Source organism: Myotis daubentonii, chromosome 1 (genome assembly GCF_963259705.1).
Source record: "Myotis daubentonii chromosome 1, mMyoDau2.1, whole genome shotgun sequence".
Lineage (NCBI taxonomy): Eukaryota > Metazoa > Chordata > Mammalia > Chiroptera > Vespertilionidae > Myotis > Myotis daubentonii.
Window position 1 is genome coordinate 219,210,295 of NC_081840.1, and position 72,089 is coordinate 219,282,383.

At 40.9% G+C, this 72,089-nt stretch overlaps 1 protein-coding gene and 1 non-coding gene across 7 annotated transcripts; one reads left to right on the forward strand and one right to left on the reverse strand.

The window, feature by feature from the left end:
- Positions 1 to 2,782: 2,782 nt before the first annotated feature.
- Positions 2,783 to 31,155, reverse strand: PI4K2B (phosphatidylinositol 4-kinase type 2 beta). Of its 6 annotated transcripts, XM_059674111.1 has the most exons (11): positions 30,691 to 31,153; positions 23,689 to 23,843; positions 21,872 to 22,072; positions 21,167 to 21,298; positions 19,231 to 19,384; positions 17,801 to 17,862; positions 13,717 to 13,816; positions 9,863 to 9,996; positions 9,671 to 9,700; positions 9,074 to 9,133; positions 2,783 to 4,914 (listed from the first exon to the last, which is right to left on the reverse strand). In XM_059674111.1, exons 1-11 carry the CDS (start codon positions 31,133 to 31,135, stop codon positions 4,741 to 4,743), a joined length of 1,647 nt encoding a protein of 548 aa, XP_059530094.1. In that variant the 5' UTR covers positions 31,136 to 31,153; the 3' UTR covers positions 2,783 to 4,740. The 6 variants fall into 6 exon arrangements, with proteins under 6 accessions (XP_059530094.1, XP_059530114.1, XP_059530103.1 ...); XM_059674131.1 differs by lacking the exon at positions 21,872 to 22,072 and having other exon boundaries at positions 30,691 to 31,155; XM_059674120.1 differs by lacking the exon at positions 9,671 to 9,700 and having other exon boundaries at positions 30,691 to 31,152.
- LOC132223895 (U6 spliceosomal RNA) lies at positions 25,849 to 25,950 on the forward strand. The gene has a single exon (XR_009450549.1). It is a non-coding gene; the product is annotated as a U6 spliceosomal RNA (small nuclear RNA).
- Positions 31,156 to 72,089: the final 40,934 nt, after the last annotated feature.

Here is a 72,089-nt window from a genome sequence, read left to right on the forward strand (position 1 = left end):
CCCATGCTGCACCCAGGCCTATGGTGTCCAGCCGCACTCACTGCATCTCTGCATGGGGAGTCGGGTGCCACGACTCAGGGGGAGGGGGGCGTGTTGGGGCTTGGGGGCCCAGGTGCTGCCCAAGGCCCAGAGGTCAGCTGGGATCTGCCTTCCCATGCCTGACGCTTGTGCTTTGATTGACAGCCAGGCCTAGGGACCACACTCGTGCACGAATTTCGTGCACTGGGCCTCTAGTTCTTTTAATAATTGAAACATGGAAAATGACAGAGTTTGAAAAACACCAACCACTGTGGGCATCTCATCTGTATTTACTGCAATTTTCTCAATACTCATAGTTTGGTGTAAGAATCTTGCATATCTTTGATTGAATCTGATGTTTTATTGCTGCTATAAATGGTATCTTTAAAAATTTTTTTTTTCTAACCAATATTGCTGGTATATAAACTTTACAAAATTCACTTATTAATTCTAAGAGTTATCAGATTATTTTGAACTTTCTACATGTGTAATTATGTCATCTGTAAATAATGACATTTTTTATTTCTTACTATCTGACCCTCATACCTTTTACCTCTTCCCTGCCCTTACTGCACTGGGTGGCTCTACAGAATACTGAACAGGAGCAATGAAAGCAGGCCTCCTTGTCATGTTACTTCTAGTTTATTTCTGAAACATATTTTTAACTCTAAAATTTCCTGAGCTGTTAGCTCTTGTTTTATTTCTTCCTGTTGCTTGCCTATCTCATTTTTGAACTTTCCCAATTTTGATGTTATGTTGTTCTTAGGTTCTATCATTTCTGAATATCCTTTAGCATTTTAAAAAACATTATTTTCCTCTGCTTTGTAAATGTTTCTGGGCTATCTTCATTTTCTGTGGGTGTGTTAAACAGATTATCCTGTGTGTTTTTTTATTTTTATTTTTATTTTTTTAATATATTTTATTGATTTTTCACAGAGAGGAAGGGAGAGAGATAGAAAGCCAGAAACATCGATGAGAGAGAAACATCGATCAGCCGCCTCCTGTACATCTCCCACTGGGGATGTGCCCGCAACCCAGGTACATGCCCTTGACCGGAATCGAACCTGGGACCCCTCAGTCCGCAGGCCGACGCTCTATCCACTGAGCCAAACCAGTTTCGGCCTGTGTGTTTTTTTTAAGAGCGTATTAGTCATGTTTAAGTGACATGGTTTTATCTATATTTTTCAAAGATTCCTGTGTAGGAGGCAAGGTGAGCCAGGCATTTCCGTTCTGTGGTTCTAGGGTTCTCTCTCCTGTAAGTTACTAAACAGTATTAGATAATACGGTTTTCTGTGTTCTCTTTGGTATTTTCTGACTTGTTTTATTTGGTCCTGTTCTATTCAGTGTCTGAACCTTCTCACCTTTACCCCCAGCGTCCTTCCCTTGTCAATGTGTATTCTATAGCCAATAGTTTCCCCTGGTGCAGGCCTCTGTGCACTCACAGCGCTACTTCCTGAGAACCCTGAAGACCCAGGTTGCCCTAGCACCCTCATACCTTTCTGCAGCTCCTTTTACTAGGATACAGTAATTTATTGCTGGACAGCCCTTTCCCAATTGTGATTGTGATTTTTGGATCTACCGGCTGAGCTTGCCACCACTACTGTGGATTCCTCCTTTGGGGCTGAGTACATGTTGCTAAATTCTGGGTTCTTTGGCTCTTACAAACATCACAAGTTCTCCCTTACTTTTTCTCTGCTTGCTCCTCAAAGCTCTTGTTCCCACATGATCCTGTTGCTATTGATGGTTTTAGTCAGATTCTAGGATTCACAGGGACAGTCCAGCACCTAATTTTAGTGAAGATGGGGCCACTGAGTTTTTTTTTTCTTTTGCTATAGGATAGCTCCATGGGGATTTGGGAGATTAAAAGAAGACCCACTGCTGCTGTCATCATGCCTCCTATAATTGATTTTTTATTTTTAAATGATTTATATTTTTCTATTTACATTATAATGCCCAGGACAGGACAGACAATTATGCTTTAGTAATGACTAAATTCAAGTTTTGTGACTAAATAATACATTTATTTCTTGTTCATGTCAGTCCAATGAAGTCAGCAGGCTCTCCTCTCTAAGCAGTGCCTCATGAGGTCCCCGCTGTTTCCATTTTGTAAACTGTGTGTTTACAGCCAAGCAGGAAGCTGGGAGACTGTTCAGTCATGACCACTGATTGATGGCAGTGAGTTTTACTGCCGCATCGAAAGTCACACATCACTTGTCCCCAAAGCTCTGTGACTGGTCAGAACGCAGTCACATGGCCCCAAACTAACTGCATCGTAGGCTTGAAAACAGAGGACACTGAGAGTCTTCGCCACCACTCAGCACAGGCGCCCCAGCACCTCTGGGAGAGAAGGTAGACTGTAAAACAAGATGCTGCCTGTCCCTTCACATATCGTAAAGGACTTGCAACGTAATCTGATCAAGTAGCATGTCACCAGCATTTTAAAATAAAGTTTTAATTCCACTAGTATAGTTTTTTAAATGTTTAAAAATAAATTGTGAATCAAATTGTTTTCAAGTCTGTAAAACACCGTGTTTCCACAGTCTTCAATTGCTGACAAATTTGGGGGAGAATAAGGCAGCGTATAATTAAATAAAAATTAAAATGTCTCCAATTATAAAGGTTCCAGTTAAATATACCTTTTAGAATTACAAAGAATTAACTATACCACTATGATCTAAAGCAAGAAAATGGTGGTTTGTCATCATTTACAAACATAAATGTGTTCACAAACTTTCTAAATATTCAATATATACACCCGGAGAAATCTCACCTTAAGACAATGATGGTTTTTATTCCCTTTAGTCTACCATTTGACACTATAACATACTCACTGAAAAAATTAACACAACATTTAAATAACAATTAAGTTCATGAAAATTTACAAAATATAACCAATGTACTCTGACTTATAATCACATCTTAAATATTTCAACTTAACTTTTCTGGCCTGATCAGACCTTTAAAAAATATTTACACACTGTTTTAATTTTAGGATATAAAACTGTAGCAATTTACGAAAGTTTTCATTATAAAAATTAACATAGCAATTCTCAAAATACTGAAAACAACCATGTTATGAAAGCAGTACCTACATCATAACAACTTAGTTCTTTTAGAACACATCTTCAAAGGCACATTTCAATTAGTAGTATTTATCTAAAGATAGTAGCTTGGGCTTTAAGCTTCCAGTTTTCCATCACCTCAACCTTTCGATGATGAAGGGTGGGTGGAGGTAGGAGAACATTTCTACTTGGACAGCAGTACTCTCAACTCATCATGGCCACGACCACAAACCACCCAGTTTAGTCCAAGAGGTGGTGTTATTTATTTGGAGCCTGAAGAGAATGAAACTTCTGCTTCTTTGGAACTACATCTTCACGTTGGGTTCATCTTAATTTAAATCACTTGGTGAGTTATAAGTGCTACAAATTCCCATGATGTCAGACATATTGATATGTAAAATCAAATATAAATGACTTTGTGATTACCTCTGTTATGGTCCACTTTAATTAGGGCTGATATTCTAAATTTGACTGTAATTATGACATTGAGATTGTCAAGTCCCTTAAAACACTACTGTTATTTTAAAATATATATTTTTTATTGATTTCAGAGAGGCAGGGAGAAGAAGAAAAAAATAGAAACATCAATGGTGAAAGAGAATCACTGATCGGCTGCCTCCTGCATGCTGCCCACTGGGGATTGAGACTGTAATCCGGGGCATGTGCCCTGACAGGGAATCGAACCTTGACCGCCTGGTTCATAGGTCAATGTTCAATTACTAAGCCACACACACTGGGCACACTACTATTATTTTTTAATAGTTTATGTCCTAGGACCCTAAAATACAATCTGACATGCAATTTGAGGTATGGTTTAATTTTCAGTGAAGTTTAATACTAACCAAAGTACTAAATTAAACGAGACTAGTATTTTGGGGTAGTACTAATTTATTATGTAATTGATCTGATGCAAAGAACAAAAACGAATTTTTAATGCTACTTTGGAATTTCAAAAAGATTATGAATCTACTATAATTTTATATAACTTCCCTCAAGTCTCAGTTGAGTGTTTCTATTTTTTAAAGGTGATGTCTTTAGATCTTTTTCTCACTATAGTTATATAATTGAGCAAAAATATTCTTAAGTACAAAAAAGAAAATGGTCCTCTATTACTTAACCAAGATATACTTTTCTGGTCCCTCACATTGGTCACTTTAGGGGCACTTATTCAAATTCTAAAATAGCAGCTTTTTAATTAAGGCAGCATTGCTTTATTCTTACCTGTTTTTCTATTAACGAATCGATTAGAGTCCAGAAGACCAGTTTTACACTCAGAAGGCCTTTATAATGTAAGAAGAGTTAACACGAACATTCTTCTCCATGTTTAAAAAGTATATAAAAAGTTATTTTATTCAAAGTCAACAAGTACCTTATTTTTCTATTTGGAATTCTAAAGTAATTAGTCATTTCAGAATGTGTAAACCATGAAATTACCTTTTAAACTAACATCAACAACAAAGTACAAGTTTTCCTACAAAAATACTACATAGAAGATATGGCACTTTTTCCCTGAAATAAGAATTTAATATTTGGACAAAAAACTGTAAACTTTTGATTACATTCAAAACATAACCTTTTAAAGACTTGTATTACTTGAGGCTTTGGCAACTGAAGCATTTTAACAACACAATGATGCCAACAGTTTGTTCTCTTATATGTGCTACCAGGAGGTAAAAAAAGGCTTCCTGCAGTGGAAGCTCTGGGTGAAGGAACTGTTGAGCTGGGAAACCCGACCCTTCGTTCTCCCTGGACTGTGTTCCACAAGCACACAAGGCATCTGTACCAGCTGGACAGGACTCTTCCCTTCCCTCAAAGCCTGGGCCAGGTTTAAGATCTGTGAAAAGGAGATATTTTCACCAGTTCAAAAAAGATAAAAACCCTTCAGTTCACTGACATTAGTTTAACCATTTATTCATAATTATAATTTTTATTTCATCTGTTTACGCTCAATAGATTATGATGAGGATAACTGCCTTAAATATATATTGTATGGACGTATATACATACACACATATATAAATATACACAAGTGCACAAATTTAAAATTAAATAACTTTTGCCAACTGGTACCTTTAAAATATTCTAGAATGTCCAAGAAAAATGAAATCAGAGACTGAATAAACATATTCTTGGCATAGAACCTAAACAAATACTGGTCTAAATAGTCTGGTTTTAAAACTAAATACTTGCCTTATCCATTCATTCAACAAATACATTTACTGCAAGCAAACTACATGGTAGACTCTGTTCTAGTGTTGGGATACAACACTAAAAAAGCAAACCAAATCCCTGCCTTCATGGAGCTCCATTTTAGCAGGAGAAGGAATCGATAAACATTATGAATAAGTAAATTACACCATGTACTAGAAGACAAAAGCGCCATGAAAAAGCAAGATGCATGGCCAGTGGGCAAGTGGGTTACAGAATTGGAGAAGGCAGCCATTTAAAATAAAGATTTAAGAGCTAACTCTTAAGTAGGAAACATAAACTAGGAAAAAGAAGAAGTTTATACATGTTTTCAAGCAAAAATAGAAGCATGGAAAAAGGAGCGGTTTTTTATTTTTAATTGTTTTTTTCGTTAATCCTCACCCAAGGATATTCTTCCATTGATTTTTAGGGAGAGTGGAAGTGAGAGGGAAAGGTAGAGAGATAGAGACCAGGGCTCAGGCCAGGGAGGAGCCTGAAACCAAGGTATGTACCCTTGACTAGAATCGAACTCTGGACCCTTTGGTCCACAGGCCGACGCTCTATCCACTGAGCCAAACCGGCTAGGGAGAGGGCTTTCTCTTGGAAAGCTCACGTTTTATGGAAAGTACACTAGTATTGGAAGTAGGGTTGAAATAAATAACTTTTCAAGTTAGTGACTGACGAGAGAAACATTATTTTGTTGTTCCACTTTTTTTCTCTCTTATATTTTCTGAGGTCTAGTGTTCCATATTGGCACAGGGAAAAAATAAACATTTTGCCCTATTGCTATTTAATGTAAAATTCAAAACACAGTTTATCTTTAACTTTCCTAAACATTACTAGCCCAGATTTTAAAAGAAATTTCTTCATTCTAGTTTTGAGTTCCATTCCACATCTTTTTTTAAAAAAATATATTTTATTGATTTTTTAGAGAGAGGAAGGGAGAGGGATAGAGAGTTAGAAACATCGATGAGAGAGAAACATTGATCAGCTGCCTCCTGCACACCCCCTACTGGGGATGTGCCTGCAACCAAGGTACATGCCTTTGGCGGGAGTTGAACCTGGGACCCTTCAGTCCGCAGGCCGACGCTCTATCCACTGAGCCATACTGGTCAGAGCCCATTCCACATCTTTATGTGAAGAATTAGAGCATGTCACTGATTATGTGTATTAAAACTAAAGAGTTAGTATAAACGAGGGCAAAAGACTTGGTTGTACAAAGCACAAATCATAAAGTTAATTGGCAAAACTGAAAAGAGGGATTTAAGGGATAATTACAAATGATAGAAATAACACAAGTAATTTGACTCAATTAAGGAAATAGCTAAATGATGATTCTGTTGTTTGGAACATAGGTTAGTGTTATTTGTTTTTGTTAAGTCTCTGTTTCATTAAGCACTGATTTACTTTAGAATATAAAAATACTACCGGATTTTTCACACCAGATTTAAAAAAATACAGTTAAAACTAGAGAGCTACATAATGATGTACACGGTCAGGTGCCCTGCTCTTTCTGGTTCCAAATAAGTCAAAATCAAATAAAAAAATTAAATTAAATTAGAACATATAAAGGCATTATTTTATTTTTTATTTCCCCATATCTCTTTTTTAAATATATATATATTTTTTATTTCAGAGAGGAAGGGAAAGGGAGAGATAGAAACACCAATGATGAGAGAGAATCATTGATCAGCTGCCTCCTGCACGCTCCCCACTGGGGAATTAAGCCCACAACCCAGCATGGGCCCTGGCCGGGAATTAAACCTTGACCTCTTGGTTCATAGGTCAACTGAAGCTCAATCACTGAACTACACCAGCCAGGCTCTTGCCCCCTATCTTGATCCTGTGATTTTTCTATTTTATTATACACATCTGTATAATACTAGAACTCCTTTGTGAATGAGATAGGATATTAATAAATAAAAATCAGATAGAGACTGGTATATCTTTGAATAGACCACATTCAGTAATGGAATATCTCTATATCTTTTCAGATAAGTATTTAAAAATTTAAATTCCTCATGTACCAACTTTAATCAACACTTAAAAAGCTTACAAAATTATTTACAGCTTTTATTTTTTAAAATTATTCCTATGATAAAGATATATATATTTTTAAGGATATGACAATGCCAGAAGATAGAACATACTGATAAATTAATTTGTTTCCAGCAAAAAAAGGTCAAATTTAGGCATAATTATTAATGCTTGAAAATTTAGCTCAAAAATAGTTGGGATGGTAACACTGCAATATAATTACAGCCACTGACCATCTACGCCCTTCATTCATGCCTGAATTACGGGAAACATCCCTGTGAGGCTCCAGACCAGGGGTGGGCAAACTTTTTGACTCGAGGGCCACAATGGGTTCTTAAACTGGACCGGAGGGCCAGAACAAAAGCATGGATGGAGTGTTTGTGTGAACTAATATAAATTCAGAGTAAACATCATTACATAAAAGGGTACGGTCTTTTTTTTTTTAGTTTTACTCATTTCAAATGGCCGGATCCGGCCCATGGGCTGTAGTTTGCCCACGGCTGCTCCAGACTCTTCATCCACTGAGTAAACCGCACCCCACTGTCCAGCCTAACTTACAGCAGTTCTTTCATTTAAATGTTATTACTGATTTTACAGAGAGGGAGAGGGAGAGGGAGGAAGAGGGGGAGAGGGGGAGAGGGGGAGGGAGGAGGAGAGGGAGACATCGATGTGAGAGTGATACATAAATCAGTTGCCTCTGGTAAGCATGCTGCCTTGGGCCTGAAACCTGGCATGAACCCTGACCAGGAATCAAACCAGCTCAACCAACTGGTGAGTAAATGATTATCTAATTTAATTATATTTATTCCTTTAATTTTACTTTTTAAAATATATTTGTATTGATTTCAGAGAGGAAGGGAGAGGGAGAGATAGAAACATTAATGATGAGAGAGACTCTTCATCAGCTGTCTCCTGCACGCCCCCTACTGGGGATTGAGCCTGCAACCTGGCATGTGCCCTTGACCAGAATCAAACCTGGGACCCTTCAATACACAGGCCAATGCTCTAACCACTGAGCTAACCCAGCTAGGGCTAATTATATTTATTTGTTAAAGTTATATAACAGTCAGTGCAAAATCTAGACTCGTCTTTTTGCCCCAGGGATGCAGCAAACAGCCACCTTAAATGTATATTTTAGGAAGAAAAAGTTAATTTAACAAGACACCAAAAGACTGTTTACAGTGTAATTTATTTTCATTTCAAGTCTTCCTTTTGGAATCTAAATACTGCTAACAGAGTAGAAGACCCCTTGTAATCTGTCCGTCAGCCCAGCCTGCAGGTCCACAGCAGCCGACCTAATAACTTGTATTTCTTCTTAGAGGAGGTGAGGAGGGGTGAGAGGACTGAGTTACAATTAGTACTTTTATGCCCCAATCAGTGCTCAACCTTGGTGACATGGTTATTTACTGACTGCTCTTGCAAAGGCCAAACACGTTCTACTATGAGACAAATAATCGGGAGGGAAAAGATAAGAATCAAAAAAAAAAAAGATAACAATCAGGAAAATACTGATAGTTACCAAAATAAAGACAAAGAATTCACAGTAGGGTTCTGGGTAACTAAACAAAATACAATGAAGTCAGTGATATCTAATTTACAAGACAATAGAGGAAAGATACTATTGAAATCAATTTCATTTCTAATCATCTGAGCTATTTTGGTTCAGCTAAAACAGTATCTGGGTCACAATGGAGAAAAAAGTTGATTAGTATTTCAAAGAGGAATTTTTGGAATTTTTTTCTTAGCAAGCGTGTGAAAAAGTGACCTACCTGGCCCCTCATCACAGACATCTGACTTTCAAAAGTGGCTTTGTTAAATCTTTTGTCAGTCTATCACAGAAAAGAAAAAAAAAATCATTATAATTACAAAATTCAAGATCTTTGAATCAAATATTTGAAAACAAATGAACTCTTTCAACTTGGCCCCTAAGGTCATTAGAAAGTTTTTACCTGAGGTATTTTTGTATACCCCTAGAATGATAAGAATAGTTTATTTATACTCTAACTTGTTCCAGGAAGGATTTAAAATGACACGCTAGCCCAGCAGTTCTCAACCTGTGGGTCGTGACCCCTTTGGAACACACATATATAATTACATATTGTTTTTGTGATTAATCACTATGCTTTAATTATGTTCAATTTGTAACAATGAAATTGGGGGTCACCACAACATAAGGAACTGTATTAAAGGGTCGCGGCATTAGGAAGGTTGAGAACCACTGCCAATGAGTTTAGGTTTTTTTGAAAGAAGTAGATTATTACAGGTCACCAAACATTTGTTATAATTTTTAGAGTCATTACTTAAATATTCAACTTTTGAAGAAAATAATTTCTCAAGTTTTAAGTTTCACTTCAAAGAATACTCACAGTTAAGTGTAACTTCACAAATTTATGCTCCTGTAGAGTAAGAGTAAAACTGCTAATTTCTTTCTGTTATGTCAAGTTCTACTGCAAGAAGTGATACCAAAAACAGTAAACTGCAAATTAACTCTATCGAGAAAACCTATTCTATTTTAAGATTTCATTTTCTGTAATAGTTAAAACTAAAAATTTATTTACCTTAAAAAGTTCATAGAGATCTTCACATAAATCTTGCACAAAATTCATGTCAGAAATATTTGGTAGAATCAAGTTTCTTGTTTCTTCAGAAAAAGGAACTTTTGCTTGAGGAAGCCAAGCCCAGTGAAATGGATCTAACAGAAAAAAAGGTTTCTAATCAGAGGGGGAAAGGGTGTATTTTGACCCACATTTATCCTAGTTCTTTTGTTTTGTTTTTTTATTTTGTATATCCTGGTTCTTTTCCTACAATTCCCAGGTTCTCAAAAAACAAACAAACAAAAAACAGACAGGAGAGAGAAGTTGTCAGAGAATAATTATCCTTTGCTATCTAGATTACTCAGATTCCAAGTTTGGATTTTCAATTCAGACAACAAAACAAAAGGTTTTACCTGAAGTAGTTAGGTTTCTGGGTTTTAAAGAGTAAGAGTTTTGATATGAGTCTATTTCAAACAGCCCTATTTAAATACATATATTTGAATCTCTGGTTCCTAAGTTTGGAAATTAAGAGATAGCTATAATCTGGTTAGAGCTCTAGATCAAAAACTTGTTGGCTGAGGTCTCCCTGCCCTTCCAGCCATAAATCATCAGGAATTGGCCACACACACACACACACACACACACACACACACACACACACCACCACCACCACCACCACCACCACAACACACGATCTTCTAAAATTTTAAATCATCAGTAGGTAAATAGGTGAGTAGCTTTAAGGGATAAAAGACCCACCATTCCCAGCTAACTGTAGTTCTCTTCCAAGAGGACCATTATTTCCACAGCCAGGACTAAAAGATTTGTAAAGCAGTAAGAGTGCATATTCAGTTTCCTGTGTATCTCCCTGAAGTTATATCCAATTTCCTTTTTATCGTTCCCTAATAAATTACATCAAAAGGAAAGCCTTTATTCTAACTCCTGACTCTACTTCCAACCCCTACCCCACAATTTTACTATCACTCTCTCCCAGCAGTGATCACATGGGAGCCTCTCCACAGGTCCATTTGCAGTCCTCATCTACTTACTGTCTCTATCACATAGCGCTGTTTTCGATCATCTCCTGATCTCCTAATGTGCCTTTGGAGATACCACTCTCGAAGTTTACCTTCTGTCTTTTCAGTCACTTCTCTCCTAGGATGGCTTTTCTTCTTCAATGTCACCACTCCCTCAGATTCTATCCTTACTCCTTTTTTTCTCGTTCATTTACAGAACATTCATGAAACACTGAGTACTTACATACTTTGAATTATCCTAGTGATGGTTTGTTCACCATGATTTCCCTGGGTAATAGCAAACAACACCATGGCTCCCACTACCAAGGTGACAGCTTAAAAACTATATCCTCAATACTATTTCTTCTTTCAAGTTCAAAGACCCTCAATCCCCAACTGTGTGTCTGATAAAATTTCCCACATGTATTGTAGGTAACTTTAACTTAACACTTTTAAAGTACAATATGTATACAAATTCCAAATCATTAGAGAAAAATAAATGAAACGAAGACATATCAGGTCAGTTCAATAAAAACAGGAAAAAAAGCAATAATTGGAATTTAAGGTAAAAAAAAATAAGATGGCAGTAAAAGTTCAAAATATCAATAGTTTATTGAGATAAGCTACAGAATTGAGTGTACCTATTACAAGAATCTCAGGCTAGGTTAAAAAATATCTGGCTAAGTGATGTTTATGAGTCATATACTTAAAACAAAATGATGAAAGTTAAAAATAGAAATATAGAATAATACCAGGTAAATGCTAATAAAAAGAAATAAAGTATACCAGTGTTACAACAGACAAAAAAACCTTAAGAGGAATAAAGCAGGATATATTTCACACTGATAAAAGAACAAACCACAGGCAAAATAAAGTGCTGGGCCATTAAGAATGTGAAATACAAAGCAAAAACTGTATAGAAATGTAAGAAATTGACAAAATCACAATCACAATGAACTTTAACTTTCTCTCCAAAATTAACATATCAAATAGTCAAAAAATAAGTCAAGAATATGATTTGACTAACAACTAAAAAGCTTTAATTGTGCCCAAACACATTCTTTTCAAATACAGTCCTTCAAATTTGCCATATATTAGATTACATAGAAATTATTAACAAGTGTCAAAAAGTAGATTTCACACAGACACATTCACAGATCAAAAAGTAAGAAAACTTGAAAATAACAATGGACAGTTTTTTTAAAAAAAATCAACTGATCTAGAAAGTTTACAATCAAACAAAATACTTCTAAATTACCCCCGTCAAAAAGAAAATCTGGCCCTAGCCAGTTTAGCTCAGTGGATAAACCATCGGCTTGTGGAATGAAGGGTCCTGGGTTTGATTTCAGTCAAGGGCACATGCCTGGGTTGTGGGCTCGATCCCCAGTGGGGAGTGAAGAAGGCAGCCAATCAATAATTCTCTCTCATCATTGATGTTTCTCTCTCTCTCTCTCTCTCTCTCTCTCTCTCTCTCTCTCTCTCCCCCTTCCTCTCTAAAAAAAAAAATGTAAAAAAATTTAAAGAAAATCTGAAAGTATGAATCTATAAAGCAGAATAATAGAGCAGCATGCCCAATCTATGGCTCAGTCAAAGTGATATGTAGAGAAAAACATATAGGAAAGCAATATAGGATAAATACAGAAGAAAATAATAATGGAAAACAAATTATCAACAAAAAAGCAAAAGCAAATAAACTGAAAATTTGATCAATATTTTATAATAGACAAATCTTTGGTAACTCTAATGAAGAAAAAAAGGCTACTAATGAACAGTAGAAATTTAAGAGAGGCATATACAGAGATTACTTTTAAAATTTATTATACATATTTTAAACATATACAAAGATAGAAAAAAACTAGTATTATGAGCTCCCATATTCTGAATAACCTAATTCAATTATTCCCAAATTTTTATAAAATTGGTTTCATCTATCCTCAAGTATTTTAAGGCAAATTCCAGACAACAATTCACCGCTAAATACTTAGTAAAACAGAGAAATTTTCTTATTTATAAAAAAATTATATAAAAAACTTTATACCCATAAATCTCAACTCAAGATATGGACAATTTTAAGCAAAATAAAAATGTCTAAAACTGGCTTAAGAAGACACAGAAACCAGACTTTTGAGACATAGAAACCAAACCAGTAGAGACTGGTAAGACAGTTAAAGCACCAGTCACTAAAAAAAGGGGGAGGGAGCTAAGACTTAAATTGTTTTATCAGTGAATGTTCCCCAAAACATTAAAATAAAACTCTACCAAAGTATTAAACAGATAATTACCATGTTATTTATATACTAGAGGCCTGGTGCATGGATTCGTGCACTGGTAGGGTCCCTCAGCTTGGCCTGCAGGGATTGGGCCAAAACCGGCTCTCCGACATCCCCTGAGGGGTCCTGGATTGCGAGAGGGCAGTTCTCTGGTGACGCACCCCAGAATCAGGCTCCCTTCTCTCTGGTTCTGGGTACATCACCCGAGAACCGCAGCTGCCAAGTCACCTAGTGGTCAGTGCGTGTCATAGCTACCGGTCGGATGGTCAGACAGTTGCTTAGGCTTTTATACATATAGATAATATATATATTTATCATATATATATTTCAATTTGGAAAGCTATCAAAGTTACTTTACAATGCTAACACAAGCCAAAAAATCAAAACCAGACACAGTTAACTAAAGATAAGCAAACATACATGGTAAGTCCCATGTAGCACACATCTCTGCATCTAGTGCCTAAAATTAAGTCCTAATGAATGATACATCACCTGGTTTTTATTCTGCCAGTTTAATGATCATAAATTTTGTTCCCTTCCTTTTCTGGAAAAAGAGTAATTAGAGAAACTACAGAAGGTTCTAAATACTCACATGCTCTCCACTCATCAGGATGTTTAAAAGGAAATGCTAGACCATTATCAATTGCAGCTACTTTAATAAGAGATTCTTTCTCATCAACCCATTCTGCTTCCTAAAATGAAGAAAAATGGTCTGTTGATAAAATAATGTATATAAACATTTTCAATGGATAAAGTATTTATAGTAATTATTAAGGTTTAAATACACTTTATCTGAAGAGTCTATATAAAAAATAAGTCCCCAGAAAGTTCAAATTCACCATTAAAAGGCAGAGGCTGTCTTAAAAAATCAGTAAGAATTTCAAATCACTAGTAAAAAAATATTTTATATTACAAATTTAGGTAGTAATGGTCTGTTTTCCCCCCCCTCTTTTGGGAAGAGGGCTTGGAATTATTAAGACATAAAGTATTACTCTGGCCCTAGCTGGTTTGGCTCAGTGGATAGAGCATTGGCCTGTGAAATCAAAGGTCCCGGGTTTGATTTTGGTCAAGGGCACAAGCCCAAGTTGCAGGCCCCATCCCCAGTAGGGGGCGTGTGCAGGAGGCAGCTGATCAATGGTTCTCTCTCATCATTGATGTTTCTATCTCTCACTCCCTCTACCTTCCTCTCTGAAATCAATAAAAATATATATATTTTTAAAAAGATGTACTTTTCTGTATAATTATTGCTCAATGCATTGCTTAAATGTATGAAAGTTACAAAATATGGACATTTTAAACAACTCAATAAGTTACCTTATTAAAATCTAGTCTTTTGTAGGGGCCCATAGAAATAATTCATTTAAAATACAAAACGTTTCTAAACGGAACTGCCCAAAGACTATAGCTAAGTATAAGAAGGTCCAGTAGAAGGAACCTCAAGAAACTCTTGATTACAGAACCTAGGCCATTCCTAACTTCTATATTCCTCTATAGCAGAAACAAAGACCTCAGGAGCAAGAAGGTTTATGTGTTAACGAGTACTTCCTATTATTTAAAGATAGACAGTTGCCATTATCAAGTGGCCTAGGTAAAATAATAAAAGGTAAATTTGATAATTTTAAAATTAAAAGTAGATGAGTGAGAAAAATGCCGTGGTACATTAACACAATGGAATACCACCTGGCTGTGAAAAGGAAGGACATCTTACCTTTTGCAAGAGCAGGGATGGACCTGGAGACTATTATGCTAAGTGAAATAAGCCAGTCATCATATGACTTTACTTATATGTAGAATATGAACAAAATAAACTAACAAACAAAAAGAAATGAACTTACTGGGAATATATCCCAAGAAAACAGAAACACCAATCAGAAAGGATATATGCACCCCTATGTTCATAGCAGCACAATTTACCATAGCTAAGATCTGGAAACAGCCTAAGTGCCCATCAACAGATGAATGGATTAGAAAACTGTGGTAAATCTACACAATGGAATACTATGCTGCTGTAAAAAAAGAAGGAATTCTTACCATTTGCAACAGCATGGATGGAACTGGAGAGCATTATGCTAAGTGAAATAAGCCAGTCAATGGAAGAAAAATACCACATGATCTCACTCATTTATGGATAATTAAGACCATTATAAACTGATGAACAAAAATAGATATAGAGGCAGAGCAACATCGAACAGACTGTCAAACTACAGCAGGAAGTCCGGGGAAGGTTGGTGGTGGGGGGAAGGGAGGGGGTGGTGTAAGAGATCAACCGAAGCACTTGTATGCATGCATATAAGCATAACCAATGGACACAAGACACTGGGGAGTAGGGGCGGCCAGGAGAGGTCAAGGGGAGAAAAAAAAAAGGAGACATATGTAATACTCTTTGTAATACTTTAAGCAATAAAAAAATAAATTAAAAAAAACACACGAACTTATAGCTAGAGGACAAACTGACAGCTATCAAGAGGGGAGAGGGGCTGGGAGGCTGGGAATAAAAGGTGAAGGGATTAAGCAAAAAAAAAAAAAACAACAAAAAACCAACCAACCAAACAAACTAACAAAATAACCTCATAGACACAGACAACAGTATGATGATTACCAGAGGGAAAGGGAGTTAGCAGTAGGTGAAGAGGGTAAAGGGAGAATAAATGGTGATGAAGGATTCTTGAAGTGGGGTGGTAAACACACAATACAATATACAGATGATGTATTATAGAATTGCACACCTGAAACCTATATAATTTTATTAAGCAATGTCACCCCAATAAATTAAATAAAATTTTTTTTTAAAATTTAAAAGTATTAGAGTAAAGGTTTGTGTGATATATGTCAGGTTTATTTCCTTTAGTTTATATCAAATATCTCACTGAAAATGCACAAAATACTTAAAAGCAAAATAATGAAGCCTTCAGTAAAATCTAATTGCTCAAGATATACCAATATAAATATGTATATTTAAGTCTGTATTTTAAACCCATTTCTGTTATAACTGGCATTTATTTTTATTTCTATCATTTTTTTCTGCTTACAACTCTATTGAGATATAATTCACACATAATATAAACTTCACATATTTTTTTTATATATATATTTTATTGAGTTTTTACAGAGAGGAAGGGAGAGAGATAGAGAGTTAGAAACATCGATGAGAGAGAAACATCGATCAGCTGCCTCCTGCACATCTCCTACTGGGGATGTGCCTGCAACCCAGGTACATGCCCTTGACCGGAATCGAACCCTGGACCTTTCAGTCCGCAGGCTGACGCTCTATCCACTGAGCCAAACCGGTTTCGGCAAACTTCACATATTAAGTGTACAATTTGATAAGCACTAATAGATGTTAAACCTTCACCCAAAAGTTCTTTGTGTCCCTTTGCAGTCCCTCCCTCCCTCTACCCACCCCCAGGCAATCAGTCTGCTTTCTGCCATAGGAATTTAGTTTGCTCTCTTTGGAGTTTTATAAACTGGAATCAGACAGTATGTTCCCTTTGTGTGTAGCTTCTTTCTTTTTTTAAAATTTTTTTTTAATTCTTCACTCAGTTTTTTTATTTTTTTGTTATTTTTATTAATTTCAGAGAGGAAGGAATGGAGAAGGAGAGAGAAATAGAAACAGAGAGAATCATTGATCGGCTGCCTCCCGCACGTCCCCTACTGGGGATTGAGCTCGCAACCCAAGCATGTACCCTTGACCTGAGTCGAACCCGGGATCTTTCAGTCTGCAGGCTGACACTCTATCCACTGAACCAAACCGGCTAGGGCTGTGTGCAGCTTCACTGCTTCTTTCACTCAGCAGGATTTTGAGATTCATCCACATTACTGCCTATATTGAGTTTGTTCTTTTTATTGCTAAGTACTATGACTATGAAGTTTTAAATTTCTTTGATAAACACTAAAAAAAATAGAAACTTTCTAGAGTGATGCCATGGCTTTAAGTGATGAGAACATAGATTATAAGTATTGGAGGAATTATTTTTTTAACTAGTTGGAACTTTCTCAAATGTATAGACTGCTTTAAACCAGTAAAACTATTCTGAAAATATCTCTTATCCAAATATTTAAAATTATATAAAAATTTAAAACTTTTGTCAAAGTCGACAAAAATTTATCTAAATTCTATTCTTCTGATGGTATTATGGGTCTATGCAGTCCATTATGTGTACACTAAACCCAGATTCTTATATAAGTAGTACATTTTTTTAAGTTCAATGTATATGATGCACAGGTAAAGCACACATATTCCATAGTACTATATGTCCTAATACCGATTCATAAGACTCAGAGAAAGAAGTGAATTAGTAATATATAAACATGACCCAAAATACCAGAAGCCTTTATTACATAAAAGCAAAATAAAACTGGTCCTACAAAAAATTTTCAAGCTCTATAATAAGTATGGTACCAATCTGATATCATTCTATTCTAATGCAGCATAAAAAAATAAAGTTGCATGGAGATATTTAAAAAGAATAGAATTTAAAAAATACTAGTATAAACAAGGGAAGAAAAGAAAAAAGATGAAGAAAAAACACAGAAAAAGGAGATAAAAACCAAGGATCTGAGTGAAGGAAATGAGAAAATTATGAAGAATAACTTCAAGGAATCTTTTACAGAAATTGATTGTGTGTGTGTGTGTGTGTACACATATATAGGTATGTATTCTTTTTAAGTCTCCTTACCTTAATTTCCTTTCCATTTTTCTTCTTTTCATATTTGATTAACCAATTATCATTTCCCCTGTCTTTCAAAACAGCAAAAAACAAAACAAAACAAAACAAAAATCTGTTACTTTTTTTTAATGGGTATCATAGCTTAATATCAAGGGGAAAAATATAGTCAGTCACTGCTTGATTTTCAACTGTCATTGGTTATCTGTGACATATATTTATATATTAAAGCTCTAATTTAACACAACAAAAATGTTACAAATTAAAAAATGTTAGCTAACATTTATGTGCATTTACTCTGTGCCAGATATTTTGCTAGTGCTTAACATGCATATATATTTTATTGACTTCAGAGAGGAAGGGAGCGGGAGAGAGATAGAAACATCAATGATGACAGAGAATCGACTGGCTGCCTCCTGCACACCCCCTACTGGGGATTAAGCCTGAAATGCAGGCATGTGCCCTGACAAAGAATTGAACTATGACCTCTTGGTTCATACGCTCAACCACTGAGCCACACAGGTTGGGCAACATATATTAATTCATTTAATTCTCATAACGACTCTATGAGGTAGATACAATGATGGTCAAAGCTATTAAATCAAGGTTATTAAAATCAGGGATAATTTTTCTCTGCCTTAGAAAGAAAAAGCATCTAACCCCATTACCAGGAGCATGGTAATACTCTCACCTAATGTCTATACACGAGTATTCTAGACTCTACACTAATTTTAACTTTAACCTAAAAACCATATTAATTAAGATTTTAAATCTAGAAAAGTACATATTATTTTTTGAGAAATCAATATAAATGAGTGACTATTTGAACCTGTGGTTCTCAAACTTCAGAGTGCAGCAGAATTACCTGGAGGACTTGTTAAAATACAAACTTCTGTCCCCGACATGCAGTTTCTGTGCCAGCAGGTCTGGGGTGGGCTACTAGAAGATGCACGTGTAACAAGTCCCCACATAACACTGACCTTGTAGGCCAAGGACCACATTTGGAACCACTGTGTTACATTACTTACATCACTGCTCCCTTCCAGTGCATAAAAAATTAAGAGTTTAATGTATTTATAGGCTATACTAAGTTATCTACAGTCAAAATAAGCATCTAAAATAATTTATACAATCAAGTTTTAATTATTCATATTATGCAGACAGCATTTCTGATAACTGGCTTTGTCCAGCTGCCAAGAAACACCACACTATGGATAGAAACTGATCATGATCACCAGGACAGGAGCCTGCTTTGAATCAGGATCTCCAATTCTGCCAAACGGGTCAGGACCGACTGCATCTCTCTTTTCGAAGGCAGATAAAGAAAAAGTGGCCTCAAGACTTATGCATCAAAACCTTATGTCTTTGATTTGGATGACAGGAGTTGAATACAGTTGGAAAGCTAACAAGATTTGACTGAACAAACGAGAGAACTTTAATACCTGTATTTCTGATGATGTAATCCAAAATCACTAATCTTTCAAATTGCGACTGAAATTGTTTTCTAGTATTCTCAGGCAAAGGGTCAGCTTCAAATTTCCTAAGCCAAAATTCGGCCTCCTTGTAACCTTCAACAAATAACTGAAAGGAACCAATCTATAATTTTAAGAACTATAGTTAGAAAAGAAAGTACAAGAACGAAGGGATTATTTTTTAAATTTCTAAGCAGTATCAAAAAATATATAAACACAACAAGAAAAATAGAAGAGTTAACACTAATTTAGATAAGCCATATTTATCAAGAACACTATTTTTACACACTAATGCTAAATAATCACATAAAGAATGCATAGCACATAAAAAATGTTCAAGGAGCATAGCAGCTATTTTAGGATAAAAAGCATTTCTACCACTAAAATTATTGTTGTTAACATTAAAGGAAATACAAATTTAAATAGCACACAACAGCCCAGCCTGTGTGTGGCTTAGTGGTTGAGCATCGACCCATGCCCCAGGAGGTCACTAGTTCAATCCCCTGTCAGGGTACATGTCCAGGTTGCAGGCTTGATCCCAGTGGGGGCATGAGGAAGGCAGCCAATTGATGTTTCTCTCACATTGATGTTTCTATCTCTCTCTCTCCCTTTCCCTTCCTCTCTCAGAAATCAATAAAAACATATTTAACAAATAAATAAATAAATAGTACACAACACACAGATAAGGGGTGACCTAGTTGGCCTCATAAATACAAACAAATCACCACAAAGAAAATCTATTTTTTACCCTTTTTTCACAATTTATGGTCTTCTTGTTGGCATGAAATTTTAATGATTTCCTAAAGGTTTTCTCTCAAGCACTGATAATTAAGTCGTAGTAGTCATAAATATGTAAATAATATTCTTTTTTAGTCACATTTATTTTAGCATATCCAAGGAGTAACAGGCTTTGTAAAAATTTTCCAACTCCTTGCTTACTTGGAGTACAATTTTAAAAATAAGTTAGACTGACCATGAATTTTTATTCGAATTCTTTTATTTATATCAGCGGTTTTCAACCTGTGGGTTGCGAACCCTTTGGGGGTTGAACGACCCTTTCACAGGGGCCGCCTAAGACCATCGGAAAACACATATATAATTACATATTGTTTTTGTGATTAATCACTATGCTTTAATTATATTCAATTTGTAACAATGAAATTGGGGGTCACCACAACATGAAGAACTGTATTAAAGGGTCGCGGCATTAGGAAGGTTGAGAACCACTGATCTAGATAAATGTACAGCTGTAACAACAAAACTGCAGGTCAAACAAACAAAAAAAGCCCCCTAGATCTTTTTCTAATATACCTTTCTCATTAACCCTTCCCACCCTTGCTTAGCTAGCTGCTAATCATCCCTTAGTTTTATTTAAAAGTGGTAAGAAAAACCAAAAGCTAATATGTAGTGAGTAAACATAGTTACTAGCATTTACTTTTGTATGTGCTAGGACTATACCAAGTACTTGACAGAAATCTCTTCATTTTATCCTCACAACCCTAAGAAGTAGTTTCAATCATTCCCCCATTTTATAGAAACTGGGGCTAGGAGAGTAAGGAACTAGCCTCAGGTCTCAGAGCTAACTGATAGAGAGGCTGAGAGTGAAATCTAAGTTTGACTCTGGATCTGTGCTCTAGCCATTATTTTATAAAGCTATAGATGCAACCTCCTCTTGCAAACATTCGCTAATCCTCCAAAATGGGTTACATATCCCTCCTCTATTCTGAGTTCCCAGCACTTACTATTTTGCATTGAGACCGCTTCTTTACTATAAAGCTCTTTGAAGATGAAAAAAATTGTTTTCTTTACTATTCTATCCGCAGCCCACAGCACAATACCTAGCACATGGAGCTCAGGTAATAGGTGATGAATTGGCCCCCAAATAAAGCTTATCACAGTAACTTACCTTAGGAGGGAGTCCTATTCGGTGAAATTTTCTACCTACTTTTGGCACTTTCTCTAAAGCATACTTTTTGCCTCTAGCTTTTGCACGGTCAATTGTACTGTAGTTAAATGTCTCACTGCCAAGCCAAACCACCTAGAAACATATGGTTTAGAAAAATAGTTATTAGAATTTGCATAATAGTATTTATATTCATATACATTAAGAAACTCACTTGAATACTATAAATTAGCCAATTTTAATCCCATATGAAATGCCTCAGAGAATCTAAAATAGAAAGGCTAAGGGATTTTGCAGTCAATTAAATGGCACATCTTTCTCTCTGAGAGAAGCAGCCTAAAATTAGCCAGTGGGAGAAAGAAGTAACAGTCTTGAAATGTACAATTAGGAATGAATATTTTGAGGAAGTTTCCAAGAAAAAAGTCTTTTGAGCACATTAGTTATCTCTACCTTTAACAGAATTTCTAGATCCCTGATCTTTACCTGCTTTTTAAAAACTAGTTCTTTTTCCTCTTTTGTTAGCATCACCTCAGCTCATGTGTGCAAGAGACATTCATTCCCTTGAGCACTTAGTGGCTCTACATTAGAATCGATTTGTTAGTCCCTCATGACTCTGAATTTCCAAAAAAGGGAGTTCAATTTTAGGCTCTGTTATTAGAAATACGTTCAGAGAACCAAAGTCCATGCTTAAAAACAAATTCTCTTTACCCTTGTTTTTGGTACAATGCCCAGATGAAGCTTTTCATCCACTAGGGAGGCAGCAGTTTCAGAAAGGTATCCCTGGTTAGGAACCAAGCAGCCTCTGCCAAAGCAGCAAGGGCAGCAGACCTTATGAATATATTTGGTCCATTTTGGATTCAGTTGACTATAAGGCTCTTCCGATTTGGGTTTAAACACACCAATAGTTTTCTATAGGGGAAAAAAGTAGAAAATTTTATTAGACTTCTAATTAGAGATAATAATCCATAAAGTTCATTCTGATAAATCTTCCCAACACAGACTTGGACATAAAGCCCTTAGATATTAAGGGATTTAGTTCCAATCACATTTTTACATTCGTTCTCATTCAACAGTCTAAAATCAATTATCCTTGAGGCTAGTGGTTTTCAAACTGTGCTCTTGAGAAACCCTGGGGAAGGTGAGAGGGGAGGTGAGGCCAGGGCTCCAAGACCTCATGACACTTAACCAGATAGACTTCCATGCCTCCTGTTTTATATTGCTGGCCTTCCAACTTATTATAAGATTCCACTGATTTTAAAATGTGTGGAAATTACTGATCTAGATCAAACAGTTATTATTCAATATCTGTTAAATATCCAAATTATGTTATTTTGTTTACTATCTACTTTTCCCACTTAATGTATATTCTAAAAGGGCAGGAACTGTCTTAGAACTGTATCCCAAGAACTCAGAACAGTACTTGACACACGGCAGGCATTCAATCATGTTAAATTAATAAATCTAATGACAAAATGTGTTCTCTACACAGGTGACAAAGATAAAATATGAAGGTAATGACAGGCTATAGTAAACATCTATATTGTCAGATTCTCTGACCCTAATCTTTTTTCCAATTATTTTTTTATGAACCAATTTTAAGTAAATTTTCTCATTAAAAAAAAATTGCTCATGGATATCTAATAGTCTATCTTTACTACTGGTCTGATAAAATATATTCATATTAAATTTAGGGGCTGAATTATCCTTAGATAAGAAGTAAAAATCTTACTATAATTTTAAGTATGTAATTGCTTTATAATGCAAAAAGTCTAAACCACTAGTAAGAAAGTCAACAAGAACAAGTTGAGGAATCAAACTTGGAATAAAGATTGAGATTGACATTACCTATATACTTAAAGTTCAAAAAAGACTTTATTTTAAATATAACTTCGATCTTTGCAAAAAAAAATCTGGATGAAATTATAACCTCTATTCCTTCTAAAAAAAGGAACTGCTGGCTATGCATCATTCAGAAAGTTTTTATAAATGATAACATCGGTACTGGAAAAATTCTAGACTAAGTGGAACAAAGTCCCATATCAGCTTCTCTTTTCTGCCCTAGAATTATACTTTGATTCATTTCACTTTCTAATGCCTTCAAACTTCAAACTTCCCAGGCTCCTTCTCTGGTTGTAATGTGAGGAAAAAATATTCCTAGCATAAAATAAATCTTTGAAAAAAATCAAGCAACTTGGAAATGCCATTAAACAGATTTTGAAAGTTTAAACTTCTACTTTGCCTGGCTAATAGGGTTATAGACTACTGTAAGGTAAGGACTTATGATACTCAATAAATCTACAGCTGAAAGTGAGTAGATTTCAATCATTTCAATAAATGATTGAAACCAAATGTTAAAACAATAGAGAGAAAAAAAATCACACACCCAAAACCTGATCTTTACTTCTAAAAAGAAGGTGCAATCAGATTTACTAAGAAAATATCTTCAGAAACTCACAATCACTTCACATTTAAATTAGTGTTTTCCAAAATTTATGTTATATGTAGTAAGTTTGTGAAATTCTCACCCTCTTAGGATCCTTCACAAAGTAACTTCCACTTGAACCTTGAGAGATTCTTTCTGGAAGAACTCCAAATTCTATTGCTTGCTCTGCTTTCCATACAGTATCAGCAAACTCTGGATCATCCAAGAATGAATTCAACTCTGAAGAACCAACATTTACTGCATTGAGAAAAATCAATGTTAATATAGCACATGAAGAAGAAAGAGCAGCTAAGAAAATGCTCATGATATGAACCTGTAATATTGGATCAGGCTAATAGCATCAGGACATGAAAGTATAAAAATATAATGATTATATAGGCTGCTTTGATCATCCCTTTTCCCCTCTCTACCCCCACTTCTCTTTAAGCTTCAGGTAATGACACATGGAACACAAGATCCCTATTGGATTAATCACAGTACTATGCACAATACTCTGAACTCCTCTCTTCAGTGATTTTGTTTTCCATTCTACCTAAGTCTCCAACTGCAAGGTCACACCTTAGATTTGTTATTACCTATAATCTCTCCATACTTAAAATTTCAAGCACCTTATATCTTCCTAATTCACTCTCTCTGGTACCCTGAGCCCCCAAATTCGTCCACCCCACTGAGACCTACAAAGCAATGATCTAACATGTTGCCACTGATTTTCACCTCCTTTATGCCCTTATTTCCCTCCTTGGTCAATCATCATATAATCACTCTCTTTCTCTTTGCTCTCATCAGGTCACCTGGAAAACCCCCAATTCTGGTTAAACCCAACTGTCAGCTCACCAAGCCTAGGTTCAGACAGCTGAACTTGACAAGAGAAACACACACAAACACAATGCCTGGTCTCACTTGAAATCCATCACCACAAACTTCAGGTGGGTATCATGCTGCTTAGGAAACCCTAATTCCCAATGTTACTATATCAGAAGATTGGCCTTTCAGAGGTAATTCGGTTTAGATTAGGTCATGCGGATAGGGCCTCCATAAAGAGATTAGTGCACAGAGCTCTCTCTCTCCCTTTCCCTCTGCCATGTGAGGATACAATGAGAAGGTGACCATCTGCAAGCGAGGGAGAGAGCCCTCACCAGAATATGACTCTGCTGGCTCCCTTATCTTGGACTTCCCAGACTCCAGAACTGAGAGGAGTAAGTGTCTGTTGGTTAAGCCACCCAGTTTATGCTATTTTGTTATAGCAGCCTGAACTAAGGCAACTCCCCTGGTCCATAGACTCTCCCACTGTTCTGAACATACTCTCTCCTCTCCTCAAATTCCCAACACCCCCTCTCTCAGCAGTTGATCTAGCTTCCCATTTCACTAAGAGAAGCAATCAGAAAAATTATCATTAGCCTTCAGCACCACGTATACCCACCCACATCCTATCCATTCATCTACCACTACAGTGAACTGTCCAAGCTCTAAGATCAACTCTTCCACTTTGTGTACTAGACCCAATCTTAGGGACTACTCCAGAACATTTCTTCAGTAATTCATCCCTGCATCAAAATTTCCCTCTCTACTGGATCATTTCTCTCACCCCCCACATCCAATCCATCAGCAAGTTGCGTGGCTCTGCCTTAAATAAATATCCAGAATCCAACCACCTCTCACCATTTCCATTTCCACCACATGAATCAAGTCATTATCAACTCTCACCTATGTTATTACAAGTCTCCTAACTGGTCTTCCTTTCACCCATGCCCTTTCCATATTTAACAGAGAAGCTATAGCAATCCTTTTAAAATAAATCAGATCATATCACTCCTTTGTACAAAACAGCACAACGGTTTCTTGTCTCACTTGAAGAAAAAGTACAAGTCCTTATAATGGTCCCCAAGATGCTACCCAATCTCCCTTAACCTCCACTTTACTTTCTTATCACTTAATGTATAATTTACTTATTTGTGAGCTCCAAGAAGACAAGAATTTTTCACCGCCAATGTCCAGCACTTTTAAAGTTCCTGGAACATAATAGCCACTAAATAAACACTTACAGAATGAATTTATTGCTATTATATGCATCCAGGATTATAAAAATTCAAAACATAAACTTTTCTTAATTTAAAATTTGCCTTAATTCAGACAGAAATAATACTGTTATTTACTAATTTTTAAATGTTTGTGCTAAGAAAAATACTACAAAAAGGTCTACTCTAAGGGGTATATTTATCTTACTTAAAAGAATAAGTCATCTGTGCTCGCTTCGACGGCACATACACTAAAATTGGAACAATGCAGATTAGCATGGCCCCTGCGCAAGGATGACTCAAAAATTTGTGAAGCGTTCCATATTTTTAAAAAAGTCATCTAAGTATTTTAGTCATGGCTATACAATTGATATGCTAATTCCAAATAACTCTTATCTACCCCATGAAAATCCCTAAGAAGGAAGGAACTTTGTCTTTATTGTTCACTATGTATCCCTGAAGAGATGATACTTAATACTGAATAGAATAAATGTATTATTTAGGTGCTAGAGTAATCATTATTAGGTTCACAAGCTTGGTGACCTGAACCCTGCCTCAGTGCTATTCATCCTTTAGTTCTCATATGAGATGCAACTTCCTCAGCTAAGTCTTCCCACGACCCTAAAATCTAGGGCATAGCTTAATGGAACCCTCAGCTTGCCCCATCCAAGCACTTATTTCATCTATTAAAACTATTTGTTTTAATTGACCAATTCCTCCATTAGGCTACAAAGCTACAGGGGACAAGGCTGATGACCAGATATCCATTTGATTTCCCAAGGCCTCCATTTCTACTAGTACCCAGTAGGCACTCAAACATTTCATGAATGCTGAATCTCTGCAATAAATGGAAAATAAAGAGTAGATTTATTCTTATTACTGGAATAATCTCCAACACACAATTGCTTACTACCTTTCAAAAAAAGCTCAGTTATGGAGAATTGTTCAGACACATAGAACTTCTACTTTTCTAATAACTTTTTCTAAATTAAGCCAAATTATCAGCGTCTTGAATCTAGATTCAGAAATACTGATAGCACCACTCCTTAGAATTACTTCTACTGAAATGGGCTTGAGGGAAGTTATAAGGAATAGTATAAAATCAATCACTTTTATTACAAAGGTATTATTCAACATATAGTCTCTTCTCCAAGAGAATACATGATAGATTATCATTTGTCACTTCCATTTTTGTTCAAACAATCTTTGTTTAACTTGTATGGACTCAGTGATTATATTTCTCTCAAGTTGGCTGCTTGGTAATCTGAAAATCAAATTTGTGGGCTGCCTGCATCAAATACCTGATGTGCATTTTGTGTACTTATCCAGCCTTCGTTTTATGTAATTTATTATCCTTATTTCCCATTCTCATCTTTTCTCCTTACTTTTATTTATTTTTTATTAAATTTATTGGGGCAACATTGGTTAATAAGATCATATAGGTTTCAAGTGTACACTTCTATAATACATAAAAATGTATCCTTACTTTTAAATGATTTTATTTTGTTCCTACATTTATAAGCCACCATGAATCATTTAATAGCTTACAAACACACATTTCCTTTTACTTTAGTAGCTCTTTGTGAATTCTACCACTGTTCTCTTAATTGTTAGGCTCTCTAACAAAACTGATATGTGCTCCTCGTTTGTGTTAACTGGGACCTTGGAGAAGTCACTTCATCTGTCTCTGCTTCCTTAAAATGAGAATAAAAAATAGTACTCACTTCATAGGGTTGGTTATGAGTAATATATGATGTATATAGAACTACTAGAGGCTCAGTGCATGAAATTCGTGCGCTGGTACGGTCCCTAGGCCTGGCCTGCGATCAGGGCCATCTTCCCCGGCTGTCCACAGCCGGCCCTGCCCTTCGCTGCCACCCACCCCGTTCCCGTTTGCCATCAGGTGATCGGAGCCTGCCAGCCAGGGGGAGGAACCGAGAGGTTGGCCATTTCCTCCCACCCGGTGGCCCTGCCTCTGCTGCGGGTTGCCCTCTGTGTGTGGGGCGACTGATGGGGTGGGGGCCTCAGTCTGGTGCCACCCGTGTTCCCCGCCACCCACCCCCAGTTCCCTGTTCACTATTGGGCGATCAGAGCCTGCCAGCTGAGGAAGGGGACCAAGAGGTGGTCAGTGCGCCTCATAGTGACTGGTAGTTTGTTCTGCCATTAGGGTCAATTTGCATATTACCCTATTATATGGGGTACCCTGCATTTACTGTTATGAAGGTATTAGTTATTACCACCTTTATTACTCTCCAATTCACTGATTAAAATGACAATTAGAACAAGGAATGCCACTAATCCTTCTACTTTGACACTGATCCAACAACACTGGTTTATGCTGGTTCTAGACTTTGTCAAATGCCTTGTTAAAGATGAGACATACGACATCCTTCACTAAAGTACACAAATTACATAAACAGGATAGTCATAAATTATGCTACTATTAATCTACAGGCAAGAATTTATTGAAACTAGAGAGGTGGCTTCGTGGAAAATGGATGGAAAGGACAAAGGAAGTTAATGTACTCACTGAAAAATAACTAAACTTAAAAATCTAGTTAAATTACTCCATCATAAATTTTTTAGAAGATTCATTTAAAATTTGTCAAATAACTTTCACAATTCCAAACTACTTTTAAATGCATTAAAATAAGACCTCCATAATAAACAACCAAAAGTAACAACTATTTTATAACACTTGGGGATGCACAGCAAAATGGAAAAAAATATGCAGGACCTGAAGAACTAGGCTCAGGACTGGCTTTACCACTTCCTGGATACTTAACTGTGGCTGACCTCTGAGGTTCTATAACTACTAGTCAGTACAGATTTATTCATCTTCAATCCTCATGACAGGGACGAGGGTGAATAACTAACTTGCAGTGCTGTAGTGAGATTTAATGAAGTATAGACAAAAAGATCTTAAACCATAAACTTATCCCCCTTTTTACTTTTCCTAGCCTTAATATTATTTAGAAAACCTCACTTTCACAGAATAAATGCACTTTTAAGGTGTTAGGCTCTTAAAATATAGCTACACAGGTAACTTTGGGGTAGAAAAAGGCAAGCTAAACACACGGGTCTTAAGTTACTTCACAGACTGGATTCTACGTAATATATACCCAAACTACCAGTGTAGCTAGGTGAATGTGGGTCCATTTGTGATGCGGTTCCAACTTCACGTTTGTTCTGTTAAATGTTGTACTGTCAATGCATCCATTAGCTAACGTTATGATGATAGCTGACCTGCACCTCCGAACCAGTTTGCTAAAGCTTTATGGTTAGTGTAACCCTTGAATTGGAAAGTCTGCTTCCCTTAGGCCTCTGATTTATTTTTTACAGCGGTTCTCAACCTGTGGGTCGCGAACCCCTTTGGGGGTTGAACGACCCTTTCACAGGGGTTGCCTAAGACCACTGGAAAACACATATATAATTACATATTGCTTTTGTGATTAATCACTATGCTTTAATTATGTTCAACTTGTAACAATGAAATTGGGGGTCACCACAACATGAGGAACTGTATTAAAGGGTCGCGGCATTAGGAAGGTTGAGAACCACTGCTCTAGAATACGTTGACTCTTAAGTTCAACTGCAATTTAAATAACCTATTCCCGTGGTCGGCAAACTGCGGCTCGCGAGCCACATGCGGCTCTTTGGCCCCTTGAGTGTGGCTCTTCCTAAGCCTTAAGGAGTACCCGAATTAAGTTCATAACAATGTACCTACCTATATAGTTTAAGTTTAAAAAATTTGGCTCTCAAAAGAAATTTCAGTCGTCGCACTGGTGATATTTGGCTCTGCTGACCAATGAGTTTGCCGACCACTGACCTATTCTATCTAAAATTCTTCATAATGTAGAAGGCCCACTAATGGAGTAGCAGCAGCAGAGGTAAACTCCAACGATTCCGGAAAAACAGCAGTATTAATGAAAACTATTTTTATTTTTTTAAGCTCTCCTGTATGGAGCGATACTCCAGGCGTACTGCACACACCGTCTCATGTAAACCATCCTAACCCCTAGCACACAGGTGTTAACACAATTTTACAAGCCAGCTTGTCTCATCTCTAGCTAGGACTCTTACCAGTCTTCTCTCGACATGCCCCAAAACTTGCTTTATGAATGAATATCCGCGCCTGCAGTAGTGTCCCTACATTTTACTAACTTCCAACCGCATTTCAGTTACCTGCTTTTCCACCTGCGGCTGTTAGTCCGCTTAATATAATGAAAATGTTTTCTTCTTCTTCTTCAGGTAAATAGAAAATGACGCAAGAAAAAAAACGGCAGGAGAGAGAGTAGGTACAGAAATTCAACGGCCTCTGCCCCCTCTGGCCAACGTCACAATAACATTCAACAGCAAAAGCTTTCGAAACGCGTCTCAGGGGCAACGGGGCATCCCTCACCGCACCATCTTGCAAGTTCCCAACTCGGGGAACTTTCCTGATGGTTCAGGGTTCTTAACCCAAAACTCAAGTCCAAACTTTGAGCCAACAACTTAGGTCACTTTACAGTGTGTGTCGAGCTTCCTTCAGTGTCTGATTCTAAACGTTTAGGCTCACTCTCCAGGGAGGGCTCGGGGATCGGAGTTGGGGACAACCACAGCCCTTCCAGCGGTTCTCAACCTGTGGGTCGCGACCCCTTTGGCGGTCCAACGACCCTTTCACAGGGGTCGCCTGAGACCATCCTGCATAGCAGATATTTACATGACGATTCATAACAGAGGCAACATGACAGTGATGAAGTAGCAACGAAAATAATTTCATGGTTGGGTCACAACATGAGAAACTGTGTTTAAAGGGCCAGAAGGTTGAGAACCACTGCTAGGCGAAGCCGCCCACAGCCCCTGGGAAAGGGGCAGCGCCCCCGGGAGCAGGAGAGGCCAGGAAGGCGTCCAGGTCGGAGCAGCGGCCGGTCCCGGCCTGGGTCCCGGGCGGGATGCCCGGCCACCTGCCTTTCCTCCCAGACAAGTGCTAGTGTGACACGGAGAACAGAGCCGGGGCAGGCGGGGGGCCGGAGCGGCGACCGGCGGCCTGGGAGGGTCGCGGGGAGAACGGGAGAGCCGAGTCCCACCTGAACCCAGGGAGCGGCCGAAGTCCGGGTGGGTGGGCGAGCTCCTCGGGAGCCCCACGTCCAGGGAGGAACAGCGGGGCGGGTCGTTGGGCCCGAACAGCACGTCCTCGTCGATGGTCCTGAGAGAGGCCGCGCCCTCCTTCCCGGCAGCCTCGACCATCCTCACGGCGGTCCCCGGGGAGCTCTTCCGCGGCTGGGCCCAGGCGATCCGCGGCAGCAGCGGCTCGCGCTCCTCGTCCTCGCCGTCCAGGAGAGCGCCGCCCGCGGCCGCCAACTGCCCGGGCTCGGGGCACTCCGCCATGGCCCCTCCCTGTGCTTCCCGCGCCGAGACCCGCTCAGAGAGGCGGGGTGTCGGGGTCTGGCCTCTGCATCCCGGGGACACGGGAGCAGCTGGGTCGGACAGAAGCCACCTCACTACCTTGCGGCGGGGCAGGTTCCCGCCCATGGGTGGTCCCGCCCCGCCCCGCCCCGCCGCGCGCCTACGCCTGCCGCGTAAGAGCCTGGGCGTCGGTGGGCGGGGCGCGGGCGTTTGTGGGCGGGGCGCTGGCGTCGGTGGGCGGGGCGAGGGCATTGGTGGGCGGGGCGCGGCACGCGACTAGAAACCTCCCCTGCCTTGAGCCTTGGGGAAAACGGGTGGGGAAGGCTGAGGTTGCCCTTCATGGAGCTCCTGGGGCTGAGTTCAGTTACTGCCTGGAATACCCTCTCCGTTCCATGTCGGCCTTTTTCCTCTGTAGATTTCTTCCCACAGCGTTTGCCACAGTCCACCTGTGCCTTTCCTCACATGACTGTTAACATTTAGCCCTTAGAAGTCCACAAAAGGAAGGACCTTATCTTTTGTTCAGATATTGGTAGTTGGCATTCCCTTTTCTTTTTTCTGACTAATCTAGCTAATAGTTTATCACACTTTTTAATCTTAAAAAAAAACCTACCTCTTGTACCATTGATTTTCTGTTTTCTAGTGCCTCAATTTTTGCTCTTTATTAATTTATATCGTCCCATTAATTGGTCAACCAAGGATTTGGGCAGAGTGTATGTATAAATTTTGGAACGCTCTCTTTTTGTTCCTCCTTTTTCGGGATTTTTTTTGCCTCAATTTCTAGCTGCTGCAGAAGCCCCAACTTCATCCTTTAATTCGTTAAGCCATTAAGACGGTGGCTTTTTGATTGAGTTCCAGCTGCCTTTTACAGTGCAAACTGAGTAATACTCTCAGATGGAAAGATGTATGAGCATAAATTATACTCATTATATTTCAATTCTTCGAAGAGTGGCCATCTCTTCAATTATTGCCAGCTGGCTTTTGATTACTTTCTAGTGCCTTCAAGTATAAGTATGCATCATTTACCAATGGGGATATGCTCTGACAAATGCATCAATTAGGCAATTTTATTTATTTTTATTTTTTAATATATTTTTATTGATTTCAGAAAGAAAGGGAGAGGGGGAGAAAGAGATAGAAACACCAATGATGAGAGAGAATCATTGATCAGTTGCCTCCTGCACGTCCCCCTCTGGGGATCAAGCCTGCAACCTGAGCATGTGCCCTTGGCCAGAATCGAACCTGGGACCCTTCAGTCCACAGGCTATCGCTCTATCCACTGAGCCAAACCAGCTAAGGCTCATTAGGCAATTTTATTGTTGTGCAAACATCATAGAGTACACTTACACAAACCTAGATGGTATAGCCTACTATACACCTAGGTTAAATGACATCCTATTACAACAAGGCTATACACCTGTACAGCATGTTACTGTATTGAATACTGTAGGCAACTATAACACATTGCACTACAGTGTTATAACAGCTATGACATCACTATGTGATAGCATTTTCAGCTCCATTATAATCTTACTAGAAGCCTGGTGCATGGATTTGTGCACTGGTAGGGTCCCTCAGCCTGGCCTGCTGAGATCAGGTGGAAACCGGCTCTCTGACATCCACTGAAGGGTCCTGGATTGCGAGATGTGGTGATGGTGATGCACCCCAGAATCAGGCTTTCTCTTCTCTGGTTCCCGGTGCATCACCTGAGAACTGCAGCTGCCAAGTCACCGAAGCTCAGCAGCTCCTGTGTTGAGCGTCTGCCCCCTGGTGGTCAGTGTGTGTCATAGCTACCAGCCGGATGGTCGTATGGTCAGATGGTCGCTTAAGCTTTTATGTATATATATATACAGTAGGTCCTCAGAGATCAGTTTCTATGGCGCAACGTAATGCGATTTTCGCTGTAAGTTGGAGCCCACCTACATAAGCACCTACATCACTCATATGGAGCACATACACAGCAGTAATGAAGTGAAAAAGTAAAAAAAAAAAATTTGAAAGAAAGATAATTCCTGACCTTTACTTGTGGTAAGTAAATAATAAAAAACATAAAGCACATATGTACATATGTTGAAATGACGGAACTTTTTTTAAAAATAAATATTGTAAATGGGAGATGGCGACGTAACTACGAAATGACATACATCGAGTCCAACAGAACCTGAGGACTGCCTGTAGATGGGACCACTGTCATATATGTGGTCCATCATTGACCAAAACAATGGTATGTGGTACATGACTGGAACTATTCTTACATTTTGTCCAAAGTTTATAATTTTATCCATAAAAAGGTTAGTCCAATATAACCTTCTATGACATATTTTATTGATGCATTTTTGGTGAGATGAATGGTGCTATATTTTTATCAGTAGTTCAAATGTTAGCAGAGGAATATTAGTTATTGCTAGATAAGACAAGATTCATCATTAGTTTTATTCATAGTTTGTTTTTATAGGCATAAACACTGAGAAAATCTGTCCAAATAAATAGGTAAATGTGAAAAACATTTTGTAACTGCAATGTCACTCAAAGTTTTAATCTCCTTCCAAGATAAATGCTAAAAATCACATAGTCTTCTATCACTAAAGATTTTTTATGACTTATCATCAGGCACCTCATTTATGTCCTCCTTTCTTTGAGTTATTCACTTTCTCAATATCTGGGAAGTATACCAAAAGGCTTTTTAAAGACATCAAATTATTAATAACTAGAGGCCCGGTGCACAAAAATTTGTGCACTCGGGGGTAAGGGGTCCCTCAGCCCAGCCTGTGCCTTTTCGCAGTCTGGGACCCCTCAGGGGTGACCACTTGCTAGCTTAGGCCTGCTCCCCGGGGGATTGGGCCTAAGATGGCAACCAGACATCCCTCTGGCAGTCCGGCAGCCCTTGGGGGATGTCCACTTGCCAGCAGGGAGCAGACCTAAGCTGCAGTAAGACATCCTTAGCGCTGCTGAGGAGGCAGGAGAGGTTCCCACCACCACTGCTGTACTGGCAGCCATCAGCCTGGCTTGTGGCTGAGCAGAGCTCCCCCCTGTGAGAGCACACTGACCCCCAGAGGGCAGCTCCTGCATTGAGCATCTGCCCCTGGTAGTCAATGTGTGTCATAGTGACCAGTCATTCCCAGTCTTTCTGCTGTTAGGGTCAGTTTGCATATTACTCTTTTACTATATAGGATAGAGGCCTGGTGCATGGGTGAGGGCCGGCTGGTTTGCCCTGAGGGTGTCCTGGATCAGGGTGGGGGTCTCGCTTGGGTGCCTGGCCAGCCTGGGTGAGGGGCTGATGGCTGTTTGCAGCTGGTCACACCCCCTTCAGGAAGGGGGTCCCCACTGGGGTACCTGGCCAGTCTGGGTGAGGGGCTGAGGGCCGTTTTCAGTCTGGCAGGCGACTGAAGCTCCCAGCCTCTTTTTTTTTCTCTCTCTTTTTATTCTGGGTTTTATTTACCTTCTATAGCTGTCACTGGAGCTGAAAGCCGGCTCCAGCTCTGAGGCCGTGGCTGGCTGAAAGCAGGTATCTGGGTTTGTTTAGCTTCTATAATTGAAACTCTGTTGCCATCACTGGGGCTCTAAGCTCTGAGCCCGCTGCCGGCTGAAAGCAGGTATCTGGGGTTTGTTTAGCTTCTATAATTGCAACATTGTTGCTTTCGGGCTCAGAGCCGGGCCGCGGCAGGCGGGGAACCTTGGCTTCCTCCATCACTGGAGCAAGCAAGCCTCATGTTCACTTCAGCTGCGTGGCAGCCGGCTGCCATCTTTGTTGGCAGTTAATTTGCATATCCTGCTGATTAGCCAATGGGAAGCGTAGCGGTGGTATGGTTAATTACCATGTTTGTCTATTATTAGATAGGATTATACTGTAACTCTTTCATTTCAAGGGATCTTATTTTTTAACTCAGGGTTGAAAAAATAAAGATATTAACATTTCCACAAACCTTTTGCTAATACAATATTATTTATTAAAATTATTTATTTTATCATGAGCTTTAAGTATATACTTTTAAAACCTTGGAACTACAGATTTGATTCAATCATTGTATGTATAACTTAAAAATTAATTGGCAAAGCCAGGCTTTGTTATCAAATCAACCAGCCAAAACAGATTTTTTAAAATTCACACAAACGTGTTAAACTATAACCCTATGTCAACATCTCTGTTTTGAATTGTAAGGCTGTTGCCTTGAGTATTTCTCACAGATATTTAAGTTGTTCCCATGGAATATTCCTTAGGAATGTATTCTTTGATTGTAACCAGGGTTTAGAAAAGGCAAAATCTTTACATGAAACTTGTCATTACTCTCACAACCTCGCTCTACAATACCTACTACTGTGTATTCAGAACATCCTAACACAGGCCAAAAAGCACCATGTCCAGTATCACCATCACTTTTAAAATAATGCTCCTTTAATAAGAAAAGACATGAAGCATTGCTGCTACCTTATGGGCCTCCGTAGAGGAGGCTTTGCCAACTGTATTTCAGATCCAGTCTTTGCTGGGGCCTCAGGTTTTTGGCACCATGGAGCAGGAGCCACTGGAAGATTCAGGATAGGCATTCCAACACCAACTAGTGTACTACAATTTAATTCTGGCACTAACCACCCAGAGTTAGCACATATCCCACAAGTTAAGGGGTCCCTCCTCCATAAGGCTGCCACCCCCATTTATGACCAACTGGCTACAAATTTGGGGGCCCTCTGGTTCTCGAAATTGCTAGAACAACTTAGAGAAATCAGCAAAGATCTCAAGGTTCTTAACCTCATGGAGAGATCATGATGGAATGGAACTTACAGACCAGTGATGGCGAACCTTTTGAGCTCGGCGTGCCAGCATTTTGAAAAACCCTAACTTAACTCTGGTGCCGTGTCACATATAGAAATTTTTTGATAATTGCAACCATAATAAAACAAAGATTTATATTTTTGATATTTATTTGATATATTTAAATGCCATTGAACAAAGAAAAATCAACCAAAAAAATGAGTTCGCGTGTCACCTCTGATGCGCGTGTCATAGGTTTGCCATCACTGTTATAGACAGTACAGCATGCTGAGAACTATATGGAGAAGTACAGGCTGCTATTTAACGTTAACTGATTATAGATGTTAACCACATCTCCGAAATACTTCATAGTAACACCTAGATTAGTGTTTGATCAAATAACTGGGAATACAACCTAATCAAGTAGACACATAAAATTACCATCACATGGACCATTCTTTTCTTTCCCTGCCTGGCCATTTCATGCCCTTCCTTCATCCGGAGAGGGACTCATTGCCCCCAGCAAGGTTTCTGTGAGGGTCGCCTTCACCAACCAGGTTCGGTGTCCCTCCTCATTAACCCCAGTAACATTATACAATTTTGTAATCATCTATTTACCTCCTTACCAACTAGAACATAAGCCTGAAGAGCAAAAACTGTGCTTAGTTCACTGTTATGCCCGCCAGCCAGCACTCTTGACTTGCCGCATAGCAGGCACTCAATTAATGGTTACCAAGTGAACGCATCTGGTCCAACTCTACTTCCTGGTTGAAGTTATAGATTTAGAGATAACGAGCTCCTTACTTAAGATTACCATGCAGATTAGTAGCAGGGCTGGATTAGAAGCCATGGCTCCTGTCTATGACCTCGGGCTCCTCTCCACTTTGCTGCTCCCTTTTGTGCAGGAAGGTTAAGATCCACCAGATGTGGTGAGGTTGAGTTTTCAAATTGTGTATATTCAGCTCTTTTCTATTACCAAGAGAGGCAGACTCGGGTTCCTGCAATAGGGTTTTGTGTTTTTTAAGTAGACACAGGATGATAGGAAACTCATGTACAGGAACTGCCCTCCTGCAGAGCCTGGGGGACACTGACCAGGAACGAGGTTCCCACCTTACCTCTCAGCAGCCAGTGACGCCAGGTTTCTTGCCATCCTGCTGACTCAGCTCTGCTCCGTTCTTTTCTGCTCCTCTTTTCCTGCTGCTACCTGCCACCGACTGGTCTGTTCCTGCCTTCCTGACTGCTTAAGAGTAACGTGGACTCATACTTTCCCTTTGGAAGTTTTCAGTGTCTCTTTCTGCCACCAAAGGGACTCTCTTTGTATTTTCCAAACCTACTTTCTGACCAAGGCACTCTGGTTGGCTTCTTTTGTTACTATTTTTTCCTGTTTGGATACAGCTTTTCACGCCTGGTTTGTTTTGTTTTTAAATAGATTTTATTTTTTTAGAGAAGTTTTAAGTTCATAGCAACATTGATTAGAAGGTACAGAGATTTCTTATACCACCTGTCCTTGCACATGCATGCCTCCCCACTATCAACATCCCACATCCAGGTGGTACATTTATCATAATCCCTGAACTTACATTGACTCGTCATTTTCACCTAAAGTCCATAGTTTACGCTAGGTTCACTCTTGGTGTTATACGTTCAATGGGCTTGGACAAATGTATAATGATATGTATCCACCATGTGGTATCATACAGAGTATTTTCAGTGCCCTAAAAATTCTCTGTGCTCTATCTGTTCATCCCTTCTTCTTCCCTAATTCCTGGCAGCCACTGCTTCTTTTACTGACTGCATAGTTTTGCCTTTTCCAGAATGTCATATAGTAGGAATCACACAGTATGTACCCTTTTCCAACTTCATGCCTGGTTTTCATGCCTTCACATGTTGGCCCATGAACTGGCTGTTTTTAGGTCCAATCAGCTGTGACGGCAGGGCCAAGAGGCAGACAGATCACATGGAGGAAGCATTTATTTTCTCTTCTGGTGACTGAGAGTGAGGCAGGTACCATCATTGATCTGTCTACATGCAGGAAAAAGATGACCAGAGTTTTTGGATAACAGTCCAAAGTATTATCTAATGGCAAGATATAGTAGTATTTTAAAGAGGCTCAGTCAGGCTCCTTCATTTCTGGCATATGGTAGCTCTAGGTTTTCTTCTTCAGGTTTAAAGGGTGGAAGTAAAACATTCTGGGGGCAGTGTGAAGAAAATGGGGGGAAATTAATAATGGGAAGAAGTAAAATAACCCTGAGATTATAACACTCTTTGACTTGGACAATAGCAAGTGAATTTAAATGAAGCTAGATCTCAAAGTGATTTCTATGAAAACAGACAACTAAGTTTTATTTTTCTTCCTTCTCTCTTTTAAAAAGAGACTTTAATGAAATCTGGTAGAGTAGAAGAAAATAACTCAATGTTCTGAAAATAAATTTCCCAGAGGAAGCTATTACGGCAGCCCTCTTGTTTCCTGTCATACTCTGAATCAGTTACAAGGACAAACTCTATTTGTTTGGGTACATTAATTTTGCTCAATGGCCTTTCTGTAAAATGAGCATCAAATTGATGGGACCGGACCTCAGCAAAGAAGAAGTTCCAATTTTCTCTGGATGGATTGTTCTGGACGTGCAGTGGGAAATTATTATTAATAGCGATCCATGTTTACTATCCAGTGAGCACAAGAGGAAGATGGAGTTTAGAAATGTAGCTGTATCCAAGTAAGCACCGAGCATCATAGGACAAATTACTAGGGAGTGATGACCCCGATCTTTGGTCCCTCTGTCTATTTGGGCCACATTTGCTGTGCTGAATCAGGTTTTCCCTGACTGTGCCTTGATTCAGGAACTTCAGGGAAGAGATAGATTTTTTAATCTGATCTCGTCGTTTGAGTTGTCTTCTTGCAGGTACTACAGGGTGCTTATGCCCTGGATGTATCCATGTGTTTATTTCAGTCATTCAACTGGGCACATGGAGAGGGTCTGAATAGACATATTCCCTTCCCTCATGGAGTTAGTATTCTAGAGATTAAATCTGGTTTCCAGGTCTTCCTGATTCTGGCTCAACCTTCAAAGGTCAAACAGAAGCAATATGATGGCTCTAGATTTTCCTTTTCAGGTTAAGGAGCTGGGGGGTGCCGGGAGCCGGTCCATCCTTGCTGTTTCAAGGGACCTGGCATATATAGCATACGGTTCTTAATATGTTTGCTCACCTTCTTGGCTCTGTGTTTTAACCAAGGTCACCTCTCCAAGAAAGGTTGAATCCCCAGGTAGGGATTTTACCCTGAAGTTAGGGAGGGGATGAAACTCCTTAACTAAGTGCCAGGCGGGTAGTTAATCCCTTTAACTATGAACAATCATGCTTAAACTACATAATCTTTTCTCCCTGGAATGGAGATAAGAAACGCCCTAACCTTTGTAATAGAGATTGATAGGATTGAATCAACTGGTATAAATACAGTTGTAACAAGACAGAAACAGACAGAACTCAGAACACAGAATCAAGAACACAGGGGCTTGGAAGACTACAGAAATTGGCAAGAGAACCGGACTGAACCTGGCTGGAGAACCTACAGAACCTGGCAATAGAACCAGGCAAGAGAACCCAACCATGCTGATCAACTGAACGCTGTCCCTGTGTCATTCCTTCTTCGCCGACTCCGTCCACACCTTTGGGAACCCCTGGACCCGCTGGGGTTGGACCCCAGCAGGGGGGTAACGTAAGCTGGAAGGGGATGAGAAGAAGGAAATAGAGGCAAAACAACCTCATCTCCTGGGGCTTAATCAGAACCCAGCTAGTCCCTGTGATCAGTCGGGTATGGAGAGTTGCTATAATGCTTATTTTTCATAAATGTATATGCCTTTGTCATTGCTTTCTGTGTACTAAGCTAATTCCTGAGTCATTTCTCTTTCTCTTCTGTAGAAATAAATGAAGACCAATCAAATGAGAACGGGCAAGGTGTTTTTATTTAGAGCTTGCTATGGTAAGGGAGTCAACCACCATCACTTGTGCTTTGGCAGAGACTCAAAGGAGAGGAGTCGAAAAGTTTTAGAGGGAAACAAAGGGAAATCTTTGGATGTGCTCTGATTGGAGGTTGTTGGCCTGGGGAAGCTGGAGGTGGGCTAACTAGAAGTGGGTCATCTTATGTGATTGGTTAGGGGAGCATATTGGGCTCTGTCTGGTTGGTCCTAAGTATGAAGTGGGGACAAAAGTTAGGGAAGCTTAGTTATTCATCAAGTCCTGGCTGTTTGGGGTCAATTGTTACTGAGATTATTGTTTAGCTTCCTGGGTTGGTTGATCGAGATAATAGGTTGGTTTCCCAGGCTGGTTGCTGCAGATTTGGGGTTAGAGTTTTATTTTTGTAAGTGGTCTGGGAATTGCCTGTTTGTGTATACAATCTCTCACTTCTTATTTTACCTATGTTGCTTCATCTATTTTAACTTTTAAATTCTTTATCTTAATCATATCTATTAAAAGCTATCAATTCTGAAAAACCCATGGTACATTTTCAAAAAATGTTTAACAACAAAAATAACACATTTTTATTGACAAAAAAGTGTTAAAGTAGAGCTAAGCAAAAAGAAAAATAATAAACTCCCACCAACCACATACCAACTGACAAATTGTTGTGTGTTCTTTCTATGTATACATATCAATGTAATCTTATAACACTTTGTACATTCACAGCTCTCTTACAAATAGTTGTTGGTATGTGTTTTCCCATAGAAGAGATAGAGTATTTCTTATACAACCCTTACCCCACCGACACCACATAGTGCGTGCGTTGAACATGGTAGCATGTTCAATAAGTATAAATTAAATACTTTACATTGAAGTATATAAAGCTGCCTTTCTTCTAAGTCAAAAGTAACCAAACAATGGCATTTTCATGTGGTTAAACCCAGTGGATGGATAGGTGGACAGATAGACAATGAATGGATGAATTGTAATGACTTTCACCATTGTCAGTTCTAATCCACATAACTAACGATTAAAGCTTCAAAATTATGGATGAATGTGTCATAGTCTCTTGAAACTGATGGGGAAAATTCTGACTTCTGCTCTCAACTTAGTTATTTCTTCCATTTGTTTATGACTGTTATTTAGCCAATTACCAAATGGCAATGTCAACCCTCTTCATCCATATGTGCATTCAACATTTTTATAGGACTGCAATCTCCCTGTCATGAGTAGATGGATCATTTTCACTTTTCAATTATTTGAGCTTCAGTTTAGGACTTTGGTTAATGGTTTTTGCAAGACATTGATTAGAGAGATCTTTTTCTTTCGTGATTAAAAGCATGTATGATCTCGTCTCTCCAGCTCTCCTTTATTTGTCTCTAGTAATTTTGGGTCTAAGTATATGACTATGGTAATCTGTCATATACTATATTATATGAATTCTTCAGGAAGCAAAATGATTTTGCTTTTTTATAATCATTTCAGAAGGTTGTCATTAGTCAGACTAAGGATTTTGGAAGTATAAATCTTAAGTAAAATGAATTGTTTCAATAGAACCCTATAATAGCAAATCACTGCTGTCAACTCCTCTTCAATATCCCTCCTATTATACTATCTGTGTGCCATATCTATAGAAGGTTTTCTCATACAGTATCTATCTCTAAGGCTGTCATCCTTAGGGCTTGGTCTTTAAAAACTACAGCCAGTTGGTAGTTTAGTATGGTGGGTAGGAGTACAAGGTTGGCTGTTCTGAGTTGTCTTTCTCTTACAAGTTCTGTTACCTTGGGCATGTATTTTCTCCTTGGAGTCTCAGTAATCTCTTCCGTAAAATGGTGCTATAGACTGAATTTTTGTTTCTCCCCCCTACCCTCAAATTCCTATGTTAAATCCTAACCATTCATGTGACGGTACTAGGAAGTGGGGCTTTTGGGGGGTGATTAGGGGCCAAGGGTGGAGTCCTCATGAATGGGATTAGTGCCCTTATAAATGAGATCCCAGGGAGATCATTATCCCTTCTGTCCTGTGAGGTTACATGGAGAAGACTTTTGTCTATGAACCAGAAAGTGGGCCTTTGGCAGACATTGAATTTGCAGGCGCCTTGATCTTGAACTTCCCATCCTCCAGAACTGTGAGAAATAAGTGCCTGTTGTTTATAAGCCATTCAGGCTGCAGTATTTTATTATAGCAGCCTGAAAGGACTTAGACAAATGGTGGTAATGTTATCTTGGAGGATATAGTCATTCATTCTTTCATTAAATATCTACTTATGTGTCCAGGCCTGTCCTTGGCAGTATTATTGGGTGGCACAATTTCATGCATAATACAGACACAAAATATGTTCACTTTGCTTTCTAGGTTCTGAAGGTGCAATGGGAAAAAAGGCAGGCAAGATAATTTTTAAATCTTTTGTCCTAGTGCAGTATCATTGGTAACGCAAAGATATAAGCCAATTCTCGTAATGAGATCTTTATAGTTGAAGAATGGAGTACTCGAGTTCAAGTTTGCTGTTATTTGGTCTTGGGAAACTAATAAACTCTTCCCACTCAATTCTCTCCTGGGAAAAATGTAAATAATGATTTCTGCCTACTTACCTCCCAGAAGTGTCTAGGTGGTTACACCTCTTAGCAGTGTACATACAGTTCAATGAGATAATCAAATGAGATTATCTTCATGAGTACCCTGTGTAAACTGTAAATATAGGAGTGGTGATTAAAATTCTTACTTAAGCCCAGCCAGTGTGGCTCAGTTGTTGAGTATTGACCCATGAACCAGGAGTCACGTTCGATTTTGGCCAGGGCAACATGCCTGAGTTGTGGGCTTGATCCCCAGTAGGGGGCATGCAGGACGCAGCCAAACAGTGATTCTCATCATTGATGTTTCTATCTTTCTCTAAAATCAATGAAAAGACATATTTAAAAAAAAATAAAAAAATTCTTACTTAAAAACACCACACCAAAAACTCAGGTTGGTTTGAGGAAAACAGGGTTTTTTTTTCTGATTTTTGGTTAGAGAGTTAAACTTTCAAGAGGACTTTTGGAACTTTTGCGTGCATGTGACATAGAGAATTCATCCATAGCATCATTCAAAGGCATCACTCTATCCTCTGGTTATTACCGTGAACTGGGAAATATCTTAAAAATACTCCTGCCTGGGCCTTGCCCCAAGCAATTGAATTCTGATCTCTGGGGGTGGGAGAGTATGAGAAACTTCCCCAGGGGATTCTAATGTGTAGCCTGAACTGAGAAGCACAACCCCAAGAAATACTTTTCTAATCTAACATCTGCGGGTTTTTCCAGAAAAACTCCCAAGCATTTACACTTGTTCTGAGTGGGTGGGTGGTGTTTGCTTAGCTTCCCTCCTACCTTCCAAAGGTGGCAGCCAAGGCAAAACTTGAGCCCTTGGGTGGCTGGATAGAGGATCTGCCCTCTGCCCTGGCAAATGGCATTGCCAGCAGCCACTGTTTCACAACAGTGACGCAAACACTTTTATAACGAAAGCACTTCACGGGTTACAGTGCGCTTTCAAATGTATCATCTCATTGAGGTAAGTTTTTTCAGATATAAAGACATGGAAGCATGGGACCGACTGACAAACCTCGATGTGAGGTTGTGGGGACGAGAAGAGGTAAACCAAAGAATTTATATACTTATATGCATAGCCCATGGACAAGGGGAATAGGGTAGTGAAGACCTGGGGGAAGGGGTAGAGGCTTGGAAGAAGAGGGTAATTGGGGAGAGGAGGAGACATATCTGTAATACTATCAACAATAAAAAATATATATATAAAAAAAACATGTGCTTCCCGGCCATCATGGCTCAGTGGTTGAGCATTGACCTATGAACCAGGAGGGCACGGTTCAATTCCTGGTCAGGGCACATGCCTGAGTTGCAGGCTTAATCCTCAGTTAGGGTGCGTGCAGGAAGCAGCTGATCAATGATTCTCATCATTGATGTTTCTATCTCTCTCTCCCTCTCCCTTCCTCTCTGAAATCAATAGAAATATATTAAGCCCTAGCCAGTTTGGCTCAGTGGGTAGAGCTTTGGCCCCCGGACTGAAGGGTCCCGGGTTAGATTCTGGTCAAGGGCATGTACCTTGGTAAGGGTGGGTGCAGGAAGCAACCTATTGATCTGTCCCTCTCACATCAATATTTCTCTCTGTCTCTCCCGCTCCCTCCCACTCTCTCTAAAAATCAATGAAAAAATATCCTCGGGCATGCTGAGGGCAGGGCAGTGAGCTATGAGCAGTGATGGGCGGGGCAGCCAGCTGAGGCAAGTGGAAGGGAAATCTTGCATTCCTCAAGTTTATTCTCAATTCTTAGATACAAACCTTTCTCTGTTACTATGTAAGGCATATAGTGGCTTCTTTGTCATTGGAACTTTAAAAAGGAGAAGAATATATGGGTGCGCTAAGATTCTTTAGTTTTAATATCAGAAATTGAGCTTACTTCTTAGCCAAAAAAGGAATATTGATTGGCTCATATAACTGAAAAGTCTAGGCCTTACTGACCTCAGGTCTGGCTGGATCCAGGTGCTCTAATGTTGTCAAAGGATTGGTTTACATGTCTTGTGTCTTCTCTGCTTTTCTTTATGTTGGCTCCTTTTTCAGATAGGCTGGTCTCTAGTGGTGAAAGGGTAGCTGCCAACATTAGTCTTCTCAGGAAACCCAGCAGAATATAAAATACATTCTTTCCTCACTACTTCCAGGAAAAGGTGTCCACTCCGGAGGATGAGGGGTAAGGACAAGGCTGACACTGAGCCAGATAGCAGCCATACAGGTGGGACAGCAGTTTATAGTTGCCATTAGATTGGCAGCGCCTATGCTGTACCTGGTGTTAAACTTTTTGAAGTAAGGAGAAGTGGCAACGAGTTATTCCTATTGTACTTTTTTATAGCCTTTATTTCATTTCATTCATCTTCATCTTTATTTTTCCTTCATCTCCTTCTTTGCTCCACTGAAGTCTTAAGAGGTAGGTGGGCAAGATTTGATCCTGCAGTGATATAGTTGTAGTGGTGGTGATTGTGTGTTTGGGGAGTGCAGCCTGGTTATTCCAGTCCCTATTTTTCTACCACAAATCCCTTTGTTCAAGAAGAAACTGGGCAAAACTTCAGCTTCACTTGGACAAGAGCCTAATGTCTCATTCACCATAATATATAAAGTAGAAAAAAATAAAGCTGAAAAATTGTATATGCTATGATTTCTAATTTTTAATATTAATAAGCATACAAGTATTTGCATAGAGAAAACATTTTGCTGGACATACAAGTGGCTATTCCTGGGTGGTGTGTTTTATTTTATTTATTTTAAAAAATATTTTTATTGATTTCAGAGAGGAAGGGGGAGGGAGAGAGAGATAGAAACATCAATGATGAGAGAGAATCATTGATTGGCTGTCTCTTGCAGGTAACACACTGGGGATCGAGCCTGCAACCCAGGCATGTGCCCTGACCAGGAATCGAACCATCATTTCCTGGTCATGGGTCGACCCTCAACCACTGAGCTACACTGGCTGGGCCATTTATTATTATTATTATTATTTTGTTTTGTTTTTAGTTTTTTTCTTTATTTGGTATTTTTCTTTATTTTTTATTTTTGGTGGTGTGTTTTAGGAGGTGATTCTTATTTTCTTCTTTATATTTCACTACTGTCTGATTTTTTTCTTTTTCAATAAGCACATATTACTTTTATAAGCAAAAGAAATAAAACTATTTTTTAAAAAATATGTCAATGTGACAGGGTCTGATAAATATCATTGGTCTAAACAAGTAGACTTTGGAGCCTGTCAGGTCAATGATGACACGTGGAAAAGCGCACAGTGTAAGGGTGATTCCAGACTGCAGGCAGAGGGCATTTACTTCCTGTGGGAGCACACTGACTCATGATATATCCCTCACTAGATGCTGGTGGTCAAGTAAAAGCGATGTCAGAAACTGGTCTGCTAAATGGAGGAGTGTTATAGGCTGAACCACATCTTCCTAAAATTCATATGTTGAAGTCCTAATACCTAGCACCTCAGAATGAGACTGTGTTTGGAGATAGGGTCTTTAAAGAAGTGATTAAGACGAGGCTGTGATGGTGGGTTCTACCCCAACCTGATTGATGGCCTTAGAAGAGAAAATTAGACACACACAGACACACTCAGGATGTGCAAGTACAGAGAAAAAATCATGTGAGGATGGTGAGAAGGCTGCCATCTGCAAGCCAAGGAGAGAGGCCTCAGAAAAAACTAAACCCATTGACACCTTGATCTTGAACTTCCAACTTCCAGAACTTCAAGAAAATAAATAAGTTTCTGTTGTTTAAGCTGCCCAGTCTGTGGTATTTTGTTAAGACAGCCTAGCAAGCTAATTCACAATTTTAAGTTTTTGCATGTTGAAATGTGTAAATATTTCAGCTCAAATATTTTCACAGATGCTGCCCTTTTGGCCTTAATTCAGAGTACCTTTCTTCAACATATATTTCATAAGAAAAACCTCATCAAATAAGTTGTCTCTACTTATGATTCTGTATAATTATAGGCCTCCTAAATTTCATTTCATTTCAGTACTGAACATAAATTTATCTAATTAAAAATAGGTGCTTCAAAAAAATGAGTCATCCTGCAAGTTAAGATATTCCAAAATGTAATTACAGAATTTCAATATTTATATTGTATACCATTTGAGGGCTAATTGTTTAATTTGTTTGGTATCTCCTGTGCTTATGAAAGGATAAATTTCAAGTCTTTCTGTTTGCAAATCTTGCTTCGAATAACTGCATTTTAGCATTTTATTTGATTAATACTTTGATTCAAAATTTCATAAGCACATGGAAAGATATCCACCTTTACAGGTCATCAGAGCATGACCTGATTTGATGCATCAGAGCATCAAATTACAATGAGATATCACTATACATTAGAATGGATAAAGTAAAAATGACTGACAACACCAAGTGTAGACAAGGATGTTGTACAACTGGAACTCTCAGACTTTGCTGGTGGGAATACAGTCACTTTGGCAAACATTATGGCATTACCTTATAAAGTTAAAGAGATTCATTACCATACAAGCCTGAAATTCTATTTCTGGATATCTACTCCAAAGAAATGAAATATATGTCCAGGTTTCTCTGGACATGTACATGTATGGTTGTAACAGCATCTATATATATAAAAGCCTAAGTGACCGTCCAACTGACTGACCATCTGACCGGTAGCTATGACACGTATTGACCACCAGGGGGCAGACGCTCAATACAGGAGCTGCTGAGCTGCTGTGACTTGGCAGCTGTGGTTCTTGGGTGATGTACCCGGAACCAGAGAGGAGGGAGCCTGATTCCAGGGTGCATCACCTGAGAACTGCCCTCTCACAATCTGGGACCCCTCAGGGGATGTTGGAGAGCAAGTTTCAGCCCAATCCCTGCAGGCCAGGCTGAGGGCCTCTAATCCTATCTAATAATAGACAAACATGGTAATTAACCATACCTCTGCTACCCTTCCCATTGGCTAATCAGGGTGATATGCAAATTAACTGCCAACCAAGATGGTGACCGGCAGCCACACAGCTGAAGCGAACATGAGGCTTGGTTGCCCTGGTGATGGAGGAAGCCAAGGTTCCCTGCCTGCTGCAGCCAAGCTCTAAGCTACACTCTAAGCAACAATGTTTCAATTATAGAAGCTAAACGAACCCCAGATACCTGCTTTCAGCCAGCCAGCCTCGGAGCTGGAGCTGCAACAAAGTTTCAATTACAGAAGGTAAATAAATCCCAGAATAAAAAAAAAAAAGAAAAAAAGGTGAGACTGGGAGCTTCAGTTGTAGGCTTGGTCTTCCTGAAAACCAAGCCCTCAGCCCCTCATCCAGGCTGGCCAGGCACCCCAGTGGGGACCCTCCACCCTGAAGGGGGTGCAGGCAGCCTGAAAACAGCCATCGGCCCCTCATCCAGGCTGGTCAGGCACTCCAGTGGGGACCCTCACCCTGAAGTGGGTGCGGGCAGCCTAAAAAGAGCCATCAGCCCCTCACCCAGGCTGGCCAGGCACCCAAGCGGGACCCTCCCCTGATATGGGACACCCTTCAGGGCAAACCAGCCAGCCCCCACCCGTGCACCAGGCCTCTATCCTATATAGTAAAAGGGTAATATGCAAATTGACCCTAACAGCAGAAAGACTGGGAATGACTGGTCACTATGACACACACTGACCACCAGGGGGCAGATGCTCAATGCAGGGGCTTCCCTCTGGTAGTCTGTGAGCTCCCACAGATTGATTTGAGAGGAAGGGAAAGGGAGAGAGAGAGATACAAACATCAATGATGATCCTCAATGATAATCTCCTACTGGGGATCAAGCCCACAACCTGGGCATGTGCCCCTATGAGGAATCTAACTGGGACCTCCTGGCTCCTGGATCAATGCTCAACCCCTGAGACACACCAGCTGGGCTAGATCTCATTTTTAAGCTGTTTCAAATGTTTTCTATCACATCCTCTACCACAATCACAGTTCTCCTCAGTGGTCAGTGAATGAGTTTCATGTGCCCTCCTCCATGCCTTAGTCTCCTCCATTTGATTACCCTCTAACACTCTCCTCTGCTGTCTATAGGTGGTTCACATCTAGGAAAGACATTCTAGAGCAGGGGTGGGCAAACTTTTTGACTCAAGGGCCACAATGGGTTATTAAACTGGACTGGAGGGCCGGAACAAAAGCATGGATGGAGTGTTTGTGTGAACTAATATAAATTCAAAGTAAACATCATTACATAAAAGGGTACGGTCTTTTTTTTTTTTTTTGTAGTTTTATTCATTTCAAACGGGCCGGATCTGGCCCACAGGCCGTAGTTTTCCCACGGTTGTTCTAGAGAGTATCTAGAAACCTGTGTATCGGGGGGCATTTTGAACCTACTGATATTTAGTACACAGGAGTCAGGGGTGCTAAATATTATATTACTAGAGGCCCGGTGCAAAAAAATTTGTGCACTGGTGGGGGGGGTGGTGCCTTAGCCTGGCCTGTGGCCTCTCCTAGTCTGGGACCCCTCGGGGGATGACCACCTGCTGGCTTAGGCCTGCTCCCGGGGGATTGGGTCTAAGCTGGCAATCAGACATCCCTCTGGCAGTCTGGCAGCCCTCAGGGGATGTCCACTTGCCAGCGGGGAGCAGACCTAAGCTGCAGTCGGACATCCTTAGCGCTGCTGAGGAGGCAGGAGAGGCTCCCACCACCATTGCTGTACTGACAGCCATCAGCCTGGCTTGTGGCTGAGCAGAACTCCCCCATGTGGGAGCGCACTGATTACCAGGGGGCAGTTCTTGCATTGAGCATCTGCCCCCTGGTGGTCAGTGTGTGTCATAGTGACCAGTCATTCCCAGTCTTTCTGCTGTTAGGGTCAATTTGCATATTACCCTTTTACTATATAGGATAGAGGCCTGGTGCATGGGTGGGGGCTGGCTGGTTTGCCCTGAAGGGTGTCCCGGATCAGGGTGGTAGTCCCGTTTGGGTGCCTGGCCAGCCTGGGTGAGGGGCTGATGGCTGTTTGCAGCTGGCCACACCCCCTTCAGGGTGAGGGTCCCCACTGGGGTGCCTGGCCAGTCTGGGTGAGGGGCTGAGGGCCATTTTCAGGCTGGCAGGCAACTGAAGCTCCCAGCCTCTCCTTTTTTTCTTTTTTCTTTTTTATTCTGGGATTTATTTACCTTCTATAATTGAAACTTTATTGCTGTCCTGCTCGCTCCAGCTGAGGCCGCGGCCAGCAGAAAGCAGGTATCTGGGGTTTGTTTAGCTTCTATAATTGACACTTTGTTGCTTTCGGAGCTTAGAGCAGGCTGCGGCAGGCAGGGAACCTTGGCTTCCTCCATCACTGGGGCAAGCAAGCCTCCTGCTCACTTTAGCTGCGTGGCTGCTGGCCGCCATCTTTGTTGGCAGTTAATTTGCATATCCTGCTGATTAGCCAATGGGAAGCGTAGCAGAGGTATGGTTAATTACCCTTTTTGTCTTTTATTAGGTAGGATGTGATGAGAGAAGCATGAATGAATCATCCAGCTCCAAATCGCCAACAGCGCTATAGCACTCCCCCCCAAACTTTGATTAATTCTGGTCTTTAGAAATCCAACTCAAATCATCTCTGTGAGGCTTTCTCTGCTCAACGTGGGCCAAGTCACCTCTGCAATGACAACAGGCTGTCGCTACCTCTGCTGTCCCTACAAAGCTTTTAGTCCTACGTTCTCTGTTTTTCTTCTCTTCTCAGGAGAAAGCCTGTCTGCCGAAGCACCCTGGGGCACTGTGGCTTCAGGAAGCCAGTCTGCCATTCGGTTGTACCCAGCAGTTCAGGAGCACCGTGCTTGGCTTTTCCAGTCAGTCACAAAATGATTTTAAAAGGCTGCTGTGGCAGTGCTGTAGGACTTTCTTTAGGGATTGTAGCTAGACAGACAAACAGGGGGCCTTTCTACAGAACGAGTGTAAATATGTACGCTCTAGATCCCTGGGAGAGCCTGGGGTGGGGGTGGGGGCCCTCGGTGGTGTCTGACCTTTGCCTGGGACTCCCGCAGCTTTGGAGATGACTCTCCTGAAACCTCCGGCTGGCACTTAATTCTGCACAGGTAGCCACGGTGATTCATGTACCAGGCCATTAATCCAGTAAGAAGCCGCTAAATGGGCAGACGAACAAAAACAGGAGGCCCTTCTGAGAGCCGTAAATTATCTCTCAGAACAGCTTTATATACTTGAAAGTGAAGGGTATCCAGACACCGTAGAAAGTACCTGGGACCTCAGTTTCTAATAGAAACCTCGGAAATTTGATTCAACCACTAACAAATTGAAGGCTTATTTTGTACAAGTGGCTGGGCTGGCACAGACATGAATAAAAAGATAGTCCTTAATCTGTCAGGAGTTCAAGAACTCAGGAGAATACTGTTTTTCCCTCCTCCCGCCCCTATATCTAGTGCTGAAGTACTAGCCCCTTAACACCCTGCCCAGACTTTTCCTCTGCTTCACCCCTATGGCTGGATGATGGCTGCAGCAGCCTCTTATAACTTGGTTTCCCTGCTACTCCTGCCCCATTCGAAGCCAGAACCCACACATCAGCAGATGAACGTTTCCAAAAAACAATCTAATCATATCACTCAGTAACTTATGCAAACCCTTGTAATGGGTTTGTTTTAAAAATGAAATCTGAACCCCTTACCAAGGCCCTTCACCATCGCAACCCTGATGCAGCTCCAGCCTTTCTGTAATAGAATCCCCCAATCCAGACCCTCTGGCAGTTCCTCAGACCTCTATGCCCTAACTTCTACCACCTTGCACCGGTATCCAGACCTCCCGTCCAGATAACCAAGCTTTTAAGATTCAGTTCTGCTTCCATCTCCTCCTCCTCCTGCCCCTGGGTGAGGGATGCCTCTGTTTGTGCCCCCCCTTACCACCATGCTTTCTCACTCATCACATGCGTCATATCTGACTCCTTATTTGTCTCTGTCAGTCAACTTTGATTTTCTCAACTAAACCACAAGAACTACACCTGAATTCATCGTTGCCTCCTTAGCACTTAGCAGTGTGCCTGGCAACTGGTAGGTACCCCATAAATGCTTGCTGAATGTATTTGGCTGAGTGCCTATGCAAGGTCATGATAAGTAAGACAAGAATGACTCATTCCAAGATGCTGTAAAGCATGTTTATCTCCATGTGGTCCCTGCTTTGTTTCTAATATTGCACTTGGAAAAGTTATTGTGGAAAATTGAATACCTCATTGTTCCTGAATGATGTACGGGAGTAGAAAAGAGACAATATTTGTTATATTTGGGGAAATCAAAATACAAGTCTCCAATAGAATTCTGCCTCACAAATGATATCAACATTCATGCTCAAGATGATATATGCATAGAGGATGTACAGTTTAGTAGGTTGAACATTTTGATTAATTAGTTGAGTTGGAAACTTCATGATTTTGTTAAACTGCCTTGTGTAGGGCTCAGTTTTGTTTACTTGGACTGTGTATTAGTTTCCTAAGGTTAGCATAACAAATGACACAAACTCGTTGGCATGAAACAACAAAAATGTATTCTCTTACAGTTCTGGAAATCTGAAGTCCAAAATCAACATGTTGGCAAGCATGCTCCCTCCAGAGTCTCTGGGGGAAAAATCCTCTTTGCCTGTCCAGCTTCTGGCAGCGATCCTTGGCAATGAGGCTACATCACTCCATCTCTGCCTGCATCTTCACATGGCTTTTCTCTGTCTTCTCTCTTCTGTCTCTTCTAGGGACTCTTGTCATTGGATGTATTACCTACGAAATCCAGGATGACCTCCTGTTGTGATACTTAACTTCATTACATATGCAAGGTCACAGGTTCCAGAGATTAGGGCAGGCGTGGACGTATCTTTTTGGAAAGGGTAGTGGCAGTACAAGTCAACCCAATCCAAGCTGGAAATAGCAATTTTAAATGCATTTATAAAAGCCATTGGGATGACATTCTAGGGGGGTTATATAATTATTTCACCTAAATAAATATAAGTAACTATTTTGAAAGGCTTGAAAAGGGTCTTATTTTTTCAAACTAGAAGGGGCTGCAACTGGGTGAGCATTCAGTATTTATATTAAATGAGGACACCACCTATTGGTTGCTAAGATTCCCAACTGGCAGAGCTCTGTGGTAATAAACCTGAACGCAGAATAACTGTGGTGGCACAGATATTAAACCCAATTATGGGTACCTGTTAGCACATTTGAAAATGTAAAATGGCTATACAAATACATTGGACATGTTGAGTCCAGTAAGAACACTTGGAAAGTTTATTTTTCTCAAGGGGCAGAAACCATTTTTTCCCTTATTGCTAATGATATTTTATGTTCATTAAGGAAGAAGTAAGGAGAAGCAGAATAACTCTAGGAATCCTTAAGCATCAATTCTAGAGTCCACAACAAAATGAATGGAAAAAGTAGTGCATAAAGAGTATTATGATGCCAAGAAATCAGTCCTTTCACGTAGTCTAGTCATCTATGCAAAATGCTTGGTCTCCGGCAAAATGTAGTCTACTGCCTGTTTTTGTAAATAAAATTTTATCCAATCTAATAAAAGAGAAACATGCAAATTGACCGCACCTCCGCTATGTCCCAAGCCACGCCCACCAGCCAATCAGAGCGACTATATGCAAATTAACCCAACCAAGATGGCAGCCAGCAGCCACAGAGCTGGAGCAAGCAGGAGGCTTGATTGCCCAGGCAATGGAGGAAGCCAAGCTTCCCGCCTGCCCTGGCCGGCTGTAGCCTCCACTCAAGGAAACAAAGTTTCAATTAAAGAAGATAAATAAATCCCAGATATCTGCTTCCAGCCAGCCTCCACTGGGAGCTTGGGTGGCTGGGGGCCGTGGCCAACCTGCAAACAGCCATCAGCCCCTCACCCAGGCTGGCCAGGCACCCCAGCGGGACCCTCACCCTGATCTGGGACACCCTTCAGGGCAAACCAGCCAACCCCACCCACGCACCAGGCCTCTATCCTATATAATTAAAGGATAATATGTAAATTGACCCTAACAGCAGAATCACTGGGAATGACTGGTCACTATGACACACACTGACCACCAGGGGCAGATGCTCAATGCAGGAGCTGCCCCCTGGTAATCAGTACGCTCCCACAGGGGGAGCTCTGCTCAGTCACAAGCCAGGCTGTTGGCTGCCAGTACAGTGATGGTGGTGGGAGCCTCTCCTGCCTTCTCAGCAGCACTAAGGATGTCCAACTGCAGCTTAGGCCTGCTTCCTGCTGGCAAGTGGACATCCCCCAAGGGCTGCCAGGCTGCCAGAGGGATGTCTGAGTGCCAGGTTAGGCCCAATCCCCCTTGGGAGCGGGCCTAAGTAGGTAGGTGGACATCCCCTGAGGGATCCCAGACTGGGAGAGGGCACAGGCCAGGCTGAGGGACCCCCCCGAGTGCACAAATTTTTGTGAACTGGGCCTCTAGTCCTATATAATAAAAGCCTAATATGCAAATCAGCCGAGTGGTGGAACAACCAGTGGAACGACAGGTTGCTATGATGCACACTGACCACCAGGGGGCAGATGCTCAGTGCAGGAGCTTCCCCCAGCCCACAGGCCCAGGCAAGCCATGGTGGGTGCCAGTGGGGGACCCCAATTGCCCTGCTGCTCACCCCTCAGAGGGAGGCGACCAGTGGCAGATGGGCAATTTGGGGACAGGGCCTGCCAATGGATTGGCAGAGCGATCAGGGCGGTGGGGCAGGGCAGTGGTTGGTGGCGGGGCTGGCAACCAGGCGGCACCAGGCCGGCTAAAGTGGGTGCTAGTGGGGGCCCCTGATCACCCTGTTGGTTGCCCCACAGATCAGCCCTTAGTGCCAGCCAGACCTAGAGACCCTACCCATGCACAAATTTCGTGCACCGGGCCTCTAGTAGAAACATAATCATGCCCATTCACTTACATTTTATTTGTGGATGCTTTTGCCCTCCACTATAGAGCTGAATGTTCAGGACAGGACATCATGGTCCTCGAAGCCAAAAACATTTACTATCTGGCCCTTTACAGAAGAAGGTTTCCAACCTCTGATTCTACACAATAATATTTAATATTTTTTAACATGTACCATGTGCTAGATGCTATGTTGTTTTAAATGACTTTTCTATATAGTTTTATTTCATCCTCAAAGCTGCACTCTATGAATTGGTTATTATTATTTCCATTTTACAGATGAGAAAATTGAAGCTTAAAGGACTAAGCAATTTGCCTTGGATTACAAAGCTGCTAAGTGACAGCAGTGGGACTTGAACTGCTGTATGTTTTATTACTGAACTGGAGTTTTCATTCATCAAACTAAGTGCCAACTTTTGTGCTTCCTAATTACTTAAATTAGCACAGAGAACCAAAGAGAACATAGTATATATTGGCATATATTTGTTGTTGCTTTCTGAGAAATACAAAAATGCTTAAAAATATTTTTTTCATTGATTTCAGAGAAAGGAAGGGAGAGGGAGTGAGAGATAGAAACATCAATGATGAGAGAGAATCATTGATAGGCTGCCTCCTGCATGGGATGGAGCTTGCAACCCAGGCATGTGCCCTGACTGGTAATCAAACCGTGACCTCCTGGTTCGTAGGTTGGTGTTCAACCACTGAGCCACACTGGAAGCAAAAAATGCTTTTTAAGTCTTATTAGAACAATATAAAAAATAAGCTATAGCATATTTTAGTTAGTATTTAATTAAGTTATCATATGCAAAGAGTCAATGAATTTGTCTGTGAAGTGAGCCCTCTGCTCTTGGTTATAAACATGACTAAAATGAAGATCTCATTCAAACTTGACCAACAGATTTCAAGTAGCATTGTGGTTCTATTGGCAAGACCAATAGAATGCTTCAACCCATCTTATCTGAGGACCACTACTAAACTCTCCCTACCTGACTCTCCTCCTTTTGGTTCCATGTTCAACAATGAAACTACTAATTTTTCAGCTCTGGTGCACTGAACAATTGTGGAGGTTGGGGGTGCACCATTCACATTGTAGTCCACAGGAATGGCAGGTCTAGGGTTCTGCAGTACGCAGCCTGGGATGGTATAGGCAGGTGGCTCTGGAAAGAATGAACTAGTTTTGCCAACACCTGTAGTTTTAGTGAGAGTTATGTCACTCGTTGTAAAATAAATTGGCCTCCAGTTGCATGCATTGCTCTCTGTGAACCTGGATTCATGTGAGTCCACCACTGAGACTGGTCTATTTTCTCTGTGCTCACACCATCAGAGCTTCAAATTTGGCAGACCAAGAACCAGTCCCTGGAGTGTAATGTTGCCAAGGAAATAGATGCCACATGATGAGGGTCCTGGGTAAAGAGCTATAGACTTCCTTGGCATTTCTACGATTAAACCACATGCTTTCCCATTTGTGGGTGATGTCTTGCTGTGCTACTCAGAAGTGAAGGACTAACTCCCCAGCTGTTGGGTGTGCTGCTGGCAGCCAGCCCTCAGCTGTCTAAAGGGATTGCACCAGCGAGAGGGCTGCCTTGTCCCACTGCTCCAACTTTTAAGCTCTGAGAGTTTCAAAGGCTCAACCTGTTTTCAGAATTCCCAATGGAGTTGGCTAAGGCTCCTAGTAAGATTGCGCTACAGCTCCACTTGTCCCTCTGCCCAATCCTGCTTCCTCCCCTTCCTCACACAGAGGCTGACACACTGCCCGCATGCCAATTTCCATCTCAGGGTATGATTTCTGGGAAACCCAACCTGTGATACCACTCAAACCTCAAAATCAGCGACCCCACCATTAGGGACTGTCAATCCATAGAAATGACAATAAGGAACTCAATCTCCACTTATTCACCCAACAATTATTTCTTGAGCATGTTTTATGAACCAAGTACCTTCAGGCTCTAAGAATAGAGCAGTGAATAAGAAAAGTCTGTCTTCTTGGAGAACTTTCTAGTGTGAAAGTCAGACAAAAACAAATAATTTAATGTCAGGCAGAGATATGTAATTGAAGAAAAACAAAGCAGGGTAATGGGTTAGAATGTTGAGGTTGGGGGCTGCTTATAGGGAAGGCCTTCCTGAGGCAGTGACATTGATCAGAGACCCGAAAGAAGTCAGCAATGCAAGGATTTGGGCTCTAGCTGGCTTGGCTCAGTGGATAGAGTGTTGGCCTGTGGACTGAAGGGTCCTGGGTTTGATTCCAGTCAAGAGCACATGCCTAGAGTTTTGAGCTGGATCTCCAGTGGGGGGCATGCAGGGGGCAGCCAATCAGTGATTCTCTCTCATCATTGATGTTTCTATCTCTCTCTCCCTTCCTCTCTGAAATCAATAAAAATATGTTTTAAAAATCAATAAAAATAAAACAATGCAAATATTTGGGAGAAAGGCATGCCCATTGGAGTCAACTGAAATGCAGAGGTCCTAGTTTAGGGACAAGCATTGGGTTTTTGAGGATTATCAGGAAGGCCAGCCTGGTAGAGTGGAGTGAGCAAGATGGCCAATAGTAGGAGGTGAGATCTGAGCCCAGACAGGGGTCTTGTATTTGAGCACAATGGGAAGCATTAAAGAGTTTTGAGCAGGAGAGCAACAAGATATGATTTATAATTTTAAAAGATAACTTTGACTGTATGGGGGAAAGAATGGAAGCAGGTGGACCAGTGAAGAGGCCACGCCACCATCTCAAACTGAACCTATTCAATGTTCTTTAGAAAAGAAGCTTAGAGTATTTCCTTTCTATTGTCTTTTATATTGCATTTTATTAATTTTAGCTTTTATTCATTACTTTATCCTTTTTTCTTTATTTTATTCTCTTTCTAGTTTCTTAAATTGACCACTTATTATGTTTTTAAATTTTTTAAATAATAAAATCATTAAGTTTATACATTTCCACTTGAGTATAATGCTGCCTGTATGCATAGGCTTAGGTATGAAATAGTTCCTTTTTTTGTTGATTTCCATATAACTGTTTCAGTTTTGATTTCTCTTTTTGATCCAGGTTGTTCAATTTTGTTTTATTTTCAAAAGATAGTTTTAAAATTGTCAATTATTTAAGATTTTTTTGACATAATTTTGTTGTGGACATAATTTTATTAGCTTACAGTTAGAGAAATTGATCTATAGAAACACTATATTTCAGAAAGGTTGTCTTTCTGAACAAGTATATGAGCAATTTTTCTAAATAAGTAAAAAATTTTAAAAGCCTATAGAAAGTGGGCAAGAAAATAGCTTATTAGAGGTGCATAAATGTTATTTAATTTTTCTACGTTAGTTGAAAAATAAAGGTTGCTGGTTAAAGATGGAAAATTGAGCACATAATTCTACCCTGTTCTCTACAAAGACCTCACTAAAAACTACAATAAATGGCTTTTAAAACAATTGTTAATCCACAAGAAGAAAGAGAATAAGAAAAGAGAAGACTGGAACCTAATTTTGTGAGCTAATATGTACAAAGATGAGTGGCAATTGATTGGGAGCCACTACCATAAGATAATGAAATTGTACACATCTTGAAGCCTACAGAAGTGAGATGGCCTTCCCTTGTATCCTTCATGGTCCCTAACAAAGGGATGGGCACATAACAGCTTATTAATAAATACTTTTAAAACTTTCAGAAAACTAGGGACTAAAATAAAGGTGAAGTATTATGAATATACAGAAGCTTGACCACGCTTACAAAAGTAGAGAATAGAAGAAATGAGCAATTAAAATCTATATATATATAAAAGGCTAATATGCTAAGTGTCTGACCTTCTGATCAATCTCTATGATACGTACTGACCACCACGGGGCAGACACTTAACACAGGAGCAGCCTTGACATGCACTGGCCATTTATAGAGAAACAGCACCATGGACCTGGCGCCCACAAAGCAACACTTGGCTTCCCCCAACACAGGCCCTGCCACCACTCGGAGCAACACCCCACCAAATCACAGCTGATGCTGCCAAGACCCCATGGCACAAAATGTGGCCCACAGCCCAGCCCAGCCTGGAAATGATCACTATGAGTGCTGGGTAATGATGTCATGTAGCAATGCCTGGCTTCCTCTCCCTAGCAACTAGCCTCCTTGCAGTTTCTTCACCTCAGGAACACGACTTGCTTTACAGCCAGGTGCAAACATTTCATACTTTAACCAAATGTCTGTGAAGCATTTTCCTGTGCCTCATCTCATTTGATCCTCACAGAAGTCCTGGAATAGGTAGAGAGGAGACTTGGTGGAATCCTATTTTCTTTTCATTAGCTGGAAAACAGAGATTTACAAAGTTTAGAAACTTGATCCAACCGAAAAGAAGTAAGAAATGGTGGACCTTGAAAATGACTTCAGGTTTTCTCACTGTGCAGAATATAGTAAACACCACTGCAGTTAAATATTTTACCTTTTGTTCTTCCTGTATGATCTATAATAATAATCTGCTTCGTGTTGATATTTACTGCTTGTTGCTGACAATTACCTGAAAGAAAAGTTGAGATGCTTCACTGGGATGGAAAAAGTTTAGCTAAATCAGAAAGCAGGTCTAATTAAGCAAGTTTATTCTATCCTATATAATAAAAAGGTAATATGCAAATAGACCGAATGACAGAACAACCAAACAACCAATCAAAGTGTAATATGCTAATGATATGCTAAGGATGCTCAACCGCTAGCTATGACATGCACTGATCACCAGGGGGAAGATGCTCCGACCAGTAGGTTAACTTGCTGCTGGGGTCCGGCCAATTGGGACTGAACAAGATGAGCCGGACACACCCTGGAGCCCTCTCTGTCCCTCCCTAGCTCGATTGTGCACCAGTGGGGTCCCTCAGCCTGGCCTGCACCCTCTCACAATCTGAGACCCCTCAGGGGATGTTGGAGAGCCAGTTTCAGCCCGATCCCGCAGGCCACTACCTTGGGAGGGCACCAGGCACAGGGCTCATGGCTGGTGAGCACTGCTGCAGCAGTGCAAACCTCTCCAATAGGGACTGATTTGGTGTGAGCCCACAGCAGGCACAGTGGGGCTGGGATGAGCGTGAGTGGCAGGTAGGAGCTACAGGCGGCATTGAACTGCAGGTTTCAGCCAGATCCCTGTAGGCCACCCAGGGGGACCCCACCCATGCACAAATTCATGCACTGGGCCTCTAGTCCTATCAAATAAAAGAGAAACATGGTAATTAGTCGTACGTCCGCTACCCTTCCCATTGGCTAATCAGGGCAATATGCAAATTAACTGCCAGCCAAGATGGTGGCCGGCAGCCAGGCAGCTTGAAGCGAACATGAGGCTTGCTTGCTTCAGTGACGGAGGACTCCAACATTCCCCACTTGCCGCTGCCGGCCTCTGAGCTTGCAGTTTGAAACATTGTTACAAATATAGAAGCTAAACAAAACCCCAGAAACCTGCTTTCAGCCAGCCGGGATCTCAGAGCTGGAGTTGAAACAGTGTTTCGATTATAGAACCCAAACAAACCAGATACCTGCTTTCAGCAGCTGAGGCCTAAGAGCTGGAGCCAAGCCTCAGAGCTAAAGCTGGCCCAGAATAAAAAAAAAAGAAGAAGAAAAAAAGGAGCAGTTGGGAGCTTCAGTCACCCACCAGTCTGAAAACAGCCCTCAGCCCCTCATCCAGGCTGGCTAGGCACCCCAGTGGGGACCCCACCCTGATCCAGGACACCCTTCAGGGCAAACCAGCCGGCCCCCACCCATGCACCAGGCCTCTATCCTATATAGTAAAAGGGTAATATGCCTCCCAGCACCGGGATCAGCGGAGCCGTGAGGCCTCCCGGCACCAGGATCAGCATGACAGGGGGCAGCGCCCAAACCCCCTGATTGCCCTGCGGCTCTGTGTGTGACAGGGGGTGGGGCCACAACCTCCTTATCCACCCTGCACTGTTCGTGACAGGGGAAGGCACCCCAACCCCCTGATCAGCCCTGCTCTGTGCCTGATAGGGGGGAGCTCCCCAACCCCCTGATCCCCCTGCGGCTCTGTGTGTGACAGGGTGTGGCGCCCCAACCCCCGCCACCCCCCATGGGCCCTGCTCTGTGTGTGATGGGGTAGAGCCATAACCTCCCCATCGGCCCTACCCTGAGTGTGACAGTGGCGGCGCCCCAACCCCCTGATCGGCCCTGCTCTGTGTGTGACAGAGGGCAGTGCCCCAACTCCCCTATCGGCCCTACTCTGTGAGTGACGGGGGAGCTCCTCAACCCCCTGATCGGCCCTGCTCTGTGTGTGACAGGGGGGAGCTCCCCAACCCCCTGATTGACCCTGCTCTGTTCGTGACAGGGGGGAGCTCCCTAACCCCCTGATCAACCCTGCTCTGTGCGTGACAGGGTACGGAGCCCCAACCCCCTTGATGGGCCCTGCTCTGTGAGTGACAGGGGGGAGCTCCCCAACCCCCTGAATGGTCCTGCTCTGTGCGTGACAGGGGGTGGCGCCACAACCTCCCCATTGACCCTGCCTTGAGTGTGACAGGGGGCGGTGCCCCAACCTCCCAATCGGCCCTACCCTGAGCGTGACTGAGGGTGGCATCGCAACCTCCTGATCCACCCTGCTCTGTGCATGACAGGGAGTGGTGCCCCAACTCCCCAATCAGCCCTGCTCTGAGCCCGACCAGGGGCTGCACCTAGGGATTGGGCCTGCCCTCTGCCACCCAGGAGCAGGCCTAAGCCAGCAGGTCGTTATCTCCCGAGGGGTCCCAGACTGCGAGAGGGCACAGGCCGGGCTGAGGGACCCTCCCTCCCCCACAAGTGCACAAATTTTTGTGCACCGCGCCTCTAGTATATATATAAAAGGCTAGTTGACTCGCACATGGGTGATATATATAAAGCTCTCGCTGGCACCAAAATACTTCCTTTTCTATACATATGCTCATGGCATATGTTTTTATAAAAACAACAAAAACTAATGACCACGAAGAACACAGCAAGTGTTGTGGATGGATCTGCGAACCAACCTTACTAAAATAACCCTTACCTCCCATTAGCTTCCCCCATGTTTTCTAATAACTTTCCCACCCCTAGCCCAAACTCTTTACCCTTTACCTTTGTCTTGTCATAGCTCCACAATGTATCACATTTTGTTAAAAAAATATATATATATTTTCTTAGGCCCATCTACTTGTTTGGGTCTTCACTTTTTTCTGCAAAGGCCAAATGCATAATAATAAACCTTCCTCCTGTTAATCTGTCTTGTGAGTCTAATTTTCAGGGCCCCAGTCAGTAGACATAAGAGAGTAGAGGAAAATTTTGTCCCTTCCCATCACCACCTTAATATTAGTTGTACTTTCTCAGTACTATAACTGGAAAAGAAAAGAAGAGTTCATGAAAGTAAGTAACTGGCCTGACCTTGGTCAATGAGATCCAGTCTCTGGGCATTATTTTTTTTTTAATCTATGGGCTTATCATCTCTCTAGGGCAGGGGTCCTCAAACTACGGCCCGCGGGCCACATGCAAATACAAATATTGTATTTGTTCCTGTTTTGTTTTTTTACTTCAAAATAAGATATTTGCAGTGTGCATAGGAATTTGTTCATAGTTTTTTTTTTAAACTATAGTCCAGCCCTCCAACAGTCTGAGGGGCAGTGAACTGGCCCCCTGTTTAAAAAGTTTGAGGATCCCTGCTCTAGGGGAATTCTCTAGAAGCTGTTTACTGTGAATAAAATGTTAGTGATGATGCGTTCTTAAAAGTGAAGCTTCCACTGTGAATGTAGAGGCCGAGTCTAGCATTTCTGAGAGAATCAGTGTGTCCCTGAAGTCATGACTTGTTATTTGAAGAAACAAGGCTTACACAGTAGATACAAATGATCTGGTAACAGGGCACCAGAGTATTAGTTAGCCATTGATGTCTCATTGTGATCAAGCAAGACCACCTTCTGCCTTCAGAGATGGAGTGAGGGACTGAGGCTGTGTGAGCAGTGTTAGCCTCATGGGCTTCTCCAGAAGGCAGACCTTCAAATCATAGCTCTGCCACTAACTGGCTGTGCCACTAGGGCAAGTGCCTTTCCCGCTCTGAACCTCAGTTCTTTACCTGCCAAGGTGGGGGTTCACTCACTCATTGCCTCATTTATGGAGACACTATTATGTGGGCATCTCCACTACATAGTAGTGTCTGGGGATGGGATGACAGAAGAGCACAAACACAGTCCCTTACAATTAATTTCCATGTCATAGGATTGTTGCATGGATTCAGTAGAATAATTCAAATAAAGGGTCTGGTGCAGTAGTTATTATTATTAACTTTATTTTTAAAATATTTTTATTGATTTCAGAGAGGAAGGGAGAGAGAGAGAGAGGGAGGGAGAGAGAGAGAGAGAGAGAGAGAGAGAGAGAGAGAGAGAAACATCAATGATGAGAGAGAATGATTGATAGGCTGCCTCCTGCATGCCTCACACTGGTGATCAAGCCCACAATGTGGGCATGTGCCCTGACCAGGAATCAAACCGTGATCTCTTGGTTCATAGGTCGATGTATAACCACTGAGCCATGCCAGGCAAGCTAACTTTAAATTATATTTGATTCAAATGCCTAATTAGAGCAACCTGCCTTAGAAGTTGGTCTTATTTGTTGAAGATCTCCAGTTTTTTTGAGAATAGTTACAGGTTCTTACTCCCCACTGCCTCCTGTGGCCTATAAACATCCTACCATCACCTCATTTACTTTGGTTAACTCTTTGGATCTGAGTGAATTATTAGCAAAACAGAAGGGGCCAAGAGATAGCCTTTCTTTCCCCTCCTCCCACCCCATCCTGGATTCCTCTTGATTGGCGCATTCTAGAAACCATATTTCATTCTTTCAACATTATTGAATATCTGTCATACATTGGGCCATGTACTAAATGTGGAATATACAAAACCAACAGGCCATGGTTCTTATCCTTGAGAAGCCAAAAACATTCCAAACGCATATTCTAAAAATGGACCAGCTAGACCTCAGAGTCTCCAAGAGTGTAAGAGGGGTGATCTTCAATGAAAGTTCAAGACAGTGTTTGGCAAATCATAGTTCTCATAATCTTTATAGATTCAGATTCCACACAGTGTCACATGGGCATAGACATTTCCTTGATGTCCTAACCATCTGCTAACCAGCTTTCTGTCTCGGTTTGTGCTCACTTTTATTTCAGCTGGACAGCTCCTAACAACCCGAGAAGGAACTGTTTCTAAGCTATAAAGAACTTGGAATGTGTTTTTCAAAAGTACATTTTTTTCAACATTCAAGGAATTTTAAGAAATGTACCATTTGCCTCAGGGCAGATGATTTAAAAGATCTCTCTGTGATGGCTTCAAATACATTGGTGATTGGGAAGCTGATGCATGAATATAAGGCATTATTATTCCACAGTGAGCCTTCAGAGGAGGAAACTAGTTAGGGGACTATTTTCCTCCCTAACATTTTATTCCTGCTGAAATAAGTCAAAATACCCAATGTTCTTTGTATTCAGAGGTGACACTGGTACAAGCACGACTGTCAGCGGCTGTCAATCCCGGGCTTTGGAAGCAATGTCACGGTGCTTTAACTTGCTTTTCAGTTTGCTCAGCATGTCTTTGAAGCACTGCCTCTACTCATCTCTTCCACAGCTCACTGTTCAGCCAAATTACACTATTTCAGCAGGAACTCAGCTAAATCCTTAAAAGGTAGTGGGCCAGCTTCCTCTGTGTTGAGGATTAAATCCTGTCTTTTTCAAAGAGTGATCTTCAGGTAGACACCATCCACATGCCTGGGGTGGTTGTTACATTGCATATTCCTGGACCTCATTCCCAAACCAATGGGTTCAGAGGCTCTAGGGTGGGAGCTCAGGTAACCTGCATTTACCTCAGGGGTTCCTATGGACTGGTGGTTAAGACCTCTGAGTTGAAGGCTTTTACAGTCACTAACTATGTTTTGGTTGAGCCTCTGTATTCCTTTACACAGAGGGACATCAATAATCTGCAGAAGCTCATTCCCAGAAAGACACCTGGGAATATCACAAAGGCAGGTCTATTCATACGATTCAAATCATCCAAGAAGACTTTCTGTCCCTTAAAGATTTTATGGCTTATATTTTGAAAATATCCCCATATAATCAAGTATACTTTTCTAAATGTCCAGGCAGAAAACAAGTCAAATTCAAAACAGTAACATACTTTGAAAGAAGAAGAGCTTGAAGAAAGGGAATAGGATTATAACCTTCCGTGGGAAGGGAAACAGCCCTCAGCTTGGCTAATACATAAGCAAAAAAGAGCCCTTTCAGGTATTGGTTAAGAAATAAAAATAAGTGCAACAACACCTTGGGCTTTCTTCCCAGCCCTGCTCAGGGGAGACTGCACTTCCTCTGGCCACCAGGAGCTCAGAGCTCCATTTCTATCTACGGTTTCTACAACTACAGACAGCATTTCCACCCTATTGTGTGTGTGTGTGTGTGTGTGTGTGTGTGTGTGTTAACCTTTTGATTATGAAATAATTATAGATTTGTAGGAAATTTCAAAAAATGCCCAGGGATGTTTCATATATCTGCACTCAATTTCCCCAGTGGTAACATCTTGTACAACTATAGTACAATATCGCAGCCAGGAAATTGACACTGGTCTCTGGTACAATTCACAGGGCTTACCCAGATTTCACCAGTTTTACATGTAGTGTGTGTGTGTGTGTGTGTGTGTGTGTCCATGCAATCTTATCACATGTGTATATTAGTACAACCTCTACCACAACTAAGTGACAAAACTGCTCTGTCACCACAGGCTCCCCATGCTATCTCTTCAGAGCCATGCCCACCCCTTCCACTACCATCTCACCATATCTAAACCCTAGCAACAGCTGATCTGTTTTCTATCTCTATAATTTCCCACAATTATTTTTTAAATAGCATTTTAATAGCCTTGAGGCAACCTTCAACCATGCTGAGCTTCCTGCCTGGACTGTCCAAGTTGCCTCTCAAGGTACCAATTACTGTTTTTGTCAGTGCTCTAGTTGCAAAGTTACATACATTTTTAGTGCTTTGACCATAATCCTAATATTCCTAAAAGCATTATTCTGAATGGACAATTTTGCTGACTGTGTGGCTTGTCTCACAATGTCTATTCTGTGTCACAGCAGAAATAACTGCATCATGGCTCCAACATAACAGGAGGGTTTTTCTTTTACCCACAGAAAAGTCCAAGGAAGATATTCTGTCTGGCAAGATTTTTCCTTCAATCAAGTAACCCAGATTTCTTTCATTTTCTGATTCTGCCATTTTGATGGTTAATTTTACATGTCAAATGGACTGGGACACGGATGCCCAGAGATCTGGTAAAATATTATTTCTGGGTGTGTCTGTAGGGGGTTTCTGGATGAGATTAACATTTGAATCAGTAGACTGAGTAGAGGAGATTGCCTTCTTTCCCACTCCCCCTCCACCCCAAACCCCCAATGTGGTCAGGCCTCATCCAATCTGTTGAAAAGCTGAATAAAATAGAAGGCTAAATAAGAAAGAATTCTTTCTCTCTGCCTGACTGTCTTTGAGCTGCAACCTTGGTCTTCTCCTGTCTTTGGATTCCAACTCTGACTAGAATTTCCACTTTATGCTTTCCTGGTTCTCTGGCCTTCAGACTCAAACAGTAACTAAACCATTGGCTCTCCTGGGTTTCTAGCTTGCCAGCTGCAGATCTCAGATTTTTCAGCCTCCATAGTCATGTGAGCCAATTCCTTATAGTAAATCTCTATGTATACACCCTGTTGGTTCTGTTCCTGAAGAACCCTGACCAACACAACCACCCTCTCAGGCCATGACATAGTTGTGGTTGCCTCTCTGTAGTGGATGGGCACAGAGAGAAAGGAAGAAGCATAGCTGCCCCTTCAAGTTCATTAGGAAATGACACAACTTTCATTTAAGTCCCATTGTCTAGAACTCAGTCACATGGCCTCTCCTAACTGCAAGAAGGCCTGGGAAAATTTTAGGTCAAAGGACATCTCTCTTCTAACTTCTAAAAGTGGAGGTTTCGCCCAGCCAGAATGGCTCAATGGTTGAGCATCGACCTATGAACCAGGAGGTCACAGTCTGATTCCCGACACAGCACATGCTGGCTTTATAGGCTCAATCCCCAGTGGGGGATGTGCAGGAGGCAGCTGATCAATGATTCTCTCTCATCATTGATGTATCTCTCTCTCTCTCTCTCTCTCTCTCTCTCTCTCTCTCTCTCCCCTCCCTCCCTCCACCCCTCCCTCTCTCCCTCCCTCTTCATTCTTCTCTGAAATCAATAAAAACATATTACAAAGTAAATAAAAATGGAGGTTTCCTTAGGAGGAAAAAGGGAGAAGTAGATGGCTTTGGACTAGGCAAAAAACAGTGTCTGAAATAAGAATGAGTATGGAGATGAGGCTGCAAAAATTTTCATCACCGAGTTATTTATAATAGTGAATAGAATAGAATATTCTAACAGCTTAAAGAAGCCATAATCGGAGAGTGGTTAAATATATTATGATGGATTCATACAAAAGAATAAAATGAACTGTTACAAATGGTGTTTTAGAAGAATACATAGTTTAGAATGACGTGGAAAATGTTTATAATGCACTGTTGATTTAAAAAAGCAGGTAACAAAACTAACTTATATATAGTATGTTCCCTTTTTTGTAAAACAACAACAAAACAGTAAATGTGTGTACTGAAGAGAGACTGAATGGATAGACAGTCTATCACAATTTCAACAGTGGTTATCCCTCTGGGAAATTATAGGTGATTCTTATTTTTTTAAATGTGGAGTTTCTAAAACTTTGGAAATATAAAAAATGTATCACACTTGAAATAGAAATAAAAAATTTAAAAGTAAGGTAATGAATATTGGTGACCATAAAACAAGGATAAAAGGCACCAGGTTGAAAGAAGGAATTGGTGACCTGGGTTTGAATCCTCACTCTACAATTTATTAATTGTTTTACTTTGGATGAGTTATCAACCTTTCCAGGTCTTGATTTCCTCATCCATAAAATGAGAACACTGGAAATAAAAATATCAACCTCACTGACTTGTTATGAGACTTAAATAAAATATTGTTCTTCTAGTTTAGGACTTGGCACACAGTAAGTGCTCCAAGAGCTTAGCCACTGTTATCATGATCATTATTAATAGTGATAGAATACTGTTCAAGGTCATGGGATGACATGGAAGTCTTTGAACATTCTCTCCATTCCTGGGCCAAATATAAATCTTCATAAATACAGCCCTGCTTCTTTCTCCAAATCTACATTGCTTTTTTTTCACCTCAGTTTTTGCACTATTCATTTTCATAAACTTTCATATATGTTCTTTGCTATCAATACCATTCAGCCTAAACTCTAATGTCATTTTTTTAAAAAAATCCACCAATTCTAATCTTCATTATTTCATTTTAATGAAGATCATACCACTAATCAGTCATCATTAAACATCATTTCTGAAGAATTTGGCTTTTAAGAAACTTTTAAGCAATTATGATGACCACATTTTATAGAATGTCTCCCTCATCACTACCACACACATATCTGCCTCCATTCCTACTGTCTCCTTTTCTGTAGAGGTAACTCTGTGGCTCTCTCCAGCCCCTCATTTACTCCTACTACCCCCCCCCCCGACCCAGGCCTTTCTTCTTCCCTGTCTTTGGTGAAGGCAGCAGTCAGACTTCCCTGTGCCAGCACTGATTATGGATAAGCCTGGTTAATTCTGGATAGCGTATAGGAAGCCATTTGACAATGTCTCTAACCTACACTTTATCAGTGACTGAGATGAATTTTGGTCTCTATTTGCCTTACCCTTTGTCTTATTTTTTAAGTGGTTCAAAACCTGGATGAGGAAAGCATTTCCATTTATGGACCCTACTCGAAGAAAACACACACACACACACACACACACACACACACACACACACGTATGCGCGCATGCGCGCACAAACCAATACGTTAATGCAAATACAACTTATAAAGACAAAGGTGGACTTTTACTTTTGTTTTACTAAAACAATGATAAGGAGCAGGTGGGAAGGAAGCTATACTGAAGCATAGAAAGAAGTAAAAAAAACACCAAAAAAACAAAAAAACAAAACAAAAAAAAAACGCTGACCAGAATTTGAAAGACTAGGTGAGTGCTCAATGTGGATTCAGTTTGCATTTTTAGGATAACATAGTGCTTCTCAAACTGTAATACAGTAGTGCCAAAAGATCACCTGAGGATGTTGTTGGCATTTATATTCTGATTCAATGAGTTTGGAGTGGAGCCCAAATTCCATATTTTCATAAGCTCCAGGTGATGCCTTTGCTCCACACACAGCACCCTGAGTAGCAAGGGTACAGGATATCATGAACTGCTACCTTCTGCTCTTGATAATCACTCATCAACTTCTTTATTTTGAAGCAAACTTACATGAACAATTATTTTGTCTAGTCTAGTATTTATGATGTGCCTCTATTTTTCCAAGTGCACATCCACCTGGATAGCATGTCATGTTTGCTCATGTCGCTCACCTGGCCCCACCTTTTATTTTTTAAAGAATATTTTTATTGATTTTTTTTTTTAGAGAGAGAGGAAAGGAGATATATAGAGAGATAGAAACATCAGTGAGGAGAGAGAATCATTGATTGGCTGCCTCCTGCACACCCCATACTGGGGATCAAACCCACAACCCAGGCATGTGCCCTGACTGAGAATTGAACCTTTGAACCGTGACCTCCTGGTTCATAGGTTGATGCTGAGCTACACTGGCTGGGCTACACTGGCTGGGCTACACCGCTGAGCTACACTGGCTGGGCTGCCCCCAACTTTTAATGGCTCCCCATTATCAGCAAGCTTTTGCTGCATTGACCAACCACCCCAAAATATAGCGGCTTAAAACAACAACTATTCAATTTGCTCACGGTTCTGTGGGTTACGATTTGGATTGGGTATGGTCAGCTGCACTTAGTTGCTGTTCTCCTGATAGTGCTGACTGATGGCTGGCGCAGTGGAGAGCACTGGGCCACAGGTTTCTCAAGAACATCTAACGGGCTTCAGCACGCTTGTTCATATGGTGGCAGGAAGGGTCTGAGTGCAGCATTACGGCCAGCCCTTTTCATTCTTCTACCTGAATCATGTTTGCTAACATCCAGCTGACTGATCAAAGCAAGTTGCATGACCAAATTCAGCATCAGTGCAGGGCAGAATTACCTAAGTAAGGGTGTGGCTACTAGGAGGGGGAAGCACTTGTGGCTGCTTTTGCAATCTGAATATTCAAGTGCAAATTGGCCTTTAAGGCCTTCCCCAGAGAGGCTGATGAGATTTGTGTTTTCTCCACACTATTGCTTTTTCATTTCTCCTGGGCCACTTTCTATCTACTTTTGAACAGAGCCCTCGGCCGCTTTCCAATGCTATCTCCTACTTAAGCTTGGTGTCTACATTGGATGGGCTCTTCAGTCATATGGCACATCTCATTCAGACTCTGATATTGACTAATGGGCAGGTTATATTCTCCCCTACTAGATGGGATATTTCTAAAGGGTCTTGATTGGGGCTTGCTTTTTGCATTCCTATAATATCCAGCAAATAATATCAATTGCTACTATTTATTAAGTGCTACTATTTTTTGAGTGTAGTTAATTTATAAATCTTTTATCTCATACAAAGTAAGTGTTCTTATTGGCTCCTTTTTTATAGACTAGGAGATGAAACACAGAGAAATGAAGTAACTTGTACAAGATCACAGAGCCAGGAAGTGGCAGAGTCAGGATTTGAACACATTATCCATTGAACTCAGAGCCTGGCCTTTTCAACTAGTCTTCTCATTGGTCGAAAAGAACAGTTTGAATAAGCCACATGCAGATAATTAAGAACTGGGCAAGGGGTGTGTGTGTTTTTTCATTTGTTGGGAATGCAAGTCAGGCTTCGGGGGTAAAAGAAGGTGTCAGGGTTAATGGGCTTCTTACATGGATGAGCTCAGATTTTTACTCAAGTCTAGAGGTTCACAAAAAGGTCTCGGTTCCGGTTCTGTAGAACTGAATCACTGATCGAATGATTTCTGACTCAGAATGCTGAGAAAAAAAAGAACCACAAAAAACCCCAAACCAAAAAACAACAATCTAGACAGCTTACTTATTAGTGTCTCGGGAGATGAAGAAGTGACAACCATACCAGCACAGATATCAGACTGGTCAGCATAACGTTCTATCAAAAGGGAAACGAAGTTAAGATGAGAAGGATGCAGAGTATGTTTATGTTCTGCCTCCTTCCAAAAAAGGATTTGAGTCCATTGCACAGGGAGTGGCTGTTTTTAAGTAATACAGTCACCACTGAGGCAGGGTGAGTCATTCTCAATTAAAATGCTGAATCTGCCACGCTGACAGGAAGACTCATATTGAGTCATCAATGCTCCATCTCCCTTGGGCGGTCCTGGAGAAATTCTCTTCTCTCAATGTCTCCATGTTCAATATTGCATGAGGACATCAATATTGACTGGCTTTGCTCTCTTGGTTTGGATTGTGAAGCCTGCTCCATGCTGACTCTGATTATTCACTTCCCAGCGTCACAGCTGCAGTTTGGGCAGCTGGCACCAGGGGATGGCAATGCCTTAGGCTTAAGTATAGAGGGATGGGATAATTGGTCAGTCTTTCTGTAGGTGAGAACATTGCAGGAAAAGTAAATACCTTGTGTAGCAGTCAGGATTGAAAGCAGATATGACTCTAGAAGGGACTAATTGTAAGGAGCAATGTGTGTACAAAATCCTTGGGAAGTCTAGGAGTGTGGGCTCCAGACTGACTTCTAGAAATGACTCCCAGGATTCTGCAGAACTGACCCACCAGGGGAGCTATCACGTTGGAGGCCACCAACAGGACCACTGGTGTCCAGAACCCACTGCTGAGGCTGTGTTTCTGGAATTGGGAAGCCGCCTGGACACCAGGAGGCTGGAGAATGGACTCCAAAAGGCTGAAACTGCTGTTCATGTCTCACGTCTCTACTGCGTTGCTTGCCAATGACGACGCACAGTCGAAAGAAGCAGGACACTTTCCAAGTCACATGCAAGTACATCTAATTGGTCAAACTTAATTTGCTTCTAGAATTAAGAATTGCTAGTTGGGAGGGAGTTTGGGAAATGTAGTTTGTAGATGTCCAGCCTCTGGAAAGGCCCAGAGAAGGATGCTCTCCCAGCCAGCCCACACTCTCCACACCCAGGGTCTAGTGGCTTACTCACCTCCCTGGCAGCAGAGATCATGGTCTCACATATGCCGAGTGCTCCCTCTGTGGCACGCGCTGTGCTGACCCCTGAACATCCGTCACTGCCTCCCCCTCGCCCTTACTATGCTCCTTTCACAGTGGAGTGAGCTGGGGCCTACAGAGATTGGGTAATTTGTGCAAATTTATGCTGGAGGAAGAAGAGGAGCCAGGCTCTGAACTCCACCTGCCTGTTCGCCACCATTCCTGGACCACATCCTGTCATCACTGCTCTACCACCTGCCATCACCCTAAGTCCATGCCTCTTTCTCACTCCCTTTCAAATGACAGCAAGCCTAGCTCTGGGCCAGTTCACAGACTCCTGACAAGTCTCCTGCAGCTTTTCTCTGGCTCCTGCTCTTAACTGGGTATTGTAACTTTGCAACTATCTCAGCAGTTTCACTGCTTGGAGGAAGCTTTCTCTACCTACCTGTCCTCCCACTGGAGGGAGAATTGCTTTACTCATCCCAGGGAAGGTCTGAAATTACTTTCTGCTACATCCACATCTACCTTTATTTCATCTCTCTCCATCTGAAGTAGGGAAGATGAAGGCGAGACCAGGCTTTCGGAATTCTCTGAGTCTCAGCAAAATGTAATTACTATATATTTTTTTTTCTTTTCCTAATCACAGGAGACTTCTCTGAACAACCTAGTTACTGATTCTATGGCTCCCTCACTTCCTCCTTCCAACTGCTCTTTGAAGCTTGGCCTTGGCGGGGAAGTTATTTTGCTTCCAATTGCTTGAGCGGCCGCATTAATGAGGTTGATGACAGCCAGATCCTGCCATGCTTCTTAAGAGACTTGTCATTTCCTACCCCGAACATTTTAGAACACATGTGAAT

Coding starts and splice junctions, on each gene's coding strand:
- PI4K2B (XM_059674111.1), bottom strand. CDS start 31,135: ATGGGCGGGAACCTGCCCCGCCGCAAGGTAGTGAGGTGGCTTCTGTCC. Junction 13,817..17,800: donor AAAATGGAAAGGAAATTAAG/GTAAGGAGACTT, acceptor TCTTCATTTTAG/GAAGCAGAATGGGTTGATGA. Junction 9,997..13,716: donor TCCTGATGAGTGGAGAGCAT/GTGAGTATTTAG, acceptor TTTTTCTGTTAG/ATCCATTTCACTGGGCTTGG.